Source organism: Mercenaria mercenaria, chromosome 3, assembly GCF_021730395.1.
Source record: "Mercenaria mercenaria strain notata chromosome 3, MADL_Memer_1, whole genome shotgun sequence".
NCBI lineage: Eukaryota > Metazoa > Mollusca > Bivalvia > Venerida > Veneridae > Mercenaria > Mercenaria mercenaria.
This window is the reverse complement of record NC_069363.1, coordinates 38,207,594-38,268,696: the sequence shown is the minus strand read 5'-3', so window position 1 is coordinate 38,268,696 and position 61,103 is coordinate 38,207,594. Positions and strand designations below refer to the sequence as shown.

At 35.1% G+C, this 61,103-nt stretch overlaps 2 protein-coding genes across 5 annotated transcripts; one reads left to right on the top strand and one right to left on the bottom strand.

Annotated features, from left to right (window-relative positions):
• Nucleotides 1–7,816: 7,816 nt before the first annotated feature.
• On the top strand, nucleotides 7,817–23,862 carry LOC123525036 (UDP-N-acetylglucosamine transferase subunit ALG14 homolog). Its single transcript, XM_045303710.2, has 5 exons — nucleotides 7,817–7,984; nucleotides 15,358–15,494; nucleotides 16,985–17,107; nucleotides 18,331–18,390; nucleotides 19,722–23,862. The coding sequence occupies exons 1-5, from the start codon at nucleotides 7,825–7,827 to the stop codon at nucleotides 19,884–19,886; spliced, it is 645 nt and encodes a 214-aa protein (XP_045159645.2). The 5' UTR covers nucleotides 7,817–7,824; the 3' UTR covers nucleotides 19,887–23,862.
• A 2,787-nt stretch (nucleotides 23,863–26,649) lies between these two features.
• Nucleotides 26,650–52,724, bottom strand: LOC123525037 (DNA repair endonuclease XPF-like). 4 transcript variants are annotated; one of them, XM_045303711.2, is made up of 23 exons: nucleotides 52,651–52,724; nucleotides 50,367–50,477; nucleotides 49,761–49,857; nucleotides 49,079–49,161; nucleotides 46,730–46,852; nucleotides 45,160–45,217; nucleotides 43,707–43,859; nucleotides 42,340–42,453; nucleotides 41,582–41,730; nucleotides 40,458–40,511; nucleotides 37,878–37,947; nucleotides 36,654–36,723; nucleotides 35,840–35,994; nucleotides 34,949–35,035; nucleotides 34,551–34,655; nucleotides 32,970–33,155; nucleotides 32,448–32,585; nucleotides 32,006–32,140; nucleotides 31,439–31,525; nucleotides 30,971–31,144; nucleotides 30,218–30,358; nucleotides 29,614–29,706; nucleotides 26,650–28,700 (listed from the first exon to the last, which is right to left on the bottom strand). In XM_045303711.2, the coding sequence occupies exons 2-23, from the start codon at nucleotides 50,438–50,440 to the stop codon at nucleotides 28,455–28,457; spliced, it is 2,592 nt and encodes an 863-aa protein (XP_045159646.2). In that variant the 5' UTR covers nucleotides 50,441–50,477; nucleotides 52,651–52,724; the 3' UTR covers nucleotides 26,650–28,454. The 4 variants fall into 4 exon arrangements, with proteins under 4 accessions (XP_045159646.2, XP_045159649.2, XP_045159648.2 ...); XM_045303714.2 differs by having other exon boundaries at nucleotides 34,551–34,652; XM_045303713.2 differs by having other exon boundaries at nucleotides 52,533–52,712.
• Between the last annotated feature and the right edge of the window lie 8,379 nt (nucleotides 52,725–61,103).

Here is a 61,103-nt window from a genome sequence, read left to right as displayed (position 1 = left end):
ACTCTGGTAAACACTTATTTTGGTCGATTAAAAATTCTGGCGAAATACTGGATAAGTTTAAAATTAATAATTACAAGGTTTCTACAGTCAGTACATACGATTTTTCTACTTTGTATACCACTTTACCACATAACTTAATAAATGACAAATTAACTGCCCTAATTCAAAAGACTTTTGCCAGAGACAATGCTACATTTCTCGCTTGCAATTTTGATAAAGCCTTTTTTTACTATCAATATTATTAAACATTATACAATGTGGACCTGTGAAGAAGTTTGTAAAACCCTTTCCTTTTTACTGAACAACATTTACATCAGGTTTGGGAATGCAGTTTTTAGACAAGTTGTTGGTATTCCCATGGGAACAAATTGTGCACCCCTTGTCGCAGATTTGTTTTTGTATTGTTATGAAAGAGACTTTATGTTGAGCCTTTCTCCAGATACGTAGGCAGATATTATAACTGCATTTAATAATACATCACGCTATCTGGATGATATTCTTAATATGGATAATCCGTTTTTTGGTCATTTGGTGGGTACTATTTATCCTAGGGAGCAACAGTTAATTAAAACTAACAATTCGGATACTGATGCTTTATTTTTAGATTTACATCTCTCTATTATGACAATATTATACATACCAAAATTTATGACAAGAGGGATGATTTTAATTTTAGTATTGTAAATTTCCCCCATTTGGATGGGGATGTACCTCAGGCTACATCTTATGGGGTATATATTTCTCAATTAATTCGGTTTGCCAGAGCGTGTAGTCATGTCAAGCATTTCAATGAACGTAATCAATATATTACAAGTACACTTCTTTAGCAAGGCTACCGTTATTACAAATTGCGTAAATATTTTGCTAAATTTTACTATCGTAATTCTGATTTAGTTTTAAAATTCAATAGAAATTTAAAGACACTTCTGCGAGAAGGTATTTACAAACTTCGTAAGATATTGCATGGGTCATGGTAATTTTCCAAATGTATTTGGTAAAATTATAAAACGTTTTATTAAAAGAGGTTACGACCCAACTGTTTTGAGACATACCGCATGTTTAGTGTTCAACCCGTTTACAGTTGGACACTACGCTTCCCTCTTTGATTGTGTCTGACGGAAGAGGGGGAGGACTCTATGATAAGCAGTTTATAAATCCTACCAGGACTGAACTGTTTTGATATTTGTCTTCTGGCCTGTTTCGTTGGGCCCTTAAGGGTGTTTCTCTTGTTGCTCTGTCTTCTGAAAAGGCATTGAGTACATACGTTTTTGGTTCTTCAGGTTTGCTTTTTATATATTTATACTCGAGCAATTTTGTGTTTTACATGCCATGCCTTTTTGTTTCCATTACGTGTGTAAGAGATTCACCTGGAGGGGATTACTTTTATTTACACTGTCCCGTGTCTTTGGAACATGGTGTGGGTAAGAGTGAGGTTGGGTGCGCACCATAAACCGGTTTAAGCTCCCCAGTGGTGTTTTTGCCACTGACCGTTCCAAGGCGGTGCCCCACTGTGTTCCTTTGTTTGTTCGTTCGTTTTATCCTGATGTGTTGGCTTTGTGTGTGTGTGTGTGCGTGTGTGTGTGTGTGTGTGTGTGTGTGTATGTGTGTTCCTTTGTTTGTTCGTTTTGTCCTAATGTTTTGGCTGTGTGTGTGTGTGTGGTGCACGCGTCTGCGTGCTGTGGGTTTCGTTTTGAGGAGGCTGCGTTTTTGGTGCGTGGCATTCCCTGTTTGATATTTGTCTTTGTTTTTTTTGACAGGCAAAGTGTAATTTTATTAGACAGTGTGAAAATCATTTCAGCGACAAGAAGATACCATCAGCAGTCAGACTCTCTGGGGCAGGTCCATTGTTTAAGAAAGAACACTTATTGGTTGGACGGATTATCTCAGTGGTTTGCACGCTGGCTTTCCTGTCCAGAGGTCCGGGGTTCGATCCCCGACAGATATGCCTCGAGAATTTTCAGAAACGCTTTCAGTGTTTCCCACCCAACTATAGGTGTACTGGTCAGAAACCCAATCCTTGTAATCCTTGCGTGTATCGGCGCTATACTCCGGGCACGTTAAAGAACCAAGGGGTCTATTCAAAAAGGGCTAGGGTCTGGTAAGCGGATTCCTTTGAATCTGAATATCTGTCTCTTCAACTAGTCTGCACCTGTCAGACATTGTAATATACGCGTATTGTGAACTTGTAGATTAAAGCACATAGTGAGCACAGTTCATATAAAGAAAAAAATACCTCTCCGGAGGGTGCGCCTATCCAAGAGGTGGAAATTACCTGTACAATACAATACAATAATATACATCCCAAACAGTAATTTGTCGTTGAAAATTATTTGGAGTAATCATATCACGTTTTTATTCAAGAGAAAATCTCTGTTTGAGACATTATTTCGATTTTAACATGATATCATTGGTTATTATCTACATACTTGACGATATCAAACAATTGTTTGCCTATTTATTGCGCATATATGGCTCATTTTCTGTCCAGTTTCTCTTACAGCTTCCCGCCACATGATGTTTGACGCTATGACGTATTAATAGTGATATACAAATAGTACAAATGTTGCATAATAACGCACATTGTCAGTCTTAATAGGAAAGTAAATCGGGCCGTGTTATCACTGTCTTTTTCGTACGAAAGTTGCTTCGTAGAGCCGGCAGATGGATTTCCAGTTACATCATTTTGATGTTTAGGATGTCTCAATGTTCGGCGTAATATTTAACAAACGGAAGGAATTTATGTCAATCTACGCTACTCCGAATGTATGAAACACTATAATTTCAAATAAAATCATGAATGCAGACAGAGTGCGAAATTTACGATTCTTGTTGGATGATTAAAATACAATTAAATATCATTGTACTTCAACAGTTTAGACACTATAGAATACAGACATGCCTTCGTACATTTACGACTTGGCTCATCAAAAGCGTAAACTTAAAACCAAAATTTCTGACTGAATCATAATTCTGTATTATGTCGAAAAATATAATAAATCATTTTATTTTGTATCACGTTTGTAGAAACGATCAACTTTTAACATTTATTATTTCTTGTTGTGACGTTTCCGATCCTAGAAAGTTGCTTTGGTGTGCAATTTGTTTTGAAACATTACAAGGGTATACCAATAAGCTAACGCAGCTGTGTGTTCAAGAGAGAGCCAAGCCTTCCCTGCATTTCTGTAACACTGGAGAGCTGAGAAATCACCCTTGGCCTGTCGAACTGTACGACGTTAAGCCATTTCTACTTTGTAAGTGCATTTCATTGCTTGTATGCATGGGTGTCAGATGGAAGATTCATATTCCAATTTTGGCGAACAAGAATTTTGTATGCTAAAATTTTGACATTTTCGTTAGTCGTTGTGGCATTACGTTTTTTGAAACCAAGAGTTTAGATTGCATTTAAAGATATTCTAGTGTTATTTGTATTCTTGTTTAGATGTGTAGTTAACTCAACCCAAGATACTTGCACTGGCAACGGATTATAAGATATGACTATGGAATAGTATTGGATTTTGATGACATTTTCGTTTTTATGTTGTGTAATGTCTGGCATTTGGAAGGATTGATCTTCATGTCCCAGTTTTAGCTTGTTTAAGATCTTCCTAGAGCATCTTGCTGTCTAGTAAAAACTCATAGTGAGATAGACCCTCAGTATCGTCGGTTAAGAGTCGGACTTTATTTTAGATAGGAGACTGTTTAAGTAAATTAATTAGAAAGCAGAGAAGCCCAAGTGAAGAGCATTGAAGAACACCAGGGCCCGTATTCATAAAGAATCTTAGAATCACCTCTAAGATATTTCTTATCTTAATTTTTTAGACTTAGTTAAGAGATATTCTTAAGTTCTTGTTCATAAAACGACTTAGAAAAATCTTAGCGAAAAAAGTATAAGAATAATTTTTTCTTAATTTCATTTCTATGTCTATATTTAATAAGAAATTAGGAAAGCCTGTCACAAGTTAAATTAAGCTTAATATTCTAATAAGTCTATACAGTAAATATGCAATTCATGAAAAACTGTTAATTGCGGTCATTGGCGTCCATTCTATTTTTACTTTTCTAAGATAATTCTTAAAAGTTAAGATAAATGGCCACCTGTCTTAAATTTTAAGAGAAAAATCACCTACTTAAGATAATTTCTAAGCCCAATTTTGTTCTTAGTACAATTCTTAGGCAAAAGTGTTTCTAAGACACATTTTAAGCCAAAAATGAGAAAAACTTAGAAAATGTTGACTTCTAAGATGTATTTCTATCTAAGATTCTTTATGAATACGGGCCCAGATATTACAGGTACTTGTGTGCAAATGTCACCCTCGAAGACTACGTACTGATCTTTATTGAGTAGAAATGCTTCAGTCCACTTGAAGACTTGTTGGCACACGCCATAATTTTGAAGTTTCAAAGAAGTTTAAAATGGTTTACCTTATCAAAAGCTTTGAAGAAATTAAGCACGATTGAATCAGTTTATGAAATTTTGTTAATTAGTTTATCTGTTTGCTCAATCGGCTGAGTTTCACAAGATCTCTAGACGCGAAAGCCATGACTGAGGTTATAAAATGTTATTTTTGGTAAGGTGATCAGAGATACTGGACGCAACTAGATGTTCAAGAACTTTATATAGTATACAAGTTAATGATATAGAGCGATAATTTGTCGGGTCACTGGGTCTCCAATTTTGAACAGCAGTCAAGCAAAAGCCCTGGCCTAGTCTGCTGGAATAGTATCTTACGAGAAAGAATTTTGGAAAATTACTATAGTAGAACATGAACACTTTCATTCCTAAGGTCCTTCTGGGAAACTTGGTGAATACAGTCTTCAGGTGCCAAATTTAACAATAGTTTCTACTAGCTGAAATTAGCTAGTGCCCTTTTTGATCACTAGCTAAAATGAAAAGCTACCGGCTAAAGTTAATAATATTTAATTACTCTATTAATATTTTACTGGCAAAAACTTACTGATTGATCACTATTAGTAGCAAGTCACAAACAAAAATATTTTCTATTAGCTTAAAATAGCTTGTGCCATTTTTGTTGAACAATAAAATGTCATAAACATAAATGATAACATTCCTTTCATGAAGAAAACTGTTTACCTTCAAAACAATTAAACTTTATTAAAGCTCTGAAGACATTTGCTTGTTATATTATTGACTAGCTGAAATTAGCTAGTACATTTCAAACCCACTAGCTATTTTAAAATTACACTAGCATTTAGCTTGTATGCTTGTCTAAATTTGAACCATGGTCTTGCCCTGTAGCTTTGTCTGGATGTAGGTTAGCTACCATTTTGAGAACCAATTCTTAATTAGAGATACCATTAATTATGGAATACTGGGTATAGATACTTTAGAGTTTTTGAAGACAGTTTTCGTGTGAAAGAACGTGGTAATTTATTATAAATTCGGATTGGAACTGTTTATCGAATATATTTGCTATACCTGTAATTTTTATTTTAAGATTCCTGAAACTGGATCTTTAAGAGGTGTCACAGTTTGGGAATCGTGTTTTTAGTTGGATTTTTTCTACCAAAGATTATGCCCACATTGTTACACACCTGTTTCGATACCCATGGTCTTTGTTAGTGGAAACGTCAGGGATATTTTCTAAGTATTCAATGTGTGCGTTTTGGATCTGTTTTTAATGACAGTTTTAATTAAGTATTATGAATTTGTTTCTAATATTATTTCGTTTTCTGATATTGTCAATAATCATGCGAACTGACGTGTTTAGATTTACTCATAAAGTTTCTGACAAAGAAGTACATGTGTATAAATTTTTATAGCTCTTTGGTTTTAACTTTTCTAGAAACTGGGCCGCTCAAAACCTCCACAGAGCTTATAATGTTCACTGTTTCATAAAGCGACAGTTACATTGGGCGCATTCGACATACAAACCCGTGTAACTCTGACTAGATCACCCGAGTTCACCTGAGTGACACGAGTAAAAATTGTAGTCCGAACGCTTTATCGAGTAACTGAAAATGATGGAGAACTTTACCTATATGCTAACAGTTCAAAAGCTTCTGAGCTATAACAATAATAAAGAATGGTTGCTACTTTGACACATAATGACTTCTTTTTCCAAAATAAACAGCTGATCAGACGAGACAGTATCCCTCGTATCAGAAATTATGTTGAATTAGTGGACTATATGTTTTATGTATGCGATACTGTACTGTTAGTTATTACATTGGCGCTGCGTGTATCTTAAATAATGTTTGGATTTTCAATGACAATGAAATAAATGGGTTTTTTTTGTGAAGAACCTAATATAGATATGTTTGATGACCATAATGAGGACAGACAGTCTGATATCGTTGTTAGCTATGAACTGTACGACTTCCGTCAGAGTGAAAGATTAGACTGGATTATTATCAATCGACTTTCAGATTCTGGGATCAAGTAACACTTAGAAAAAATGTTCAGCCTATGATGTTTAATAGACTAGAAATTTCTGTTTTATGTTAATTTATACTTTAAATTATATCTGAAGGAAGAGTTACAACTTATATTAATCCTCTTATGTCTACACATGACTCTATTACCCCGAATCATTTCAAATTAAAAGGGTATAATTATTTCTTTCTTTTTCATTGGTGTGACTGAAATTCATTTAAGGAAACAGCGGAGACCCTGATCACATGATCTGTTTTGCGGTGTTCAGTCTGCACTGTTTGCCAAGACCCATTTATAGGACACTGGGCAAAAAAAAACCCAAACACTCTGGACGGTAACTATTGCCACGCAGGTGTGAGAGAATCCATTTTCCACATTTGAGCTGAATGCCAGGGACAGTTGCTGATACATTTACCATTTTCAACTACTTTTGTATATCTTGACTAGTGATCGAATCAACAACCTTTAGCCAGGGACGTTGATATCACTTAGCCATGTCCATTGAAGAAATATGTTACGAAAATGAGTAAGCCCAACTGCTGTCTTTACGAAAATGAGTAAGCTCAACTGCTGTCTTTATTCCCCCATGCTAATGAATGTCTCTTTTTTTAATAAGAATGTCTCCGTTTAAAATGACATAACTGAATTCACCATGCTCACAAATAGCACTTAACAAACAGTATGCTTTTGCAAGTTTAAACAGTGGGGAATAACTTGGCCAAAGTTCAGTTAAAAGTTATGGAAGCTGATGACATGTCCTTTACAACATTGAAGACATGTGTGAAGTTCAACCCAACCAAACATCTGCCTTAGTTTGGATATACTAACTTGCATGTAAAACTTAAAACTGCATTTTCTAAGTCCAAAAGGGGTATAATTTTGTCAAAATACATATTAGAGTAATGGGACTTGATCATCTGCGGTTATAGTTAATGACCTTAAAAAGTAAAAATAGGTTTCAAAGCAGTATGTCTATAAATGAGACCCATAATTTACATAAGATTCGATCAAGTGTTATCTAACTTGATTATCTTGGTAGGTCTGATGAGTGGACAGACTTGTTTGAAGTTTCAGTTCAATATCATCTGTGGTTATTGAGATAAAGCCTTGATAGTAATTGCATCCAAAATTTTACAAGTCTACCAGCGACGCCATGTTTAAAGTGTTAATGCATTCGGATACGATCACCCGCCTTTCCCGGCTTCAGGAGGTGGGTAAAGTTCGGGTGACACGAGTACTATCGCCCGGGTTACACGAGTTATATTCGAGTAATACCCAGGGTGACTCGGGTTAGCTCGAGTATGTATGCCGAACGCGCCCATTATTAATAGTCCGACTCGTGACGGTCGTATTCATTTCAACTGGCACCGTACAAAATGTACCGATTTGAACCAGATTTTATCATGTATTTTACGCCTTGCCGGAAAAAGATGGACGTACTTTTCGTGCAAGTTGGGGTCTTTCTGGCCTTATTTATTGCAATTTTAGGGCTGGTCATTGTCATTTACCTGATATTTAGTAATGAACCTGTTAACAATCCAAATGTAGACCAAAAGAAATGCGCGTCATTACTTGCTGTCATTGGTTCAGGTCAGTATATTGACTGACGTTAATCAAAATAGTGGGTGGGGTACAAGATTCAGTATGTTCAGGCTATATACCAATAAAAGAAATGGTTCTTTGTTTCATATAAAATTCAGCTACTTCAGGACAATTTTGTTACAGTTTCTAGATTTTCACTCCGTCGTAGACCTATTTTCCACAAGATATCCATACATTTGCTTCAAGAAAACGAAAAGAAAAGATTTACAGTCAACTCGTCCCCTAGTCAACACGTCCCCCAGTCAACTCGTCCCCGATTTGGTCATTTCGTCCCCCTCGGCGATTTCAAATTGGTCATTTCGTCCCCCCCTTTCGGCCCCCTTTTTAAAACGTATTTTTGAGAAAAAAAATCAAAGTATAATAAATTGAGACGGTTTTTTTCTTTCAAATAAGGATATTTTACGCTAAAAATGTACATAAGTTTTCGTTTGTTTTAAGAACTTTTTTGCTTTAAAAATGATCGATTTAACAAGGATTTTCTGGGGTTTTTTCTGTTTTTTTTTTCTCTTTGTTTTTGTAAGTCTGCTATGTTGGATAACATGATTGCTGTTTAAATGTCCGTATTTGATGCTGCTTATTTTCAAACTCTTGCATAAGATTAAACTTTTTATTAAACTTTTTTTATTAAACTTTTTTTATAACAAATACTTTCCTCACTCCAATCAACTATTAACACATTTAATTCTACTAGGGGAAAATTTTGACACATTTCATTCAGTCAATCAACAACTTCTCGTGCAATTAAATACCATTAACACCTTCCAATCAGCCCAATCAAGGCCTTTTAATGTGATTAATAACCTTTAACACCTCGTATGCAGGTATATGCTCATTCTACTTTTTTTTAGCTCACCTGAGCAATGCTCAGGTGAGTTTTTCTGATCGCTCGATGTCCGGCGTCCGTCGTCTGTCGTCTGTCGTCCGTCGTCTGTCAACATTTAGCTTGTGTATGCGATAGAGGCTGTATTTTTCAATTAATCTTCATGAATATTGGTCAGAATGATAACCTTGATGAAATCTAGGCCGAGTTCGAAAATGGGTCATCTCGGGTCAAAAACTAGGTCAAATCAAAGAAAAACCTTGTGTATGCGATAGAGGCTGTATTTTTCATTTAATCTTCATGAATATTGGTCAGAATGATAACTTTGATGAATTCTAGGCCGAGTTCGAAAATGGGTCATCTCGGGTCAAAAACTAGGTCACTAGGTCAAATCAAAGAAAAACCTTGTGTATGCGATAGAGGCGGTATTTTTAGCTCACCTGAGCAATGCTCAGGTGAGTTTTTCTGATCGCTCAATGTCCGGCGTCCGTCGTCCGTCGTCTGTCGTCTGGCGTCTGTCGTCTGTCGTCTGTCGTCCGTCGTCTGTCAACATTTAGCTTGTGTATGCGATAGAGGCTGTATTTTTCAATTAATCTTCATGAATATTGGTCAGAATGATAACCTTGATGAAATCTAGGCCGAGTTCGAAAATGGGTCATCTCGGGTCAAAAACTAGGTCACTAGGTCAAATCAAAGAAAAACCTTGTGTATGCGATAGAGGCTGTCTTTTTCATTTAATCTTCATGAATATTGGTCAGAACGATAACGTTGATGAAATCTAGGCCGAGTATGAAAATGGGTCATCTCGGGTCAAAAACTAGGTCACTAGGTCAAATCAAAGAAAAACCTTGTGTATGCGATAGAGGCGGTATTTTTCAATTAATCTTCATGAATATTGGTCAGAATGATAATCTTGATGAAATCTAAGCTGAGTTCGAAAATGGGTCATCTCGGGTCAAAAACTAGGTCACTGGGTCAAATCAAAGAAAAACCTTGTGTATGCGATAGAGGCTGTATTTTTCAATTCTTCTTCATGAATATTGGTCAGAATGATAACCTTGATGAAATCTAGGCCGAGTTCAAAAATGGGTCATCTGGGGTCAAAAACTAGGTCACTAGGTCAAATCAAAGAAAAACCTTGTGTATGCAATAGAGGCTGTATTTTTCAACTGATCTTCATGAATTTTGGTCAGAATGATTGCCTTGATGAAATCTAGGCCAAGTTCGAAAATGGGTCATCTGGGGTCAAAAACTAGGTCACTAGGTCAAATCAAAGAAAAACCTTGTGTATGCGATAGAGGCGGTATTTTTCAATTTATCTTCATGAATTTTGGTCAGAATGATTACCTTGATGAAATCTAGGCCGAGTTCGAAAATGGGTCATCTGGGTTCAAAACTAGGTCACTAGGTAATATCGCGTAAAAACCTTGTGTATGCAATAGAGGCTGTATTTTTCAATTGATCTTCATGAATTTTGGTCAGAATGATACCCTTGATGAAATTTAGACCAAGTTCGAAAATGGGTCATCTGGGGTCAAAAACTAGGTCACTTGGTCAAATCAAAGAGAAACCTTGTGTATACATATAGAGGCGGTATTTTTCAACTGATCTTCATTAAATTTAGCCAGAATGATTACCTTGATAAAATCTAGTCTGAGTTCGAAAATGGGTCATCTGGGGTCAAAAACTAGGTCACTAGGTCAAATCGAAGAAAAACATTGTGTATGCAATAGAGGATGTATTTTTCAATTGATCTTCATGAAATTTGGTCAGAGTGATTGCATTGATGAAATCTAGGTCGATTTTGAATATGGGTTATCTGAGGTCAAAAACTAGGTCACTAGGTCAAATTAAAGAAAAATCTTTTTGTATGCGATAGAGACTGTTTTTTTCAATTGATTTTTATGAAATTTGGTCAGGTTGATTGCCTTAATGAAATCTAGTTTGAATTTGAATATGGGTCATCTGAGGTCAAAAACTAGGTCACTTGGTCAAATCAAAGAAAAACTTATGTATGTGATAGAGGCTGTATTTTTCAGTTGATCTTCATGAATTTTGGTCAGAATGATTGCCTTGATAAAATCTAGGTCGAGTTTGAACATGGGTCATCTAGGGTCAAAAACTAGGTCATATCTAAGAAAATGCTTGTTTTATCGCAAGAGACCAATTTTTTGGTCCAATCTTAATGAAAATTGGTCAGAATATTTGTTTCCATGAAATCACTAGGTCAAACATGTTTTACACTGTTATGGTGTGTTTCTTAGGTGAGCGACCTAGGGCCATCTTGGCCCTCTTGTTCAATTAATCTTCATGAATATTGGTCAGAATGATAACCTTGATGAAATCTAAGCCGAGTTTGAAAATGGGTCATCTCGGGTCAAAAACTAGGTCACTAGGTCAAATCAAAGAAAAACCTTGTGTATGCGATAGGGGCTGTATTTTTCAATTCTTCTTCATGAATATTGGTCAGAATGATAACCTTGATGAAATCTAGGCCGAGTTCGAAAATGGGTCATCTCTGGTCAAAAACTAGGTCACTAGGTCAAATCAAAGAAAAACCTTGTGTATGCGATAGAGGCTGTATTTTTCAATTGATCTTCATGAATTTTGGTCAGAATGATTGCCTTGATGAAATCTAGGCCGAGTTCGAAAATGGGTCATCTGGGGTCAAAAACTAGGTCACTAGGTCAAATCAAAGAAAAACCTTGTGTATGCGATAGAGGCGGTATTTTTCAATTTATCTTCAAGAATTTTGATCAGAATGATTACCTTGATAAAATCTAGGCCGAGTTCGAAAATGGGTCATCTGGGTTCAAAAACTAGGTCACTAGGTCATATCACGTAAAAACCTTGTGTATGCGATAGAGGCTGTATTTTTCAATTAATCTTCATGAATTTTGGTCAGAATGATACCCTTGATGAAATTTAGACCAAGTTTGAAAATGGGTCATCTGGGGTCAAAAACTAGGTCACTAGGTCAAATCAAAGAAAAACCTTGTGTATGCAATAGAGGCGGTATTTTTCAACTGATCTTCATTAAATTTAGCCAGAATGATTACCTTGATAAAATCTAGTCCGAGTTTGAAAATGGGTCATCTGGGGTCAAAAACTAGGTCACTAGGTCAAATCAAAGAAAAACATTGTGTATGCAATAGAGGATGTATTTTTCAACTGGTCTTCATGAAATTTGGTCAGAGTGATTGCGTTGATGAAATCTAGGTCGGTTTTGAATATGGGTTATCTGAGGTCAAAAACTAGGTCACTAGGTCAAATTTAAGAAAAATCTTGTGTATGCGATAGAGACTGTTTTTTTCAATTGATTTTTATGAAATTCGGTCAGGTTGATTGCCTTAATGAAATCTAGGTCGAATTTGAATATGGGTCATGTGAGGTCAAAAACTAGGTCACTTGGTCAAATCAAAGAAAAAACTTATGTATGTGATAGAGGCTGTATTTTTCAGTTGATCTTCATGAATTTTGGTCAGAATGATTGCCTTGATAAAATCTAGGTCGAGTTTGAACATGGGTCATCTAGGGTCAAAAACTAGGTCATATCTAAGAAAATGCTTGTTTTATCGCAAGAGACCAATTTTTTGGTCCAATCTTAATGAAAATTGGTCAGAATATTTGTTTCCATGAAATCACTAGGTCAAACATGTTTTACACTGTTACGGAGTGTTTCTTAGGTGAGCGACCTAGGGCCATCTTGGCCCTCTTGTTTAGAAACCACTGTCTCCCTACTTTTGAAGTATTTAAGTATTTCTTTTTTATTTTAATGACAAAAATGGATATAAAGCATGTTGGTTATTTTTAGTAAAACATATGTGACAGATATTAGTTGTTTATTTATTCTTTATTTAATTTCTAATTAAAACTTTCTTTTATTATGACCAGAGGTAAGGATTTATTGCTCTCTCTATTCTTACTATGATTTTTAAAAAGTTAATTAGATTTTCTAATATATTATATTTAAAATACTAAGGGCATTGTATTTAGTTTTTCATATTTTATTTCAGTTAATTGTCTTATATTTTCAGTATATTTCTTTTACTATTTTATCAAACCTAATTATTTAAAGTTAATTATTTCTAATATAACTCCTTCAAAACTCACAATGATTTTAAATAAAAGTTTTCAAAGTCAAAAAAGCAAAAATGCCTAAAATATTAAGGGGGACAAAATTTCTAAAAGGGGGACGAATTGACCAAAAGGGGGACGAGTTGACCAAAATCGGGACGAGTTGACCAAATTTTATCATGAGGGGGACGAAATGACCAATTTTGGGGGACGAAATGACCAAATCGGGGACGAGTTGACTGGGGGACGAGTTGACTAGGGGACGAGTTGACTTGATACCAAAGAAAAAGGGGTGTTGAATAGTACGCAGTGAAATGCAAGTCAGCTGAAGTCAGGTACCCTCATATTGCTGCATTTCAGAAAGCGGTCTGCAGAATAAACACCCTACTTTCGTTTTCACATAAACAACTCGAAAACATGCGAATATTAGCATGAAAAGTGTCCTATAATATTTTTATGTTAAATTCATTCCACGAGTGAAATAATGCCCATTTGGCTCCCGATTTACGCGCAAATGCTCGAAAAATGGAAAAATTAGGATCTATTTATTAGAGACTTCTATTGACTACACCACGGAAGCACATTTTTGACCGAATTACTGCATTAAAAAAAAAATTATAACCGGCTCAAAGTACAATTAATTTCCCATAGAGTTACATACAAATACATCAGTTCATGTAGTTCATGTAGTTCTCGATACCATACAGTGAAGAGCTGTATAAACAATGTTGTTTCTTAGGTCCTTTTGACATCTGTTTTCCCGAAATGATATTTGGCACTTTCAGTTCAAAATATATATGTGTATATACTGGTACTTCATGATAAAGTCGACCACCTTCAAATTATTCAATTGCAATTGCTTTCTTTATATAACTGAACATGCCGTCTAATAGCAACCACTTACAACACCAACTGATGTAAACAAAAACAAAATTGGTAAATAATCTTTATAAATAAATTTATGACTTACATTTGTCTGTTTAAAAAATATTTATCCAAATATACTGGGGAAGAGGATGTTTTTTTTGCGCATGCTCACTGCCAACACATGAAGGCCTGACATTGGGTCACTTTTCATTACTTGATAGGGAATGACTTGCAACATTTTTGGGAAAGTTTCAATATAATACTATGGATATTTTTTTTAAATGACAAAGTGTTCGAATTTATCATCAGTCAACGTTTGTACAGTCCCCATTTTGCATACCCCTTTCAGGGCCTCACTTCTTGTGAGTTTGTTTATTAAATATAAATTTAAATTATATCAATTATTTAGTAATAGCTAAGCTTTATTTTGATACCAAGCATTGATACCAATTTGCAGAAATAAAAAAGTTACAGGTAAAAAAACTCATTCTTTATTGAAATAATTTGTGTTAAGATTTAGATGTTAATTGTTTTGAATAACAGTTTATACACCAGTCACCAACTGTATGCCATGTGGATGTAAGTTCTTTCAGTCTTAAATCAGTCTTGATGTGATTATGTTGTTTTTTTAAAGTCTTTTTATTTACTATATAGTCTTAGTTACACATCAAAAACTCAGGGCCAACAGGTCTACAGCTGCCGCATGCATCCACAGCTCCTTTTAATAGTGCATCAGTTTCTGTTTCCTTTATTTTTGCCCTGATCCATAATTTACTATGCAATTTCCCCATTTTACTTTCCGGTAAATGAAAAAATTATATCTGAACTTTGTTCAGGATTAACTGTTGGATGGTTCTTGTATTGTGTCAACATTTTTACGGAAACATCTGCTCTGGAACAGCTGGTCATAATTACACCAGAAAAACTTTTAAATATCTTCTCATAATGTTCACCAAACTTTTTCAGTACATGTATCATCTATGTATAGACCCCGCTCAGATTTCTTCAGATAGTTGCTTTTGGCTCATTTTAATGGCCAACAGATGTAAAAGTAGAAGAAAAAAAGAACACTTACATGGCTTCTTCTCAAGAACAGGTTGATAGATCTTCACCAAATCTGGGCTGTAGAATCTTTGTCTGACCTTATGTCCTATCAAGTAGAAATGAAAAAAAGTATTATGATAGGACTGGTCTGCTACCCTATTTCTTCTAATTTTCAGCCAGGTAGCATGAATTTTGGTAAAGTGAGAAAAGGGTGGAAAAAAAGAAAGTTGTCAGATTTTTTACTATTAGTTCATTGGCACATATCTTATTGTAGCAGCCCATTAGTCCCATTCTCGCATACAAGAGTACTACATTCATCTTGGTACAATAGTGTTGAACGTTCTATCCGAATTAGGATCGTGCTTGCAATAGGTGATAAGATAATTGACGCATGAAATGGTGATTTTTGTGAATGGTAGATTGAACATTATTGTAAGTACAAATGTAAAAGACAGAATTTTTATCAATGTCTGATTATGTGGAAAAGTAGAGTAAACAATATTGTAAATATACCAGTAAATGTACAATACACTTTACAAATGTATACTTTCAGGTGGGCATACAAAAGAGTTACTGAGTCTGATAGAACATTTGGGAGAGAAATATCAGCCTAGATACTACATTATGGCTAACACTGACAAGATGAGTGAGGAAAAGGTTCAAGGATTAGAATCCAGCAAACATAATAAGGTACTTAGTCTAACTTTCTAGTTGAATATTGTTATTTTAGATATAATCTGTTTTACATGTGTATTTTTAGAATATGAAAAGTAATATTTCTGCAGCACAATATTGTCTTGCTGAGATTTTTTAATTCGTCTAAAACGTTTTTCAAGTATTAGGCTGAATTTTCCTGACAAAGTTTCAAACAGGGCAAGTCAGACTTAATGTTAAAGGGTAAGGAAAACCTGACAATAAGTCAATTCTATATGAAAGCCATCCTCAAGCCTTTCATAACGCTGAGAGAATTTTTAAAATTGGACAACTATTGAAAAAGATACGGCAGTTTGAAATTTAAGAAAATGGCTGATCATGGAGGCAGTCATTTTAGTGTGTTTACACACTGCTGAATTCATTATTCAGCAAATAACCTTTTGAGTAACATTCTACCAAGATTATTCAAATTTTTATTTGTCATAAAACATGGCCGCCAGGGGGAGTTGTCACTTTTTCCCTATATGTATATATTGGAAACTTTAAAAATATTCTTGTCAGAAACAGCAGGCCCAATTTTACACAAATGTTTTCTGGGTGATTGTACAAGTTATTCTGTTTAATCTAAAACAAAAAACATGGCTACCAGAGGACATGGTCACTTTTTCCTGTATGTATATAGTGAAAAAAATCTTGTGTGAAACTGCTGGCCCAATTTTAAAATAGTTTTACACAAATGATCCTTGTGTAACCTCCTACCAAAATTTTTCAAATTATTGGGATTCATTTAAAAAACATGGCCGCAAGAGGGCGTGGTCACTTTCCGTATATGTATATAGTCGAAACTTTAAAAATCTTGTGTGCGACTGCTGGCCCGATTTTAAAATAATTTCACACTAACTGTCCTTGTGTGACCTTCTGCAAAGATTGTCCAAATTATTTTGATTCCTCAAAAAACATGGCAGCCAGAGGACGTGGTCATATTTCCCTATATGTATAAAGTGGAATGTTAGAAAATTTTCTTGTTTTAAACAACTGGCTCAATTTAATTTCACACAAATGGTCCTTATGTGACCTCCTACCAAGAGTGTTCAGATTTTTATTTGTCATAAAACATGGCCGCCAGGGGGAGTTGTCACTTTTTCCCTATATGTATATATTGGAAACTTTAAAAATATTCTTGTCAGAAACAGCAGGCCCAATTTTAAAACAATTTTACACAAATGTTTCTTGGGTGATTGTACAAATTATTCTGTTTCATCTAAAAACAGCCACTGGGGTGTGTGGTCAGTGTTAATTTGTGGTTGCAAGTGCATGATTAATTCCTTGGTAAGATCATTTGAGACTGGTTCATGTCATTCAACACTAATGTTTGCCAATTGAAAAGTATCCTTGTGTTGGTTAAAAATGACACGTTTTAGACAACTGTATAGTGTATAGTGTAAATCTTCTGGGTATCTGTAAAGTTAGTGTGTATTTTCTACAGTTACAAATCCACTATATGCTACTTATTTCTTTCTTTGCAGTACAAAATATATAAAATCCCAAGAAGTCGAGAAGTGCAGCAGTCTTGGATTACAACAGTATTATCAACTCTTTATGCATCACTCTACACATTCCCTCTTGTATTCAAGATAAGACCTGATATTGTAAGTACCTTTCTGTCAGTTTAAGCTGTTCGGGTTATGAAAACTGTTCTAAAATACTGAAGTAGCATTTCTATTGTCAGATATTTATGTATTTTTCTCTTGTTCTGTAAAATGTCTCAGTTATACTCCAGTGCACAAGTGCCTGGGTCAGAGGTTATAAAACTGACGTTTGAGACCAGTCTCACATCTTCAGCACCTGATTGGTCGTTTCTGACCAACCAATGGCAAGGCTGCACTCATGAGACTGATCTTCAAACTCAAGTGCCTGAATTGCTGCTGTTGTGTAAATTTCAACTAACAACGTAAAGAAGTACATTTCAACCAGCAAAATGAGAAAATTGATGTGCATTTAAATAGTGGCATCTTTTCACCTCTATTCTAATTTTGTTCTGCTAGCTTAACTTACCTTTTTGATTTGATTTTTAGATAATTGAACTGCATCCCTTACTACCGTGTTATAAATACAGAACCCCGTGAAGTTGTCTATAAAGAACTGAGATTGGGTTTTATTAGCATAATCAACGAAAAACTGTATGACACAGGAAAATGTGAAAAAATAGTATTGTTCATTGCCAGAGATAAAAGGCATATAAAACTGTATTAACAGAAATACCAGTCTGCTAAAAGAATAAATGCAAAAATGGAATAATTTTGTCACATGCATTTCAATGTATTCTGTTACAGTAAACTGAAGACCAAGATGCAAATGTGAATTTTATTAAACGCATGTTTTTATGCCCCCGAAGGGAGGCATACTAGTTTTCAACTGTCCGTCCGTTCGTTCGTCACAACGTTAACTTTTTGCATGAAGGCACTTTACTCGCGAACCACTGCACCAAGGCCCTTCAAACTTCACATGCTGATAGTACATATTGAGTACACGACCCCTACTGACTTTAGGGTCACCAGGTCAAAGGTCAAGGTCAAAGGTCAAGGCGCTGCAGGGGCATTTGTCACCATTAGTGACAGTTCTTGTTTACTGGTTATATCAGACAGGGATATAAATTAGCAGGGGCCCAGTAGCCCATGGCCCCTAGATTTTGGGCTGGGCTCCTAAATTGTTGGAGAAAATGCCCATATTCCTAATGTTAATCATTTATTTTTGACAGTCTGGGCCTCTTAATAAAAATAGCTAGTTTATATCCCTGTATCAACGTGTAACTTTATTTCTAAAGTAGTGCTTGCAATATTTTTGTAATCAGGAGATTCAATCATTATTTCAGATTTTATGCAATGGTCCTGGTACTTGTATACCTGTATGTTTTGCTGGTATTCTTATGAAGGTAAGCATTTTAAATAGTATAGTATAGATGATTAAAAGAAAACCCTTTATTAAAATTTAGGGTTCAGTTTCAAAGCAGGTTTTATTAGAACAAATTGTTGAAGTAAATGTTCTCTGGGTTATTAGCTCAACAAGTCACAACATGCTCAAGGTGACCTACTGTATTGTGATTACTCGCCACCCGTCCTGTGCCTTTCAACTTTTTTTTTTTCAAATCATTTGATGGAAGTTAACAAAATTTGCATGGATGTTCCTTGGATGGTTCTCTGCAAATTGTTTAAAATGTTCCACTTTGTTGCACATCACCAGAGCTAAAATTAGAAAACCCTTCAAAAACATTTTCTCCTAAATCTATGGTTTGAATTTAAAATATTTTCTTGAAGTTTCTTGGGAGACCAAATACCAGGATTGTTAAAAATATTTTGATTTGTCAAAAACATGGCCACCAAGGGATTTGGTCACTGATTATCTCACCAAATGTAAAAGAAGTGCATACTTAAGTGATGCAATAATTTCACATGAATGTTCCTTGGCCAAGATTGTTTAAATTTTTATGATTTAACAAAAAATATAGCAAACAAAAGAAAAGATATAACATTCTTTAATAAACATTTTTTCCTAAAACGCAGGCCAGTTTCCAGAGTAATTTAGCATAGAAACTGAAACATAATTTGAAATTTTGCTGTAATGAAATTTTTATTACATTTATTTTACATGACAGAATTGACAGTTGAAAGCATTGTTTCATTAATTTCAACATATTTAACATTTTATGAAATTTTGATAGTTATGTCATTTTTAGCTTGACTATTCGAAGAATAGGGGAGCTATCCTACTCGCGTCGGCGTTGGCGTTAGCGTGAGCGTCACACAAATGTTAAAGTTTGCGAACCACCCCAAATATTTTCGAAGTCCATTGAGGTATTGCTTTCATATTTTGCATACTTGTTTACCATCATGACCCCAGTCTGTAAAAAGGAGGAGGCAACTCTATCAAGCATTTTGACTGAATTATGGCCCCTTTTCAACTTAGAATAAATGTTAAAGTTTGCGTACCACCTCAAATATTTTCAAAGTCCATTGAGGTATTGCTTTCATATTTTGCATACTTGTTTACCATCATGACCCCAGTCTGTAAAAAGGAGGAGGCAACTGTATCAAGCATTTTGACTGAATTATGGCCCCTTTTCGACTTAGAATATGCTTATTGTAATGTTAAAAGTTTTACTCATTGCTTATATTATACTATCAAGCACTGAGAATAGTCAAGCGCACTGTCCACTGACGGCTCTTGTTTGTAACAAAACTCTGTATTTTCTGTATTTCGTTTCAGGTGTTTTATCAAGTGAAGGTCATCTATGTAGAAAGTATATGTCGTGTGGAAACTCTGTCACTGTCAGGGAAAATACTCTATCATTTTTCAGACACCATGATTGTTCAGTGGCCGCAGCTGCAACATAAATATCCAAAATCTGTTTACATGGGACGTATTGTTTGAATCGAACAAAGGACAATATCACTGAAATTTGCTCAACATAGAGCGACTGCTTTACAAGATTTTACCTCTGCAATGATCACAGTAAGAATGGCTTAAAAAGTTCTGGGAACCATATCAAGCTTCCAGACAAAAAGACTCGTGGGTACTTGTCATTGAGATGGCTTCCTGGTTTGAGAGTAGCCTTATAGGTTCATCTAAATGATGATGGCTTAGTGGTCCCAGGGTATAAGTTAACCTTCAGTGAATTGAAAATGGTACAAATGTTAGTGTATGAGAATAGATGGAGGACTTTAATCTCACAAGAAAATGAGTGTTTCTGTATGATTCTGTTCGAATTCTTTGTATTTTCTGTTATCTGTGAAAAAGGTTTTAGTTCTGAGGAATGGTTTGAATACGAGTTGACTTTGAAGTTTCCAAATTGTCATGCCTGACACTCTGGTTAAATGTTGTCAGCTTTGTTCTCAATTTGATAAAGTGAAATAAATGACATGTATAAAATAACTTTTCATCTGATTAATATAATTGTTGAAAGAAATAAGAAACATGGTCACATTTTCTTTGTCAATATTCATCAATATTTTAATGCAAGTAGAGTGAATACAGCCAAACTTTCATTTTGCTTTATTTCTGCTCAAATTTCAAGGATTAGACTGCCTTGGTAGCCTAGTGGTAAAAGACCCAGTTCGAGTGTGGGAGGTTGTGGGTTTGCTTCTAGGCAGTAGCATCAAGTGCCACCAGTCTACGGTGTGATATTTCAGTGAAGCAGCACTATAAAGTTGGGCATTGTGCTTTCCCCTACAAGTAAACACAGTTGTGTATATTGAAAAGGAAAATAAACCCAAACACACACTTTCAGGGAAAGTTCAAACCACTGAACCTATAAGCATTTCTGTCAAGTTTTTTTTTTTTTTTAAATCTCCACTAAGAATAAATAATGGCAAATAAAATGTTCAACATTGCAAAGTTCAAGTCTATATAAGGTTTGCCTAAGGGTTGCTTTGTTGAAAAATGCACAATAGAATTTAAATCAAAATATGCAAAGTATTTTTTGCCATAGTTTTGTTTATGACCTGTGGACGGATAGCTCAGTGGTTTGCACACTGGCCTTCCAATCCTGAGGTCGGGGTTCAATCCCCGGCAGCTACTCGGGAATTTTCAGAAATGCTTTTCAGTGTTTCCCACCCAACTAGAGGTGTACTGGTCAGGAACCCAGGCAATCCTTGCATGTATCAGTGCTTACACTGGGCACGTTGAAGAACCAGACTGTCTATTCGCAACGAGCTAGGCTAAGTTAGCCGGACAAGCCTGTATCTGATTTCTGATCTCTCTGTCGTGGGGGCTTTGTCTCACTCAGTCCCTCTGGTCAGATCGCTCTGTACTAGTAGAGGATGAATTATGCGCCCTGTGTGGCTACATTTGAACTATGTAAAGCGCCTTTGAAAGTGAAATTGATCATGAAAAGGGCGCTATATAAATCTGTTATATTAATAATAATAATAATAGAATTAAAATCGAAATATGCAAAGTATTTTTATGCCCCCGAAGGGAGGCATATAGTTTTGAACTGTCTGTCTGTCGGTCTGTCAGTCTGTCGGTATGTTGGTCTATCCGCATTTTTTGTGTCCGGTCCATATCTTTGTCATCGATGATTGGATTTTCAAATAACTTGGCATGAATGTGTACCACAGTAAGACGACGTGTTGCGCGCAAGACCCAGGTCGGTAGCTCAAAGGTCAAGGTCACACTTAGACATTAAAGGTTATTGCATTGATGGGCGTGTCCGGTCCATATCTTTGTCATCAATGGATGGATTTTCAAATAACTTGGCATGAATGTGTACCACAGTAAGATGACGTGTCGCGCGCAAGACCCAGGTCCGTACCTCAAAGGTCAAGGTCACACTTAGACATTAAGGGACAGTGCATTGATGGGCGTGTCCGGTCCATATCTTTGTCATCGATGGATGGATTTTCAAATAACTTGGCATGAATGTGTACCACAGTAAGACGACGTGTCGCGCGCAAGACCCAGGTCCGTATCTCAAAGGTCAAGGTCACACTTAGACATTAAGGGATAGTGCATTGATGGGCGTGTCCGGTCCATATCTTTGTCATCGATGGATGGATTTTCAAATAACTTGGCATGAATGTGTACCACAGTAAGACGACATGTCATGCGCAAGACCCAGGTCCGTAGCTCAAAGGTCAAGGTCACACTTAGATGTTAAAGGTCTTTTTTCATGATAGTGCATTGATGGGCGTGTCCGGTCCATATCTTTGTCATTCATGCATGGATTTTAAAATAACTACGCATAAATGTGCGACACAGTAAGATGACATGTCGCGCGCAAGACCCAGCTCTGTAGGTCAAAGGTCCTAAACTCGAACATCGGCCATAACTATTCATTTAAAGTGCCATCAGGGGCATGTGTCATCCTATGGAGACAGCTCTTGTTAACCATAGTTTTGTTTATGACCTATACTATGTATATAATTTAGTTGGCTTTTACAGTTTTAAGAACAATATTCTGACAAAGCTTGATGAAGTAAGGTGTTGAGGTAAAAATAAATCAGTTTTAACCTGAAGTATAAGTCACCCACATCTTATGACACAAGATCCATTACTTTGATGTAGATATTCAATGACTTATGCCCCATTCATACCCTGAATATTATGGTTAATGTTTTAAAGCACTCCATTCTTTCTCTGTTATTACTGATATGGATTTTATTAAAAATCAAAACATATCTTGCCAATTCAGAAACTTCAGACATGAACCAGTTTGTTTACTCTGACAAAGCAGTGTTGCATGGTATTAACCACACCAGTTAAGCTCTCTTTGCTCTATTTCACTATCCAGCATTGCAATAGACAAGTGTGCTGTTTCATCTGACATCTCTTGTTACATTTTTTCATGCAAGTCTAAATTAACAAGAGCTAGTAGAACACGAAATGCTCCCCCCCCCCACACCCCCTTGATGCATTCAGTAGTTGCACAAGGAAAAGAAATTATGTGGTCACTGTGCACTGGATGTTTTACGTACTGCCCTCAAATTAATAAATATTGGTCATTTACCAGTCATAAGTAAACTCTGTATCAAATGTGATTTTAGACCAAAGCATTCTCTAGTTATTTGGCAAAAAAACGTTCTACTGTTCTGGGTCAATGTGACCTTGACCTTCTGAACTCAAAATCAATAGGGTTCATCTGCAGGTCATGTCCAACCTCCCTATCAACTTTCATGATCCTAGGCCCAAGCGTTCTTGAGTTATCGTCCAGAAACCGTTTAACTGTTCCCGGTCACTGTGACCTTGACCTACTGACCTCAAAATCAATAGGGGTCATCTGCTGGTCATGGCCAACCTCATCAACTTTCATGATCCTAAGCCCAAGTGTTCTTGAGTTATCATCCGGAAACCGTTTAACTGTTCTGGGTCACTGTGACCTTTACCTTTGACCTACTGACCTCAAAATCAATAGGAGTCATCTGCTGGTCATGGCCAACCTCCTTACCAACTTTCATGATCTTATGCCCAAGCATTCTTGAGTTATCATCCTGAAACCATATTACTGTTCTGGGTCATTGTGACCTTTACCTTTGACCTACTGACCTCAAAATCAATAGGGGTCATCTACTGGTCATGGCAAACCTCCCTAGCAACTTTCATGATCCTAGGCCAAAGCGTTCTTGAGTTATCATCCGGAAACCGATTGGTCTACGGACAGACGTACCGACTGTCTGGTCTGGATCCATGCTGGTCGCAAACGCACTATGTTGGTTTTCTCATGGCGTGGCTCATATATGGAAATCCAGGAATTCTTTACATAGTAGGAGGCAGTTTATAAAGTTTTATGTATACTTTATTTAAGATAAATATTATTTATTTGATAAAAGATTGGACAGGCATTGTAAATGTCGAGTATTTTGATGTTTAAAACATTGCATATGAAGAAATAAAGTTTTCAGTAAATCTTGTAATGAATTTGTTGTCTGTTTAAGGCCAATTGTCTATACCATAAATATATTGGTTGCCATAGTTTGTTATTGTTGTCATATTTAAGCTGAATAGATTTAATGCTATCCAAGGCCTGCTCACAAACAGAAAAGTAAAGTTCACCATAAATGGATTGCTTCTGCCCAGGTAACTTTTTAGGTCTGGGCTGGAATAGGACTCGGTTAAATCACAATTACAATGTTTTCAAAAAACAGACTGTCAACGATTTTCTTTCTTTCTCTTCTGTTCCAATATTTTCATGTCCTTGTTTCAAAAAGAGGTGGATTCTTGTGTTATGGTCACACTGACAATGAAGCACTGGAGAACTATGGCTGTCAGACATCTTAGATGATTGCTTGCATTCAGTACTTAACCCATTATTTCTAGAGTCAGTAAGTCAAAGCTAAAGTCACAGGATGTTTAGACTGAAAGCAGTTTGCTATCAATAACTTCAGAATACTTAGGCCTGTCACTGAAATTCTTATCAGGATGTTGTCTGTCAGTAGATGTTGCCTATAGTTCTAGATGTCAGCAAATCTATAGGTCAAGGTCCCCTAGAGTTGGAAAACTTCTTTTAATTAACTAGACTGCTTTGACCCAAACCATTAAACTTCATAGGGTGATTGGTTCAGGTGAATAAATGATGCATCAATAAGTCAAATTCAATTTCACAGTTCCATCAAGACTGAAAGCAGTTTCCAGTCAAAAACTTGATACTTATAGGTCACAAAGCTGTCAAATTTCTTACGGCATCTGCGGATGGTCATGAACGCTACTCGGCAGATTATTTATTTGGGTTTTACTGCGCACCAACACAGTATATGTTATATGGCGCCTAACAGGACTACAGGTTTTGGTTTCACATCTCATTTACATTGAAATAAAAACATGAGGTATGGAATCAAAATTTGCATACCTGCTGGAATCACAGTTACAGCAAAACCAAGTGTTAAGACCCTATTAGTCGCCTCTTACTATCATGCAAGGGTAAGGCAGTGGTTCCAATTCTTTTCATACATAGATCGTCTCAGAACCACATGGGGCACTGGGCAGATTAAATATGATTTCAAATCAAAACTGGGCAGATTAAATATGATTTCAAATCAAAAGAAGTACAGAATATCCAGTTACCCTGACAGGCCATGTTATGGGCTCATGAAATTTACAAACCAGTGTTGTCAATCCTCAAATGGTTCGGTCCAGCAGTAAAACCCGGATCCTGTGATAACAGTATCCAGTTATAGCATACAGTTAAGTATGCAAGGTATTTCAATTAAATTTTTGACAGGTGATAAAGTGCTATGAGAACATTATGCCTTGAGTTCATAATGCCTTTATATGTTGCTATATCAAAAATCTGGTTGCTATGGCACCAAATAGTTATAAAAAACTTATGACAAAAGGTGGATCCTGTAACAACTTGAAAAGTATATGACAGCATTGCTCAGGCGAGTTACTGTGATTGCTCGATGTCTGGCAACATTTAGCTTGTGTATGCGATAGTGGCTGAATTTATCTATTTATCTTAATGAAATTTGGTCAGAATGACTGCCTTGATTAAACCTAGGTCAAGTTCGAATATGGGTCATCTGGGGTCAAAAACTAGGTCATATCAAAGAAAAACCTTGTGTATGCGATAGAGGCTGTACTTTTCAAATGATCTTCATGAAAATTTGTCAGAATGATTTCCTTGATGAAATCTAGGTAAAGTTCGAATATGGGTCATCTGGGGTCAAAAACTAGGTCAAATCAAAGGAAAATCTTGTGTGTGCAATAGGGACTGGATTTTACACTGGATCTTCATGAAATTTGATCAGAATGTTTGTTTGGATGAAATCTAGCTCAAGTTTAAATATGGGTCATCTGGGATCAAAAACGAGGTCACCCGGTCAAATCAAAGAAAACTAGGTCACCTGGTCAAATCAATGAAAAACCTTGTGTATGCAATAGGGGCTGCAAAAATTTAGTAAGAATGGTTGCCTTGATGAAATCTAGGTCAAGTTCGAATATTTGTCATGTTGGGTCAAAATATGTCACCTGGTCAAATCAAAAATAACCTTGTGTATGCAATAGGGACTGCATTTTTCAGTGGATCTTCATTAAATTTTATCAGAACGTTTGCCTTGATGAAATCTAGGTCATGTTCAAATATGGGTCATCTCGGATCAAAAACGAGGTCACCCGGTCAAATCAAAGAAATACCTTGTGTAAGCGTTAGGGGCTGCACTTTACACTGGATATTTATGAAATTTGATCCTGCTGATTGTTTTGATGAAATCTAAGTCAGGTTCAAATATGGGTCAAAAAATAGGTCAACCGGTCAAATCAAAAACCTTGTGAAAAAACCTTATGTATATAATAGGGGCTGCTTTCCATGTCTATAACGTCAAGGTCACTTAGGCCTCAACATTGAAAAATGTTCCCATAGCATTTGTTGAGAAGCCGTTAACCTACACACTTCAAACTTGCTGGCCAAATGTAGTAGACAACTCGTATTACTTTTCAGATCAGTAGGTTTAAGGTAAAGGATGCAGCAGCCAGAATGCCCCTTTCTGTTTCTTTCTTGAAAAATTACCAAAAAAAAAAAGAAAATATATAACATCCATTTTCAAGGAGATTATTCTGGTTGTTCTAACTGTTCTCAGGTGAGCGACCTAAGACCATTTGGTCCTTTTGTTTATGAAACCTCATGGAAGGCATTATTTTTGGTAGACTTTTTACTCTGTAACACCTTTCAGTCTGCCTTTGCAAATACAAAACAAAACAGTTACAAAAACGTCTTTAATTTAGTGGTGAAATTTACACTACATCATGCATTCCAAACATTTACATGCATTGCTCATGCATTCACTCATAGTGTAGCAAGAATATTTTTACACTATCTAAACTTCAGTCCACTTTACATACAAAAAATATGTGCACACTTTGTAGGTAAAAATGCATAACATGGACAAATGTCTCTTAATTCATGGGTTTTATTTTATAAAAAAAATGTGTAGGTATCAATAAAATAAACATGGCAGCATATTAATTCATAATTCTTTAGCAAGCACTATGATAAAATATGGTTGTGTAAAGTTAATGTGATTTGCCTGAGAACAGAAAATCTACATCTACATCTACATCGATACAACCAACAATCGATTTCAAAACAAAACAAAATGAATGATGTCCCAAAAATTAATGCCGGAACATTCTTGTATTTTTCAAAATGTCCATATAAATACCCTTTCTTTTCTTCTGTTTATGAACACATGTCAAATATCATTTGGTGACAAAAAATACGTATAAAGTAGTCAGAACATGTTCAATAAATATCAAGAGCACAAGAATATCAATAATCTAAGACAATAGTAAACAATAATGGAGTTACAATGGTGGAGGTATCAGCTAGTTTAAGTTAATATATGCAATGATATGTTTTACTTAGGCCATTATAAATTAATTGCTAGATTTTCATCCAAATTTTTTCCTAAATGGGGGCGAGGGGGTGACATTATATTTTTTATTTTTCTTAGCTGACGCTTTTATGATTGAATATGTATCTATACTCTTTATATCTTGCTATAGGGACTGTACAGATCAATTATTTTGATTAAAGAAGCAAAAATCATGTGTTAAGTGTAAATGTTTGTCACATTTTGATACTTAGCTGGTTGATTCGAGGCATTCCTAGATGCAGGCAACATAAGAATGGTAAAAGCGTCCGTTTTGGCACTTTTCTCAGTGTCTGCACTGGACTCATTGTCATCAGAAATTTTATATACGGTCCAAGAAATGAAACCACATCTGAAAGTCTAGTCAATAGGTTACACACTGTTTGGTCATGTTTACTTCCACCAGAAAACACGGATACAACTGTTGAAATCGTCTGCAACAGACGTCTTTCTATCTAATTTTCCCAATACAAAATCGTTGAATAGATCAAGCAACGTATTGTCGTCGCTAAAACGGCAGGCATGCCAATCTTTTAAAACTTTCTGGCCTTTTTAGGCCTGAACAATTAAGAAAACCATTGTTATTTTTGCCGATTCCCATCTCCAGCTGTTTTTGTTTACTAATATACCACCGGATATTATTGGTAAGAATAAACGCCGTACTGGACTGGTACTCTTACAGATACGGACCTCAGTTGAACATTTTCGTTTTTTGGTTAAATAAAATTTAGAGGGTGGGAGGTTTGAAGAGGGGGCGGACGGGGATGAAAATCTAGTAATTATTTTATTGTCGCCTTAGCATTAAAATTTTATTTATCTAAACAAGCGTTTATTACCTGTATCACAACAGTCAGTTTATCTCCTGAGTTACAACAGCTGAACACACACTGATTCAACACTTAAAAATCATAGGACTTTCTTTGCCATTATTCAATACGAAATAGATGGTAGTAAAGTTGCATAAGAAATTTGAAAAAAACTTTATCTATACTGCAAAATTTGAAACAACTTCATCAATAGAACATTTCTCAAGTCTTAAATACTACCCTGAATTAAATTTATGTATAATTAGTATTAATTATGTATCACAGAATGAGCCCAAAGATCAGAGATTCATCAAATGCTAAAATCAGAATCATCTTTTTCTTTTGTTCCATCTTTTCCCTGCTTCTGATTTAGCAGTTTTAGTAGAAGTAGCATTATCTGATGGATTGTGTTCTTTGTGCAGGAAGTTCCATAACTGCTTTGCATTCTGGGAATGTCCCATAATGCTTGTCAACTCTACTTCACTCATGGTAGACAACTCTGCAAGATCCTGAACTTTATTCATAATCTGACGGTAGTTCTTTGAGTTCACTCCTGGCATTCTTAACAGCATGTCCTGTTAGGATAGTAGAGATAAGATATTTAGAACTGAATTATTTTAAAACATTAAGACCAGGTGACCATGCTTGTCCGCCCAACAAATTACACATACCCATGCATTTTATATACAGATGATGTGTATTGCAAGTAGCTTCCTGTCTCACCATTCATTAATAGGTTAAAAAGATGACAGAATTCTGGGCGGCTCTGTGACCAAGTGGTAAAGGTTGCCGGCTTTGAATCACTGGCCCCTCACCTCTACAAACTTGTTTCCTGCTTGGGTTTTCATGTAAGGAAGCTATCCAGCCGGTTTATGGCAGACCGGCAGTCCCAACAAGGTGTCTGCTTATGTTTGAAATAATGTATGAAGGAGCTTCCACCAGTTATGTTGGAAAATTACCATATGACCTAAACTGTGTTGGTGTGACTTAAAACTTAACAAAAACTGACATAATGATGAATACTGCTTAATATTTAATGGACAGTGATAATTGTGAATAGATTTTAGTTTTGCATGCTTTGTTGGCAGATAAAACACAGTTTTGAGTTCAGATATGTAGTAATATTATCACGAAGGCCTGAGTGATTAATTAAGATGCATGTGAACGAAAAAACACGTTTTATTTGCCAATAAAGCATGCAAAACTAAAATCTCTTTCCATTCTAACATCTTCAAATTACATCAAGAATGGATACTAATCTGGAATAAAATGCGGTTTTAAATACGAGGGAGTAAACCGGAATAACCAAAAGTAGGTCATTTTGCGAAACGTGTTTTAATCGACAAGACAATACATGGTAAAATCCTCCTTTGTTTCTTAAAAGTGTTAGAATATAATTTACGTTTCATGTAAAAATAAGCGTAGATGATATTACCCTTTCGTAATTGTTTAATACATGATTTCTTACATGATCAATGTCTATATTACCTGTGGTTGATGACTGTATTTATCTGACCACTCTATATCCTCCACAGAGGATACCGTCATAGCTTCATTTGCATCAGGCTGCTCCCTGCCCATCTAAAACCACAAACAAACTTGTGTTTCTATACAAGTAGGTGTATCATTGATATGCAACAACCTTCTACTGCATAAAGACAAAAAGAAAAGTTAATCCATACAATGTTTGTGCTACAAGTTTACTTATTTTGAAAAAGAGAAAGGGAAATGATCTGAAATACCTCTCACTCTCAAGGTTACTGTGTCCTTGACCTTTGACCAATGACCTGGTCACCCCAAAGGCAATAAGGTTAACTACTGACCCAAGCAATCATCCTTCAAGGTTTGACAGCTATAGACCCTAAGGGTATACAGTTATGGAGCAAGAATCATTTTTTAGTTTTATCATGTGACCTTTGACCCCTTAAACAATATAGGTCATCAACTGTCGATAGTCAATAATTTTATGACATTAAACCACTCAATACCATGTAAAGGTTATATTTGGATAAGGTTTCTTCAAACCAAAGAAGTATTCAATACATAAAATCTGGAAACAAACAATTACAAACGCAATAGAAATACTACTTACTTTGATTTCTTCAAACAGTTCAGCAGTAGCATATGGACTCTGACACCAAAGTACTCTCAGTTTAGGGAAGTGAAGTGTTAGTAAAGTAAGTCGAGTGGTTGTCTCTTGAACTGATACATCATTTGACATCTGATACTTTCCCTGAAAAAAGAATCAGTAATGCCCACATTTCACTGATGAGAAACTAAAAAGAATGTACTCAAATATAAAAGGTTGCAACAGACTTCCTCAGAAATTTTAGTTTACCTTATAAAAATAAATATCAAAAGTAGAGGAAACTCTCAACTGTTTGTTTGTTTTGGGTAAAGCGCTGTTATTAAACAGCTTTTCTGTAATATTACGGTGGGCAGTTAAGCTGACCAGAGTTCTTAGATTCTGAATCAATACTTACCTGTCCTCCACAAGTAACTGCTAATTTCTCCACCTGAATCAGAGGTGAAGGACCAATCAAATCATCTCAGAGAGCATACTCCTTGCCCAAGGATAAAACTCACCACCCAGAAACTTGTAGATCCGTGCTCCCCATATTGAGCTAAAGTATGCAGGCTCACACTCGAGTGAAAGTAATTTATAGGCAATTACTGCTTCAATGAGTCAGTAACTGATCGACAGTGACCTTGGCTAAAAACAACAATATTTCAACAGCATACTAAAATCTTGCAGATTATGAAATCTGTAAATCTATAAAAGAAAAGGCAATTTTTATCTACTGTTCTTAATTCTGAAGTGTTTTCACAGACAACTTGTACATACCTGGAGAGAAAATGATTTATTCGGGTCAAACTCAATCAGGAGTATAGGACGTTTATAGTATCTACACATAGATACACACTGATTGTACAGTCTACCATTATTCAGGGAACCAATCAGATCTGAGACACTTTTACGCTCGACACAGACATCTGGGGTGAGAATGTAATCTCCAACCTGAAAACATCAATCATAATCCAATTAGCTGAAACACTATGAAGAAATATGCTAGTTATGTAGTGATAATATTTTTGCAAACAAAATTGAAAACCAAAAATCTTTTTAGATTCATTTATGTCTAAAATTTTACTTGAATAATTTGAAAAATGACAAAAAAGCTAGGTATTAAGATATACATGTAGTGTGCAATATAGTAATTTCAGGGAGCAATTGCTTTAATGAAAAATATAGGTAGAAACTGAATTTTTGACTGAAACGTAGGATTTCTGTATCAAAAAGTATAAAACCTACCTCTAATGTAACTGGTTCTATATCCATACCTCTTCTATGAATCAATGAAGGCAGTTCACTTCTAAATTCTCTCATGTCAACTATCACCTATAATATAAATCATTCGTCTTTGACCTTACCGCCAAAATATTAAATGATTTTCAATGGATATTGTTCTGTTTCAAATGTATAAATATCCCAGAAATCTGTAATATTATATATATATGCTCATTAGTGTGGTAAAGAGCCCTGCATGTGCAGTTCCCTCCAAAAAAGCTCTAAAATAATTGATACTGACCTAGCCATCTGTAAATTTTATGACATTACGTTAAATGGTATGTGTATTCGACAATGAAAGAAAACGTTAATGCAAAAATAACACAGTACACCATGAGTATATCACATAAAAGTTGCAGACTTAAGTTTCCAACATACCTGTCTCACAGTATGTCTTCAGACAATTTTACTTTCTGGTACTATGAAGATCAACAAAATTATACATACTGATGTCAGGTTTATACTTGCATAATAACAAACCTCAGGTCCTTGTAAAGATATTAATATTTGAAATAACATAAGATATATGACCTTGTTCTGCGACTGGTTCTGACCGGGTTGTCCCCCTTTTCTTGTATTTGCTTTTGCGCCAGCTGGAGTTGCATCCCTTGTCAAATTAGGATCATTTTCCATCTTGCCCTCTCTCTCCTCAGGGATAACCATAGTCTTAAAGAAAAAAAAAATTTGTGCATGATACCCTACTCAATCATATCAAACTGACACTGGGTTGATAGTCCTAGAATCATCCTCTTAATGCCCAGCACCAAGCCAGGAAGCTAATTTCCATTTTTCATGTCTCTGATATGATGCGGCCAGGTAGCAAACCTATGACCTCCCATACTCGAAGCAAGCACTCTATCACTATGACACTAAGACAGGTTTTTCTATAAAAAGCTTGAGAGTGAGTATAAACAAATGGCTAAGATCTGAATTCTCAGTGTGCTTATTTAGAACAGAAGGTTTATACAATTACCGCTTTTTCTCTGATAAGATATTCAAACGCCTCCTTCTCTTTCCTAAGAGTAGTCAGGTATCTCTGTTCCTCCACTGATCCTGTATACATGAGGAAATATACTCGTAGAGGACTACCTGGAGTTGTAGCTCTGTACACCTGTAACAACAAGAAAATCATTGTTCTTAGTATCACATATACACAACCACCACTTCTACTTGTACCCCTATTACATTCCCCTAAATTTGTTTTGCATGATTACTCCTCTTTCATTTTCTTGTGTTTTAAGTATCTGCATCCCATTCACAACCTTGAAGGCATTGTTTTACATTCTTCTTCTTTTCACTTTCTTACCCAACTCTAGTTTGTTTCTAAACATTCCCAGTATACACTTACCACTTTCAGTTTTCTAGCATAACTACCTTGAAGTTACCTTGCAGTATCAAATATTGCAATCAGAATATTTGACGCAAGTGTTTTCGTACAACTTGTTTCACAAAGCATTATTAATAATATTAAACAACTTTTTGATAGGTAACCTACCTCTATCTGTCTCACAAATTCCATATCTGGGTCATAAAGCACAATATATCTTGGCTGAACCTCATTTAGGGTTCGTACCAGACTGAATGGGTCTGAGCAGCCATGCAGAGGGTGTATAATAGTAACAGGGTCTGGTAACACACCATAGTAGGCATCTCCTGATGTAAAAGGTAACTCTTCACCTTCCTGAAAAACACAAACAAGAGGACCATGTTGGTCCTGAATCGCTCACCTGTCCACACGCAATCCAGTTCATTGTGGCTAAGTTTCATTGAGTACACCACCAAGTAGTTTCAGAGTAGATGCCATAACAAAAAACCGCAGTTGACCCAGTTTTGAATTTGACCTAGATATCATCAAGGTGAAAATTCTGACCAAATTTAATGAAGATCCATTGAAAAATATGGCCTCTAGGGAGGTCACAAAGTTTTTCTATTTTTAGACCTACTGACCTAGTTTTGGACCACACATGACCCAGTTTCGAACTTGACCTAGATATCATCAAGATTAATATTCAGACCAACTTTCATACAGATCCCATGAAAAATATCGCCTCTAGAGAGGTCACAAGGTTTTTCTATTATTTCACCTACTGACCTAGTTTTTGTCAGTACGTGACCCAGTTTGGAACTTGAACTAGATATCATCAAGGTGAACATTCTGACCAATTTTCATGAAGATCCATGAAAAATATGGCCTCTAGAGAGGTCACAACGTTTTTCTTTTATTTGACCTACTGACCTAGTTTTTGATGGCATGTGACCCAGTTTCAAATTTGAACTAGATATCATCAAGATGAACATTCTGACCAATTTTTATGAAGATCCATTGAAAAATATGGCCTCTAGAGGTCACAAGGTTTTTCTATTTTTAGACCTACTGATCAGTTTTTGACCACACGTGACCCAGTTTCGAATTTGACCTAGATATCATCAAGGTGAACATTCTAACCAATTTTCATGAAGATCCATTGAAAAATATTGCCTCTAGAGAGGTCACAAGGTTTTTCTATTTTTAGACCTACTGACCCAGTTTTTGATCGTACATGACCCAGTCTCGAACTTGACCTACATATCATCAAGGAGCATATTCTGACCAATTTTCATGAAGATCCATTGAAAAATATGGCCTCTAGAGAGGTCACAAGGTTTCTCTATTTTTAGACCTACTGACCTAGTTTTGGACCGCATGTGACCCAGTTTTGAACCTGACCTAGATATCATCAAGATGAACATTCCTACCAACTTTCATAAAGATTCCATGAAAAATGTGACCTCTAGAGTGGTCACAAGCAAAAGTTTACTGAAGGATGACGGACGCCACGCGGTCACAAAAGCTCACCTTGTCACTTTGTGGCAGGTGAGCTAAAAACAGAAATAAAGGGTACTGTTAAATTTATCAAATTTAATAATAATAATTATAATAATTAATAAATAATTATTCTATCAAATAGCTGCTATAACTTGAATGCAGTACTGCCATAAATGGCCTTAAAACATGTATCAACAACAACAATCAAACTATGAAATAAATAGCTTTAAAGCCTTATCCTTCACTTGAAGATTTTTCAAGGTAAAATACCTTTACATCTCCATTTTCAGCAGTTTTTCCCACCATCTGTGTCAAAGTAACATTGTCAGGATCTTTTGATATCTTCTGTTTCTTTCGTTTTCCAATTGGTCTCTTCTGAAACAAACCAAATTTCTCAACTGGCCTGGGACCACATTAACTGCTCAAGTCACCAGTGTTTTATTTTAGCACCAATTCTTGGTTGCTAGGTTAACCAAAATAGTTTCTCATATTTGAATTTAGTATATCTTATATTGAATTACCTTAATTTGTTACCGTAGTCTGTTTAAAAGAAATTACATCTTATATGAAATTAGTTTAGTATTTTGACTTGCCTGTGGTATCTTATAGGGAAAAGTATAATGTGAATAAAATCAACATAAATTTTAGAGAACAAGCAGAAATAATACCTTAACTTCCTCTAGATATTCCCCTTTTGTTGCTATGGACTTGTTAAACAACCTTGCCAACAGGCTTTGACTACCATCACATAGGAACTGTTATAAACAGTAAGATTTCTTTTAAATTAGGTCTAAAAAAAATTTCTTTGTTTCCAGTAACATGCTCAAAAAAATTAGGGTAGGTAGGTCGGAAATTTTATTTTTTTTAGAATATATTTTTATTAAATCAGACTTTTCGGAAATTATTTTCTGTCAAAAATGAACACAAATAAGGGGGTTATGCCTTTAGCGCATCAGTAAGTTGATTTCTAACATTACTGACCATGTTTGAAGTGCAGTTTTGCCAATTTTTATTAAAAGAAAAGAATATTCTCCAAGGCCATAAAAACATTTAGGGTCGGGCCAAAAATTTAGGGTAGGTCAGGATACTGGAAACAAAAATTTTTTTATGCCTTACTGGTATAGCCAGTTCTTTTTTGACAGAGTAAAGAGAGCATAAAATGATATGTTGATGTTAACATTACTGCCTGATAGACTGATACATGTATATCATGTCTGCTTGAGTACTTTTATGATGTTACATCTATTAATGGCTTGAAGTGGTTTTAGAAATATTCCACAGTCTTAAGAAATCTAAATTATTCTGATTTCCATTGGTCTAGACACAATGACATGGTAAATGATAAGAGGCTGTATTGATCGGTGGGTGGAGCAAAATGCATATATTGACCAGTTGTTCTGTCCTATTGACACCTGCACAAAGCCAAAAACATGAACTGTAATGTGCAAGTTGTTGGATTCAACAATTAAACAATTGTTTCTTTTTAATTTTGATCAAAATCAATATTTATCATCCTCACTAAGAGACAATAACTGAGTTATATCATTCCAGTAAGATACCTCTTTAATCTGAGAACAGGTTCTGTCATCCTCTGCAGCAATGAGGACCCTACCATGGCCTAGTTTCTCATCAGCTTTCTTGTTGTGTTCCGAGATTTCCTCCATAACCTCAGCTAGGGCTTCCCATTTAGGGCATGGTTCTAGTAATGGCACATCTATAAATATGGTAAGAGTACATACTGGTACTAATGTATGAGTATATGAAACAAAGTTTGAAAATAAATATAACTACAGCTGGAGTAAAATATCATCAGAATTTATTATCCAAAAACATCATTTTAATCAATCAATTTTTAATTAAGAAACTTTTATATGTCTACAACTGTGTTCTTTTCAGTGTATCTTATGATATGTACAAGAAAATATCAAACTGATCAAGTCAGTAGATTAGATCATTATGGTTTTGAAACTCATATCACATCATATTGCACAGCTGAAAATTCTGTAAATAATATATTTTATAAAGAATTAATATACAAATTCTCTCTGGCCAGTTTGATTCACTAGTTTAATAACTCTGCAATACTGTTATTTTATGTATTGGTAAAGTTTATTGTGATCAATCAAAAATCACTTACAGTTAAAACCTTGTTAACTTGAACTCGGATAATTCGTACATCACCCTTCTCTCAAACTTGTCGTCAGGTCCCGTAAAAATCCCTGTATAATGAATTTTTTTCCGTGGCTCAAACAACCGATCATTTGAACAAATTTTGCTGGTCGCGCCGAGTTCAAGTTAACGAAGTTTGACTGTAATATTTAATAGTTCACACAATCATAAAGAACATCATTATAGCAATACTGGATATCATACCCTTTTGCTTGCTTTCTTTCTTTAACTTTTTCCGACTTTCTTCGTCTCCATATACCCTGCTTTTTGCATGCTGTATTAAAATGTTAAATAAAGACAATCTATAACAATAAATTCCCTAAGAGAATCCACCTTTTGTGACTGATGGACTGGGTGCTAGCCAAAAGTCCTCTTTGGTGTAAAATTTAGTATAGCTGTATATATTATACAATGACTCACTGTCTTTTCATTCTTATTTAGTTTAAAATTTTATTTTCCTTTCTAGTGATCATTAACATCAAAACATAAAAGGCAATTTTCAAACAATATTCATCTTTTAATCCTACACTGTATGTTTTAGTTCCATGCACTTTCAAAGACCTAGTTTACAAGAGAAATAGTTCAAAGTAAAATAAACTTTTTTGTCCACCGATTACATTTAAATCAAATGGTATAAAAGAAATTTTCGAAACAGCACAAATTAAATGCAACAAATAATGTTCCTGAATTTCTAAACTTTCATAAGCAAAACTTTAACTTTATAAAAAGTACTTAAGTTGCCTGTTACTGTAAATATGTATTAACTTTTTCCCTGCATGCTTATTAGAACAAGAGCTGTCAGAGGACAGCAACGCTCGACTATTCAACAGCCTTGTCGACTGAATGAATACGAAAGTCGAAAAAGGGGCATAATTTTGTAAAAAAGCAAAATAGAGTTATGGACCTGTGCAATGTAAGTCAGTTTATCACAGTGAATAAGTGTGTGAAGTTTCAATCCATTCCCACAAGTGGTTACTGAGATACCAGCTTACATACAAAACCTTAACCAAAAATTTCTAAGTCGAAAAAGGGGCATAATTTTGTAAAAAAGCAAAATAGAGTTATGGGACCTGTGCAGTGTAAGTCAGTTTATCACAGTGAATAAGTGTGTGAAGTTTCAATCCATTCCCACGAGTGGTTACTGAGATACCAGCTTACATACAAAACCTTAACCAAAAATTTCTAAGTCGAAAAAGGGGCATAATTTTGTAAAAAAGCAGAATAGAGTTATGGGACCTGTGCAATGTAAGTCAGTTTATCACAGTGAATAAGTGTGTGAAGTTTCAATCCATTCCCACATGTGGTTGCTGAGATACCAGCTTACATACAAAACTTAACCAAATCGGGACGCGGACGCGGACGCCGACGCATGGGCGAGTCCAATAGCTCTACTATTCTATGAATAGTCGAGCTAAAAAAGCAACTTACAATAAATAAATTATCAGCTGATTCTAGGAACAGCCAGCCTGTGTTCTGTCCAAATGTTTTCTCACTGGTTCTAAATTCAAATATAAGCAACATACAGTTATTGTGCTCTGCAAGTCCCTCTCATTGTCATCTATCAATATGTAAAAATTTGTTCACTTTCAGATGGTAATTTCTAAGTTATTGTGTAGACAAAAGGTGAAGAACAAACAGACTGCATTTCTCATTACAAGGATATCATAAAAGTTTATGTATATACAATCACTGAGTCTGTTACAGTAACAAAATTCTATTTAGTGAAAGCAGTTTAAGTGTTAACTTATTAACAACTAAATTTTTGTTTTAAGAATCTGTTTAAAATTAAAAACAAGAGCTGTCCGTAAGACAGCCAATGCTTGACTATTTGAACTGTTGTCCCAGAAGTAGGAATATTACCCTAAATGTTAAAATATCTATAAAATATCTATAGAGTTTCAATCCAGTATCTGCATTAGTTTTGGAGATAGTAACTTGCACGCAAAACAATAACCAGGATTTTCTATGTCCAAAAAGGGGCATAATTTGGCCAAAATGCATATCAAATGCTATCACCTAGTTTTATAACCCCAAAGACACATGTGAAGATTCAATTCAATATCTGCTTTAGTTTTGGAGACAGTAACTTGCATGCAAAACTTTAACCAGGATTTTCTTAGCCAAAATACAAGTCAGAGTTATGGGACTTGACCAAGTGAGTTTGTTAATTGACCTAGAAAAAGAAACAAGAGCTGTCACAGAAGACAGCGTGCTCGACTATTTCGATGCCGGATAGTAAAACTGGGGACATCTGAGAAAACTGGAGCTGTAACTGGAGTGTTTATTAACTCCAATGGGGGGTAAAGATATTGCACAATAGCCCGAGTCTGTGTCAAAAATATTAAGTAATAAGAGAAGTACAGATAAAGTGTATCAAAACACTATACAAATACAGCCTAAGCAAAAAGGGGGCTTAATTAATTAAATATTGGTGCAAGAGTTATGCATCTTGTATCATATGATGTGGGTGATGATGTGGAACAACTACTTCAAGTTTGAAACAAATGCATTTCATAATAACTGAGATATAGTGAAAATGCATCAAAATTAACTTTTAATTCTAAGTAAAAGGGGGCATAATTCAAGAAAAATTGGTGTCAGAGTTATGCACCTTGTGTTAAATGGTGTGGGTGATGATGTTGAACAACTATTTTAAGTTTAAATCAAATCCATTCAGTAATAACAGAGATAAAGTGAAAGTGCATCAAAACTTTAACCTGAAATTCTAAGTAAAAAGGGGGAAAAATTCATGAAAAATTGGTGCCAGAGTTATGCACATTGTGTCATATGGCACGGGTGATGATGTTGAACAACGATTTTAAGTTTGAATCAAATCCATTCAGTGTGAAATAGAGTGAAAGTGCATCAAAACTTTAACCTGAAATTCTAAGTAAAAAGGGGGAATAATTCATAAAACATTTGTGCCAGAGTTATGCATCTTGTGTCATATGATGTGGGTGATGATGTTAAACAAGTATTTTAAGTTTGAATCAAATCCATTCAGTAATAACAGAGATAGAGTGAAATTGCATCAAAACTTTAACCTTAAAAACTAAGTGAAAAGGGGAGATAAATCATGAAATATTGGTGCCAGAGTTATGGCCCTTATGTCAGATGATGTGGGTGATGATGAGGAATAACTATTTCAAGTTTGAATCAAATCCATCAAGTAATTACAGAGATAAGTTGAAAAAAGAAGAAGTGTAAAAAAAACTTTAACCAAGGTGGGGACGCGGAAAGACGCAGAAGCCGACGCCAGGTCGAGTAGGATAGCTCTCCTTATACTTCGTATAGTTGAGCTAAAAATAAGTTTTAATGCTATATGCCTTTAAGTAATAGCTATATGTACTCGCATGCAAAACTTTAACCAAAGTGTGACGCCAACACCGACGCCGTAGCCGATGCCAGGGTGAGTAGAATAGCTAGACAATTCTTTGAATAGTGGAGCTAAATACAACAGCTGTAAGAGGACAGCAACACTTGACTCTTCAACAACCTTACCAATTGAAAACAAAGGTCGAAAAAGGGGCGTATTTTTGTAAAAATCAAAATGCAAAACCTTTAGAACCTGTGCAATGTAAGTCAATTAATCACAGTGAATAAGTGCATGACGTATCAATCCATTCCCACAAATAGTTACTGAGATACCAGCTTACATACAAATTCTTAACCAAGTCAAGATGCTGAAGCAGACGCCGATGAATGGAGGAGTCCAATAATTCTACCTATTCTTCAAATAGTCAACTTAAAAACAATGCTTGGAAAGGTGCAAAACATCTAAAAACACTTTCTAAATGATGAAATAAGTCAACATTCTCCGTAAGTCTCAATACCAGTAAATATTTATACATGTACTTGTTTGCAAGCTGCTTTGTTGTTTCTCCAGGACAGATCAAATTTTATTACCAAAATGTATGCAAATGAAGAGTACAATATTTATTCCAAACGAGTACATTTAAGACAATTTATCACATTAAAATGATCTTGTTTACAAATGAAAAGCATTACCTCACAGAATTCACCATGTTGTAAAATGTAACACAGTCATACTGGGTTAAGTGTCTGAAAAGAAACAAATACCTTAATATATATGCACACAGAAAAGGGGCATAATTTTGTAAAATTGCAAAACAGCGTTATGGGACCTGTACAATGCATATCAGCTCATGACAACAGACAAGTGTGTGAAGTTTCAATCCTTTCCCATTAGTAGGTACTGAGATATCAGTTTACATACAAAAACCAAAAATTTGTAAGTCGAAAGAGGGGCATAATTTTGAAAAAAAGCAAAACAGAGTTATGGATCCTTTGCAATGTAAGTCTGTTTATCACAGTAAATAAGTGTATGAAGTTTCAATCCATTCCCACAAACATACATACATACAAAATTTAACCAAATCGGTACACAAATGCTGATGCCGACGCCTACGCATGGGTGAGTCCAATAGCTCTATCTATTCTTTGAATAGTTGAGCTAAAAAGATATTATTCATCTGCCACCCTAGAATCTAATTTACACGTATTAAGTACTAAGACCATATCAGACCTTACCCAGGTAGACCGTCAACAACAACAGACTTTATCTGACTTTAAAATTTTTTTGAAATATTGTGTGTGTGTTTGAGTCTTTTTCAACAATTTTTCAGTCATATAAACGAGTGTGTCTACTTGTAGCAGTGAGCACAATGCCCAACTTTATAGTGCTGCCTCACTGGAATATGACGCCGTAGACATCTGGCATGATACCCCACCCAGTCACATTATACTGACACCGGGCTGACCAGTCCTAGCACTATCCCCTTAATGCTGAGCGCCAAGAGAGGAAGCTGCTAGTACCATTTTTTACGTCTTTTGAAATATTGATAAATTGGGTTTAATACAATTATACTGTTGATAATTTTTCATGCAATATTTAGGCACAATGGGGTAAGGGTATAATGTTTGACTCCTGAACCATAGGTGGCAGGTTTGAATCTGAATGAAAGCAAAATTCTAGCTCAGTCTTCACAATCCCTTACTTTAATATCATAATTTCTGGCTAGAAGTCCAAGAAGCAGTCATTATGCATTTCAAATAATGCCTCCATGATCACTGTAAAATAAACAAGTATAAACCAAATCTTGCAATGTTACCCGAGTATAAGTCTGAGTGTCTTGATATCTGAGACAAGCTGCTTGGTTTTTGGTCCTAACTGATGCCACACAGGGTCCAGCTGAAGTCGGATCATCTGGTCAAATGATTTAGAAATAGCATTCTCCACTGTAATCTCCTCAGAATCTATCTGTAATAGAATGTATCATTTAACTGAATAACTTTGAAGTAACATTCTCTGTGTTTTTTTCCTTAACTTTTAACCTGCTGCCAGCAATTGATTCTGCGTTTGAGACCAGTGCAGACCAAGGTCAGCCTGCACGTTATTCAAATAATAAGTGGTACTGCTCAAACTGAATAATGGAACTGTCCATTTTAGTAACTTAGCAGGGTAAAGGTTAACACCCTTACTGTAATGAATCATCTGATCAAAAGATTTAGCACTTGCATTCTCTATGGTTTTTCCAAACAATCTATACAATCTACATGTATTTAACCACTAAAGTTATATCCTCAGAATATATCTGTAACAGAATGGATCATCTGATCAAATGATTTAGCACTTGCATTCTCTGAGGTTAATTCATCAGAATCTATCAGTAACATAAATATACCATAATACTGTCTAAAGCTATTACCTTGAAGAGGTATGCCTCAAGCTGTATGCCGGTATCATAATATAATTCTTTTTTAAGATACGGCTATACTTATATCATATGGACTATTTCGTGTTCGCTCAGTGTGAGATATTACAATTGTGCACAGTAGTAAACAAATATACTTTACATATTTCACTTACTGCTGTGTTACATCTCTTCAGTTCTTTGATACAAGCATTGAGCAGGTCCAGCAGGGCGGCCTGACATGCCACCATGGTATTAGTTAACTGTACTTGTATCTCTACAACATCAACCTATATGTAAAATATAGCACAGAACTGGGTCAGATACTTGCAAGACCATGCAATAATTAAGATTTTGTATGAACTAGCCTTAACTCTGTTAAATTATACTGGAACCTTAAACATAAACATTTTTCCATATTAACCTGCAAACTTTGTATCGGGTGAGTGAGGATATTTATTATTTCATTTTAATGTGTAGTTAAATCATGTCAAATTTATGTACATCAAAGACATAGGTCCAAGTTTCTGTTCTTTGTAATGGAATGTTGAGTTAAGATCTTCATGACATATATGCTATCAGTTGTTTCACTGCAGAATTTAGAAAATCATCATTTCCTGAACACATTTTCCTAGTAAGAACATGCAACATAATATGCTTGACTCCTCAAATTGATAATTTGATCACAGGCATTATGACATACATCATGTTCTTTCATTTTTGTTTCAGGTCATTAACACTGAGTTCATATCAAACGAGTTATGATATGAAACACCTCATTTGTACAACAAGCCTTAATAAAGATATCCTTAAACCTAAAATATCATCAACATTTATGGCAGGTACAGCAAATTTTAAATTATACTGTCTTCTCATATACTGTGAAATAGCAGGGGCCCAGTAGCCCATGGCCCCTAGATTTTGGGCTGGACCCCTAAATTGTTAGAGAAAATGCCCATATACCTAATGATTAGGTATAAGTAATGTTAAACATTTATTTTTGACCGTCTGGGCCCCTAAATAAAAATAGCTAGTTTATATCCCTGTGAAACCATTAATTTTCATGGTGACTAAATTTTGCAGATTTCCCTGTTGATTCAATCCATGGAATTTAATCCCAATGAAGTAGAAAATTCCCATTCAATTTATGTTCAAAGGTCAAAAACCATGAATATATAGTCCCTGTGAAACAGCGGTTTCGCCAAAACCACAAAATTTCGTGCCCCCAAAATTCAATGATTTCACCATATTTGTAAGTTCTCAAAACTCCTTCAGTGCAAGTATGAACTTGGAGGCTATGACCTTATGCATGCCACACTTTCAAGCTTAGTTACATTACAGAATTGATGGAATCATTTTATAAAGTTAGAGGAAGACAGAAAGTGCAACTGATGGACAGATTAACTAACAAAGAGACAGAGAGTGAGTTAAGTATACACCTATATACCTCTCTATGGGTGAATAAAAAGACTTGTTCTATCTGAGAAATGGTTCAAAGCTGCATGTAAGTATTATCATTTTATTACTTAATATCAGCATTTACCTTGTGTTTTTCCAATGTTTCTTGTACATTAGCCTGGAATCTTGGCCACAGGAACAGTTTCCTTACAAACAGATTTTTCATTGTTCTCTCAACATGAGAGAAGCCAGCTGTGAACGCTGTTGCATTGTGGGAAAATGCTTTGATGAAACCAGTCTGTAAAAAATATGAAATAATATTTTATTTTCAATATTAAAGGCAGGAAAAATCATGCAGATACAGAAAAAATTAGCTGAACAGATACTTTGAGCTGCAACATTTAAATGGCTTGTCCATTAATATCAAAACTACTTGCCCGAGGTCCATAGGACTGAGAAAAGTTTTTTACTATTGGAAGGCCAGCCATTCAATAAGTATTTTATTATATAAGATCATAAATAAATTCTCACAGACTTTTTTTAAGTTTTGACTTTAGCCAGTCAAACATGTGTTGAATCACTGACACTTGAAGTACTATAAATAAATACATTTGTATATACACTTATTTTCATATCCCACCCACTAAGTATATCATCAAGAATCTAACCTGCTTATAGTTTTACTGACTGAGCTTCAAATGCCTGTGGTTGGATATAGACTAGTCATGTAATATACAATATGGACAGTGATTTATTAATATATATGGCTTTTATGTTACTTGTAAACAAAAGACTAGTTAAATTTTTTTATATTACCTTGGGTTGTGGGTGCGAGTCCTATAAGGGACAGGGAGGGAATGGATACTAAAATACATAACAAGAAACACATGAATTTCCTATTGTGTGTGTGTGGTGGGGGGAGGGGACAGGAAGACAAGGGGTAGAAGGGGGAAGGCGATATATCCTAAGTGCACAACTTCACATGCTGAACAACATTCCTATAAGGTTTCATGACTTACATAATTTTTGAGACACACGTGACAACTTTTTGACCTTAAATGCATATTTTTGACTAACTCTGCTCTCGCAGATTAAAATTCCAAAACAAAACCACATGTCTGACTGAGAGAAATCTTAATCAAAACCCCAGGTGCACAACTTCACATGCTGAATAATATTCCTATAACATTCCAGTAATGTTTCATGACTCTAGGTCCAATACTTTTGAGATGTATGCAACAACTTCACATGCTGAATAATATTCCTATAACATTCCAGTAATGTTTCATGACTCTAGGTCCAATACTTTTGAGATGTATGCAACAAAAACTTTTAGGCCCATTAATTTAACCATCAAGGGCCATAACTTTGGTCTTACTGAGTGGATACACATCATTAATTAATGCTTTTAATTACCATATACTTGAATGTCAACTTCTGATTTATCACAGTTGTATAACTCTTCATAATCATTTCAAATGTATTTATTTTCAGCTTTTTGTTAAATGTTTGAATATTCACTTATACAGTATTCTAAAGTAGATAAAATAACACGGAATATATATATACAGATAAATAAACTTTTTATATACTTCTACCTTATTCTTCTGTCTGTAAAGTCTGAGAATGAAGGCCTCCTGGCATGACTCAACAATCCTTCAAAGAGAAACAATAACCCTGATAAAGTCACATGGTCCAGTCAGGGTGCAGATATACAACTTACTTATAATTAAGGTAATCATGATTACGTCACATAGTCCAAACAGGGAACTTTGATAAAAGTTTGACCTGCCTGCTCATCATAACATGTAAACAGAATTTAAATTATTATTCTGCATATGGGAAAAACCTTCCTAAAAGGTATAGCATGTGTGTTTTCAAAAATAATCAGATCACCACCACTGAACTTGAGTCAAACTTCTTAATAGAACTTTGTGATACATCCCATATAAATGAGCAGCACCATGAGAAAACCAACATAGTGCATTTGCCACCAGCATGGATCCAGACCAGCCTGCGCATCTGCGCAGTCTGGTCAGGATCCATGCTGTTCGCTAACAGTTCCTCTAATTGCAATAGGCTTTGAAAGTAAACAGGCTGGTCTGGATCCATGCTGGTTGCAAACGCACTATGTTGGTTTTCTCATGGTGCCGCTCAAATGTCATGCATGATTGAATGTAAATGTTTTATGGAAGACAACAAGTTCACTCCACCAGAAAAACTAGCTTTTCATTTATTCACCTCTATGTCATACATTTGGTATTATCAAAGTGTACTAATACTAAATTTCATCAAGGGTTTTCAGATAAATACCAAATTCCATTTAATGCATACCTTGCAACCACCATGTGATCAGCTTAAGTTACATTTTCCAATGTGTATTCTTATATTTTGTTGCCCATATGGTGATAGTCTAAAGATACTGCTGCTTGTTCTTAAAATTTCTATCATGTTCACAGAGGAAACCCTCGCAATGTTCGATTTATTAAAAGCACAGGAGAACAGTGCAAAAACTGGAGTATACTTGTACTTCCAGAAACAACACACTAACCAGTGTGTACCAAGATACCAGCTTACATAAAAAACTAAACTAAAAATTGCTAAGTCGAGAATGGGACATAATTTTGTAAGAGTTACAGATTCTATGCAAAATAAGTCCATTTTATAATCGTAGTGAAGAAGTATGTGATGTTTCAATCAATTGCCACAAGTGGCTACTGATATATCGATATATCTGCTTACCCAATATTGGAATGCCACCGCAGACAGATGGATGAGTTTATTTCTCAAATAATTCTTCAAGTAGTAGACCATAATGAATAGGTTAGTCTCTTTAAAATCACAAATTTCTGCTGCATGCATACATGCCATAATTTTTCAGAACGTTTCCGGGATTCTGAGTAAAAATTTCCGGGATTTTTACCTTTTGTCCGGGACATACATCGTGACATTGGTATTCTTTCATGCTAAAATATCATAATATTACATGTAGTTTTGTGAGATAAACATTGATCCGCTTATAATGTTTAATTTGATGCAAATGTCGTCTAGCTTTCCAAGGGAGGTAAATACATGTACGGGTAATACACATCTATAGTTCGGCACGTGAATTTATTGCGTTCCCGAGGTGAACAGAATTAGGACACTTACTATATTCAGCTGACTCACCTATGTGCCCGACAGACAATGATTCCAGTCACATTTTCTATGGGTACACGATCTGTTAGAAGATCCACGACAAGTATACGTGATGTTATAAACAAGACACCTCCTTGTAAGTACAGCTTCTGTCTGTAAGTAGATAATTATGATATCTTTATGCCATGAACTCTCATATACTGTTGATAGTTTAATTTTCTTGCAGGCTATATATAGCAATTTTAAAGTTAGCAGTATTATTCATGGTGTTAAGAATTTGTGAAACATGAATGTCTTAAGAAATGATGTAGATTGATTAAAAAAACCATCAGGCAGGGGTGTAAAATTCTTTTTCACACCACTCGCCCTGCAGGACTAGTAGCTAGTAAAATCTACTCGCCCTTAGTGGACAGTCACTCGCCCTAATAATTGACATTTTTAATACTGTCACGTTTTATAGAAGGAGTATTATGTACAACAAGCAAATTTCAAACAAACACATAGCTCGTACACTATGTTTCCTTTTTGATTATTCATTTTTGTTACTCTTAAATTTCCTTGTCACACCAGACATTTTTCTTTCACTAATTTTGTCATCTCCACCATCAAAGTTGCTCTCCATATAATAACTGCATCGATAGTAAAAATAATCACAGTCTAACCCCTACCGTAGTTTCCCAAAGTGTCAGAAAGTATTAAACATCAGTTATTTTCATTTTCTCAAGACTTATTTCCCGAAAAATAATTATTTTGAAAAGTGTCTTAAAAATATGGACACAATAATCATCATCCACCTACCCGTCTTGAAAGCGAAAAAAAAAAGTTGAAGATCATCGGTAATTATTCTGTTGATAAACTAAGTAATTGGCCTGTTTTCACCATCAATTAACATAACATCCTCTCGAAAGAGCTAAAAGAAGTGTGCCGGTATCATGACATCTGAAGTGGAGATCAAAGCGGTATTGTTGCCGAGATTGTCATGGCATTACGTCATATTACAGTTTTCGCGCCATGTGACCTATTTGCCCTCAAGGAATTTACATTATCGTTTGAGAAGAATATTTTATAAAAAAAAATACATGTACAAAGATTCATTTAAAACTTACTAAAAACCGCAACAACATCATTTTGTTTTATTTTAAAACCACATTTCTATGTACGTCCACGATGTCACGTACCCTATTCCGCCGCACTAACAAACCTTTTTACCAAAAAATTCGTTTTACTCAATGTATTTAAATTACTGCCGCTTTTTCATTATTTAAGATTTTTTAATTCTGTTTTTTGTTCTTTCTGGTCAAAAGTCTGAATTTTATACCCATTGTATGTATCACTTATTTTCTCTTAGAAAGAAATCAGTAATTAAGATCGCGCTGTTTGAAAATTAACAAATGATTATATGAAAATTCGACCGTTTTCATACAAATTTGCTTACATTTCCGTTGATATTTTATTGAAATCTTAATAGAATTCAAATTGTATTACTTCTCAAGCGGTGTTGAAAAACTGAAGCGATAATGTTAAAAAATGAATGCACTACGCGCGTTTTTTTGTGTACTTGTCGATAAACAAAAGTAACGGAAATGTAAATTTGATATTACGATAGGTCGCACGTGCACTCGGAATGGAAAATTACCGGCATGACGTTTTGATATCTTTACGATTCGCGGGTAAATTCCAGTCAAAGTAGCAACTGAACTCTCTCAAAGTTTGTTGACGTTTTTCAAGATGTAATTTCTGAAGTTCATTAAAGCTACTACGTAAAAACCACTCGCCCGACCGGTCGAGTATACAGCAAGATCCACTCGTCCTATCCAGACTTTTACTCGCCAATGCGAGCGGGCGAGTGGAATTTTACACCCCTGCATCAGGAATATTTCCAACAAAATTACTAGCAAAGCAGCCCATCTGGTTATCTTATTTGATAGAACAAAAGACTATAAATCAACAGGCCATGGATTTTACCACATGGTAAGGCTTTTGTTCTCCAGTATGATCTAACAGAAGGCTTAGTGTCTGAAGTAATTTGTCCGTCATATCTGATTCATGTTAAGAAGTTGTAACTTTATGGCGGAGAACAAGTAAGTCTGGTGAAGAATCTATGAACACTGAATTCCTACTAAAGTACTGCCACTTTCACTCATTTCTCCAAGAGTCCGAAGTTCCCATTTAAAAGCTAAAAGAGGGTATATTAATTATACACATATTTACAATCAGAATTGTTTAAATTCAAAATAGGTCAAAGGTGCGTGCAAACATTTTCCAGTCAGCAGTTTTCCAAGCCATGAAAAATGCTGTCTGTTTCCCCTACTTCTAGAAGTCCTTGAAAGGCATTAATAAATCTGAACCAATTATTATTTGTTTCAATATGTTTCTCACCTGTCTGAAGCATTATATTCATTAGTGATGACTTTTGGAAGTGGTGAAACATTGTCTTTCTCCAGTTCTTCAATATAATATTCCTATAAATTTCACAATAATAACAATAACATATGCAATAAATAGGATATATCTTGTAAGCAGGTTGGTCTGTGTGTTTCCATCATTTCAAGTTTTATGTATAAAATTTGTATTCTATGAGATATGCAGTCTTGTGACTTACTGTTTAAAAACTCTAAAGTCATGTTAAAAACATTGTTATTCCTCACTTTTAGTAAAGAATCTTAGTAACTGATTAATCAAAAGTTAAAAACAATATTCAGTTGAAACTTGATATCTCAACTCCCTTATCTCAAAATTTCGGCTTTTCCGAAGACATTTTCAACTAAGTCCTGTCCTGAAAACTTTTGCACAAAATATTGTTTAATTTCAGTTATCTCAAAGTAAAATGCTCAATCCCTTGGAATTCGACATACTGAGTTTTTAAGGACGTATGCTAGAATTTCCCTAAAAAATGCCGTTTTCAAGAGCAGATAACTCTTTTTCAATACCGGTGACCTATGATTTTTATTGCATAATTATATTTGTTTCTTAGTTGACTGTCCTTCAATATCCAAAGTTTGAAGAAATTCTAACATCAGAGTCAACAATATTTCATTAGAATGTTTCCATAGGAACTGACCTCATCAAGACTTAACGTACTGAGAACAAGGACAAGATTAGCAGCATCACAGTATACTTTCAGGAAGCTTGTGATAATCCTCTCCAAACCAAGTCCCCTAAAAAAACAATATGTATACTATTATTTTAATAACAGAGCTCAGAAAGTTTGTTATTGTCATTGCCATCAAAATGCCAATGTAGGATTTAAAAGCATGGGTTAGTCATCAATTTTAAAAAGCTTTAACACAAGCTAAAAGTTGATACAGCAAATTTACAATTGCTACTTAATTTTAAAATGTGACACATACAGTTCATTCTGCAAAAAGTTTCAATAGAACAGTACAAAAATTGTATAACTAAAGTGGTTGACATATACACACTGTCCCATTACAAATAAATATTTTGTTGCAACTTAATGAAGATTCTTAAAACTTTCAGTTTTTGGAAATGTCAGCATGGGCACAGTGGCACACTATTCCTGATCCTTGTTAGTTTCAAGTTTCAACCTCAATAGGAACTGATCATGGTGGCACAAAAACTGATAAAAACTCCAAAGGGCATTCAGCAAATTTAAGTTATAAAAGTTTCTTATAAAGAAGATTAAAATACAAAGTGAATATTTTACCTTGCTGTGACAAGAAGACCATCCTCGTGGAAAGCATCAAGAAAAATCTGTTGTTCATACTCTAGAAGGCTCATAGTTAATTTGTTAGATACATACAGCCATATTTAGATTCTGTAAAGACAACAATGTAGAATATACAAAGTAACAAAGGTGTACCGAAGCAAGTTTCCATCCATCTGGTAAGCAGATTATTATCCCAGCCACGTTCTAATGATCCAGCTACTGGATGCCAAGCCTGTCTAGTAGAGCTTTTTTACATGTTTGGTATCTTAAGCAGCCAAATGTTTCATTTTCTAGATTCTTTAATACATGCTCTACTTGGAAGGAACATATTATAAAGCAATACTTCATAGATGTATTTTGAAAGAAGAACAATGCTTCTGGCTCTCCAGAATGACTTTTTAAGAACTGGTATCAGTACCATTGTTCAAAACAACTGGTAGTAAAAAATGGCATATAAGTTCTATATTGTATTTTCAGGGCACTAGACAACTTTTGGGGAAGGTACCCATACCCTCAGGAAGGGGAATTTTTTGTCGTTTTAAGAATATTTTACTTAATCAGGCCTATATAAGATATATACATATATAGGCCTGATTAAGTAAAATATTTGATTATGTGTCTAGCACCTGTGGTTTGGCGCAAGCAGGTATTGCTCATACGAAAAAAATATCTCAATATTCCCTAGGATCACTTCAAATTTGTTGGACTACTGTGAACAATACCAAACTCCATAAACAATTGACCACTACATTTCACAGTGTTAAAGGCTCAAACACTCTTTAGTTAATAAATTCTTTTTCACACCTCATTAATAGGCTGAAAAAAAACTCCACAGGTCTAGTCACAAGTCGTCCAAATATAAATAGTTCTAATCTTTTTTCCTTTCCTAGTGCCTTAATTTTCTAAATAGTGGCTTAAGATCTTCAGCGCTCTCGGTTTATATACTGGATTTGGACGGGAGCGCTGAAGTGTACTCCGTAGGGAAATCATACCAATAATCGTGCCAGAAATCTGACACGCCCGCGTTTGTACATTTTAAAAGAAATCGGCAGCAGCACTTTCTGATCAGTTAATATATAGTAAAATCTACCATTGTGCCAAATTTTACGCATTAAAACCTATAATTGATGGCAGAACTACCTGACAATTTTGAACTGGTCTGAAACGTTTACTCTACGCCGCCATCTTGCTCCTTTGAAATACAAGACTGACCTTTCACCCGTGCGAACCGCTAAGAGAGCGCTTACATGTGCCGCTTTGCGTTTGAAGTTGCATCAGCATCCCGGTGGCAAAGAAAACTTGGGAAAATGGTTATTTTTTATTGAAATTGATTTGAATTATTACTTTCATAGATAAATCCTTAAGAAAACTTGTATGTATAAATCATTTCTTTTGTTTACAAGGTGCTCTACATGTATATTTTTAGCGGATCGCGTGGTTACGTCATGCGAGAATCTCGTTGTAGCTATTCAACAATGTCCCCGAAATGATGCTGATCTAACAGTGACTTGTAAAAATCGGCGATTTTATTGTAAGATTTGCTTGCAGAATTTGATAAATGGTGTTAACTGATGTAGAAGTGATTACTTTATCAAGATACCCATACGTCTTCGTTCAAAATTTCAGTTACTACGTTTGCGACGAAAAGTTGGGACAACCTTTTATTTTGGTATGGTTTCATAGTAGACCTGGTCCAAAACTCTAAAGCTGCAACTATGAAAAAACAAAATATAAAAAAGCGGCATTTAGAGTTTTGGAAGCCAGGACTATCTTAATAGCAACATGTTTATATTTACTCCACTCAGTACTGCATTTCAGTATGTATCACTTTGCATTCTATTGGAATTGGCATGTTCCAATCGCAAGCTAGGTAAAAATGGCCGCGTAAGAATTTAATGTCTTGAAAAGAGGAATTGCAAGAAGCGAAAATTCAGCGGGTTGTATTTAACCAACTGTAGTTTTCTTATATAAAAGTTAACAGCCCCTTTTCTTTTGTTTTTCTAAAGTTCTTTATGGGAATATAAGTCTCTAAGAATATGATATGATAGAAAATGTCCAAAAACCGTCATAAAGTAAGTGAACATTATATAAAATATAGAACAGCCGGATTTAGTGGTGTTTAGCCTATAATCTTTCTATCCGAAATATTCGTTATCCGAGTACCTGCATCTTGAACCGATGTACAATCCAACTACATGAACTTAATAACAAAATAATTCTTTATGTTTGGATGATATTTAAATGTAAAATACATGATTATCCCATTGGATTATGATATTACTTGCACACTGTTGTATAAAAACGATATTGCGCTATGGGCGCAGCCATTTTTTACACACTTGATGCATGTCTTAAATATTTCATTTAATCGAACATTAGCAGTATCTTCAACCCATTACGGTAGTCGGTGTTTTGTTCACATGAGACAACTCCATTCAACTGTTGTATAATCCCTTTTCTTTTTAGTATATTCCTTTTCTTCTCAAATAACTTTTAGGAATAAATCTTGATTACCTCTTAAATTTTGACAGCCAAGTTACTAATTTATGTCAGAAGGCAGCAAAACAACTAAATGTCCTGCAAAGGTTAAGTAAATTTTTAAATTTTGATACTAAATTAGTTATTTTCAAAACTTTTATCAAATCCAACTTTAATTACTGTCCGTTAATTTGGCATTTCTGTAGCAAAAGTTACACAGAAAAAATGGGGAAAAAATCAATATAGAGCTCTTAGGATTGTTTTTGATGATTTTTCTTCCTCATATGACACATTACTAAACAAAGTTAATATGACATCACTTCATTTAGGTAGGCTCAGAACTATTGCCACTGAAGCATTTAAATTAATTCACAACATGTCACCAGAAAATTTAAGATCTCTAATAAATGTTAAAGATTCTTCTTATAATTTCAGGTATGTAAATATGTTAGAAGTCTCCAGGGTGAAGACGGTCAGGTATGGCAAAAATACATTTAGGTTTGAGGCTGTCAGGGTGTGGAACAGTCTGCCAAATGAAATCAGGACCACTGATAACTACAAGGAATTTGTCAGACCGATCCGCACCTGGACTGGCCCCAAATGTAAATGTGCCATGTGTTTTTAGCTCTGCTTTATTTGCTTCCCCTGTGTGTCTTAGGTTTTGTTTGTTTGTTTTTTTTTTTTTTTTGTAGTTTGCTTTCTTTGTCATCTGTAATGCATGTATTGTATAATACCAATGGTTTTAAATGTAACTTTTACTTCTGTGTGTGTAACCCTTGTTTTCCTTTTTAGTTTTAGTTACAGAATGGTACATGCTTGTGATGCAAATGTTTTCCTCAGCTGCTTTAAGTAGTTTTAAATGCCTGTTGTAAAATGTGACTCTTCTTATTAATTTTTGTGTAGTGTCAGCTATTTTTTTTATGTTGCTTTAAGATATTAGGCCCCTAATAGTGATGGCATTTGCTTGGTAAATTCTTACAGCTGACCGTGCTTTGCACTTTGTTGCAAATTTTTAAAAACTTTTACCGTGCCGTTTTTTTATAAATTTTGTGCAATTTATGGTATTTCCTCAAGCTCAAGTAGAGACAAAATTCAAAGTGGCAGCCTTTATCCAAAACGTTTACAGAGAATTCATTATACCATTATTTTTTATGAAAGAAACACCAAACTATTGGTAAACAATTATAAAACTTAAAAAATAAAACAGTCAATATCATTTGTTTTACTGGGGTACCTCATGTAAAGGGATTTAATGAGACAGAATTCTAACTCCAACATTGAAAAATTACGGGTGAATCCTGCTGGTCTGTTTTGAATTTTGCTCACTTCATTCAAAAATACCCTTGGGGCAGAAGTAAAACCTACCTACATTTCTTCCACAATATGTACTCTAAAGAATGAAGGCAAAATAGAGAACTTTTACCGCATGTAACTCAATATTTTTTTAGATGTCTAACTTCACCCCTTCTGTTTCAGAGGTAAATTCATTTTGAACAGCAAGAAAGGATTTTTTCCACTTTTGTACACTGAGTAAATAACAAGTATTGAAAGAAGTAAAAACTTACTAGAAAAAAAGAAAAATAAGAAAAAAAATTGGTCCCAGTGGGGCTTTAACCTACGCCCCCATGAAAATTGCAGTCAGAGTAGGTTTATGGTAAGAATTGAATACTCTTCAAAAAGAGGTACTCTGTTATGGGCCTAATACCTTAAATGTGTTCCAATCTGTATGTGGTAAATTGCTTTTTTTTCCTTTTATTTGCTAGTACCTATGTGCTATTTTGTTTTAATGTGCTGTAACATGTATGTGATAATTTGTGATTTGTTTCTTATCTACTTAGAGCCAGATGCTTTATTTGTTTTAATGTGCTTGAACATGTATGCATTTTATTACAGCTGTTTTACTTATGTTGGGCTTATTTACATGTGTTTGTCGGAAAATAGCTTTAAGCTAGTGTTATATGTTTTATACTTATCCGACGTTAAATAAATCTTCTTGTATCTTGTATCTTGTATCAAATCTGAGTCAAGACTGATGAAGTCAGAAATGATATATAAGAACAATTATTTAATTGAAGGCTCACACTCTGATTCTTTACCAGTTCTATCAGGGATTCCCCAAGGTTCAGTGTTGGGTCCTTGTCTCTTCCTTTGTTTCATCAATGACCTTCCTGACTCTGTTAAAAGTAGAATACGCTAATTTGCTGATGCCACCATCATATTCCTCACTATCGACTCATTAGTAGACTCTTACAAACTTCAAGATGATTTGACAAAATTAGAAGAATGAGAACGTAAATGGCCTACGGAATTTAATCTTGATAAATACGAAATCATAAGAATCTCTAAAAATTGAAAAAATATCATCTTTCCATTTAAATTACATAATCAAGAACTAAAAAACACAGAAAATGATACACATCAGTTGGGATTACTATTAGTGATGACTTTAGGTGGAAAAAACATATTGAAATTACATCTTCAAAAGCTAGTAACACCCTCAGATTTATAAAAAGAAATGTACAATGTAATAACCGTAATATCAAAGAAACTCCTAAAAACATACGTTCGCCAACAATTAGAATACTGTAACACCATGTGGCATCCATGGCAGAAAAACTTAGCATATAAGAAAGAAAAGGTACAAAGAGCTGCAGTCAGATATGTTATGAATGACTACTAATACCAAAGCAGCGTAACATCAATGCTTGAAACTCTTAAATGGCAGACATTGGAACAAAGAAGAATACATGCATCTCTAATAATGTTGTATAAAATATCACACAACCTCGTCTCTGTAGATCATAACCACCTGACAACCTCTAGAAATTTAAACTTTATCATTCCATCTTCAAGAACACAATATCATATGAATTCCTTCTTTTCCCGCACAATCAGATACTGGAACGTTTTACCTAATAACATCAAGGACCGTGTGAACCTTCAGTGCTTCACATCTGACCTGGACTCGTATATGTACTAATGTTATCATCCTGTTTTTATTTTTAACAAGTTGTATATATTACTGCTCTTACTCTCTTAATATGTAACATAGCAACATGCTTTTAACAACTGCCCCGACCTCCCAGTTATGATCAGAAATTGATTGTTGGGAGTATTTCCGTAGATGTAGATAAAGATTATCTAGTACCTGTTGCATCTGATGTTCCAGAAGTGTCTGTTCTTGGGCCTCTGTACTTTTTATACATATAAATGATCTTCCATCCTCTATCAAGCAACAATACAGACTATTTGCCGAAGGTACGGTTGTCTACTTTTTTTATAAATTCTTCTGATGGCAGCAAATTTAAGTCCTCCGTGATGATCTCAGTAAATTAGAAGTATAGATTAATGAGAGGCACATGGAGTTTAGTCAAAATGCCAGGCACTGCAAATTACAACAAGAGCTGTCGGAGGACAGCAACGCTCGACTATTCAACAGCCTTGTCAATTGAATGAATACAAAAGTTGAAAAAGGGGCATAATTTTGTAAAATGCAAAGTAGAGTTATGGAACCTCTGTACTGCATGTCATATCACGACAGTGAACAAGTGTGTGAAGTTTCAATCCTTTCCAATTTGTGGATACTGAGATACCAGCTTACATACAAAAACTTAACCAAAAACCGCTAAGTCAAAGGGAAATAGTTTTGTAAAAATGCCAAGTAGAGTTATGGAACCTTCACAGTGCATGTAAGATCATGACAGTGAACAAGTGTGTGAAGTTTCAATCAATTCCAATTAGTGGATACTGAGATATCAGATTACATACAAAAATTTAACCAAAAACTACTAAGTCGAAAAACGGGCATAATTTTGAAAAAAAGAGTAGAGTTATGGGACTTGCTTAGTGCATGTCAGATCATGACAGTGAACAAGTATGTGAAGTTTCAATCCATTCCCATTAGTAAGTACTGAGATACTAGCTTACATACAAAACCTTAACCAAAAATTTCTAAGTCGAAAAAGGGGCATAATTTTGTAAAAAAGCAAAATAGAGTTATGGAACCTGTGCAATGTAGGTCAGTTCATCACAGTGAATAAGTGTGTGAAGTTTCAATCCATTCCCACAAGTGGTTACTGAGTTACCAGCTTACATACAAGACCTTAACCAAAAATTTCTAAGTCGAAAAAGGGGCATAATTTTGTAAAAAAGCAAAATAGAGTTATGGAACCTGTGCAATGTAAGTCAGTTTGTCACAGTGAATAAGTGTGTGAAGTTTCAATCCATTCCCACAAGTGGTTACTGAGATACCAGCTTACATACAAAACCTTAACCAAAATCGGGACGCGGACGCCGACGCGGACGCGGACGCCGACGCATGGGCGAGTCCAATAGCTCTACTATTCTATGAATAGTCGAGCTAAAAAGCAAAATGTCAATACAACCCAATATCTTCCGCATGGCCAAACCCTAGATTGTAACAAAATTATTAGATTATTCTTATAATTTTGTTGTGTTTTATTTTAAATGCGCAGGAAGCATGCAGATGTATGACCCGCAGTTGTCAACTGTCATGTTTACTAATTAAAGGACCATAAAAGACACGCTATCATATATTTTGACGGGCAGGAGAAAGAAAAGATAAACAAATTAATTAAAATACTGAGAAAAATGTTCGGAATGCTGATTCACTAGTAATTCACGTAAGCACAGGTGTCTTTTATGGTCACAGAAGGTCAGTTATATAAAATAATTTCTAATAATAGTAACTTTAGACAGGATGATTGACATGTTTTGTATATATGTATTAATCATAGTAAAATTAGCTCGTAATGAGGAGCTGGCCAGATAGTATATAAGGCCAGTGATTTAGCGTTACAGAGGAGTTTTCGATCGGACGTTGAGCCGGTGTCATGGCTCTTCGGAGCAGTCACGAGAGCGGTCCGAGGCACGAAAGATGTTGTATGTTGAAATTGTTATGGCTAATCTTTGTTGAAGAAATAAATAGAAAACATATGCAATAAAATTATAGAAACTATAGACTGGTTGTCGACTTTAATTTATACGGCGGCTACGCTACAAGATTCAATCTTCAGAGATTATCATAGAATATCATCAAATATAAATAAGACGATTGGCCACACAAAAAAGAACACTACAATAAGTAACGAACAAGTCAGACCACTTGCTTTTTAAACGTTTTTCTGTCATCTGGTACCCATATATACAGGTTAAAGCACACAAGATAGAAATGGTTCAACGTCTTGCAATTCAATGGGTCAAAAGAGATATATATTCCCCCTTTCCTGTGTTTACATCTCGCTGTTGAAAAGGTGTTAAGTGTGAACACTTAGGAATGCCATTTTAATTGCATTTGTATTGATTAAATTTAGGAAGGAAAGCTTTTTATAAATACGGACTGGGATGGACTGGATGAGATATATACGAAAACAAGTAACCAACACTAGATTTGTAATATATATTAATGTTGTGAAATATTCTTTTACATAGATCTGCATACAATAACAACTATCACATCAGTTTCGTAACAATGAACCAGTTAATTAGAAATTCAAATACATGCTTCTAATTACAAATTTAAATTATGTAAGTTTATCATAATATACAGAAATATTCTCGGTGGAAACAGTCAAGTATCATAATAATACATCAATTCAGCTGTCATACTCTTTTGATTACAACATATGAATACGAAAATCAGAAGAAATGCAACATACACATGTATAACATGCAGTAAACGATTAACATAAACCACAGACGGACTGATCAATGGCAGAAATACCTTACGGTGTTTGTATACAGAATTTGTGATACCAAACTTTGCATTGGTCACACATGACCATGTTGTCAACACATTCTGGCAAATTACAGGTACAATAATTACGTATTTCAATTACAATATTTTTTTTCCTTCTAAGACTAATCTCTTTGTCCGTCAAAGGGAATTCAAACATTTCTCTTTTTTCAAAACAATGAAGTAAATGCGACCTTAATTTTGTTGAGTCAAATATCAAACCAAAACATAAGTCTTTTTTAAAACTGTATGCTGTAACAAAAGAAATAGCATAAATTCCACAATCAATACTGTTGTTTTGTTTCATAACTGTTGGTATTTGGACCTTTCAAACGTCTATATTTTGTCCATATATCTGTGAAAGTTGAATTTTTAAACCATAAGGAATTATTCGTTCAATGTTCCGGTCATTTCATAAAGTATCTAATAAATATACTATGTTTTCATGATACACAGGTGCAACCCAGTGATCACTGTGGTTATGATGTATCTGACAGATGGTGACTGAACCGGTTCCATATGCACTTTTGTCAACCATATGTTTTCCGTGTCATTAAAGACCGGAACCTTTTCAGTTAACTGAAGCCCGCCCACAAAATCTCCGACATATTTTCTTAGTAATCTATTCACTGCTTCCATATGATTAGAATTTAGCTTTTTGTTGTTAATCAAATCTTCTTTATCAGTAATTGTTAAACCTAGGTCACTGAGCCACATTTCGGAATTTCCAGCTGCAGTGCCTTCAGATACACTGTCGTCTCGGCTCAGTTCTAATGCAATAAATTCATTGTCTTCATTTATATTAGATAAATCAGTCTCTAACCTTGGTATTTTAATATTATCTGTTTCTTCAAACTTTAGTTTACGTTTTCTTAAAGAGGATTTTGGTGATTTCGATGTTGTTCGTTTCGGAATAGATTTCGGTGTAGATATTTCAAATCCGAGTTTCGTCTGCTGAACACTTTCTGAATTTGGCGTTTCGAAAATATTGCCACCATTAGATGCTTTCACGACTGAATCGGGTGCCGGATATATTATAGTGTCATTGTCGTTGTCCCCTTTTCTACCTTTTTTGGTCCCACATTTTTTAGAATGTTTTGGACGACAGTTTTTTCGCAGTTGCCTTAAATTGAACACTTTTTTCTCGTCGGGAATCGGCATACCAACGGACATCATCGCTGCTATAATATGGTAGCATCTTGAAGAGGCCGGACAGGAACACGTTTCTTTTGGGAATATTGTTACAGAATATTTTAATCATTAGATCCATTTACCATGAATGCACCCATAGCTGGTACAAGTATGATTCCATTGTCTGCTATTGTTTTAACAGCTAGTGACTTTTGTGATACCGGACCTTTAAGAACTTTCTGATTTTTTGAAGATTTCATATTTTCATCAGTCTCTGTCCCGTTCGATGTATCGTTAGTATTATCGTTATTTGTTCTGTTTTTGTTCAACAAAGCATTCCCCTTTTATTAATTTTATCAATTTATTAGGATGGCAACATTTTTCGGTAAGCTGACTGTTTCAGGATCGCGTGCAACAAATTAAAAAATTTCTCTTTCTCCACAGAATGCTCTGATCAGTTCAGCGAGATCATTGCCTTGTAAATAATGTAAGTACATAACTATTTCATCAACTGCCTTTTTCTTCATGGTCAATGAGTCTTTTTAATTTAGCATTCATGACACATACTTTCAACTACATTATTCGTGATTCCAGAGTATGGATTATAAATGTCCTCACTTTCAAGAATAGTTTAAAATGGTACCATAGATATTGTCATCAAAATAGGATACAAAAACTTCGCTCCATGTCTTTTTCATTGCGCTATATTTTTCTTCAAAAATTTCTTGCGTACTGCAGTGTAGTAATTCGCAAACATTCATGTCATAGACGTTTTTTCTCATCACCACCATGTTTCTTCACCCAAAATTTGATGTCCCTGAATATAATTCCAACAGTTTTTAATCGTGATTCAAATGCATTTATAACTGACCGACATCTGCAAAACAATATACGGTCTGACGGCCGGTCAGTCGGTCAGCCGGTAGGTCAGTCGGTCTGTCGGTATGTAGACCAATCCGTTTCCGGATAACTCAAGAACGCTTGGGCCTAGAATCATGAAAGTTGAGAATTTTGAGATCAGTAGATCAAAGGTCAAGGTCACAGTGACCAGGAACAGATAAACCATTTCCAGATGATAACTCAAGGACACTTGGGCCTAGGATCCAAAAGGTTAATAGGGAGGTTAGTCATGACCAGCAGATGACCCCTTTTGATTTTGAGATCAGTAAGTCAAAGGTCAGGGTCACAGTGACCCTGAACAGTTAAACGGTTTCCGGATGATAACTCAAGAATGCTTAAACCTAGGATCATGAAAGTTGATAAGAACGTTAGTTTTAAGCAGCAGATGACCCTTTTGATTTTGAGGTCAGTAGGTAAAAGGTCAAGGTCACTGTGACCCTGAACAGTTAAACGGTTTCCGGAAAATAACT

What these genes read in the sequence shown, in the direction of transcription:
- LOC123525036 (XM_045303710.2), top strand. Translation starts at nt 7,825, where the DNA reads ATGGACGTACTTTTCGTGCAAGTTGGGGTCTTTCTGGCCTTATTTATT. An exon ending in TCAAGATAAGACCTGATATT is followed by an intron (nt 17,108 to 18,330) that starts GTAAGTACCTTT and finishes TCATTATTTCAG; the next exon opens with ATTTTATGCAATGGTCCTGG. An exon ending in TTGCTGGTATTCTTATGAAG is followed by an intron (nt 18,391 to 19,721) that starts GTAAGCATTTTA and finishes ATTTCGTTTCAG; the next exon opens with GTGTTTTATCAAGTGAAGGT.
- LOC123525037 (XM_045303711.2), bottom strand. Translation starts at nt 50,440, where the DNA reads ATGAGCCTTCTAGAGTATGAACAACAGATTTTTCTTGATGCTTTCCAC. An exon ending in TTTACAGACAGAAGAATAAG is followed by an intron (nt 43,860 to 45,159) that starts GTAGAAGTATAT and finishes TATTTTTTACAG; the next exon opens with ACTGGTTTCATCAAAGCATT. An exon ending in AAACATTGGAAAAACACAAG is followed by an intron (nt 42,454 to 43,706) that starts GTAAATGCTGAT and finishes TTTTACATATAG; the next exon opens with GTTGATGTTGTAGAGATACA.